Source organism: Mustela lutreola, chromosome 8 (genome assembly GCF_030435805.1).
Source record: "Mustela lutreola isolate mMusLut2 chromosome 8, mMusLut2.pri, whole genome shotgun sequence".
In the NCBI taxonomy this organism is placed as follows: Eukaryota; Metazoa; Chordata; class Mammalia; order Carnivora; family Mustelidae; genus Mustela; species Mustela lutreola.
In genome coordinates, this window is record NC_081297.1 from 97,335,276 (window position 1) to 97,407,364 (window position 72,089).

Consider the following 72,089-nt stretch of genomic DNA (forward strand, 5'->3'; position numbering starts at 1 on the left):
ATCCTTCCATTCAAATTTATAACAGCATGTTCACAAGATGATTATAAAGTTAACTTAATTTTCATCTTTTTCCCCCCACACAGTACTTATAACCATATTTTAGAAAAATTTTTCACTTAAAATTCAGAAAGACATTATCTAATAACACCTTGTGTTTCTCAAAACTCTGGGTACCTTCTTATCACTGAATTCATCATTTAAGCCATAAAATCATGTTAACGCCTACCATTTATTTCACCACATAGTGGAATTTTCTGTGCTGTGATGAAGTGGAAGTAGTGTGGTTTCTGCTATGCTTCTTCACAATATGAGATTACAGTAACACTTGCCATATCTTTCTTAGGAATCAGAATTGACTGTACTGCTCTAGTTTTAGTTCTAAAGTGATAGCTCAGGCCGTGTCTTAACTTTTCAGTTGCATAGGAGACTTTTATCCACACGAATCAAGACCTTCCTTATTTGATCAGGTTTGTTTCTGTGTGTGTCTGTGTTTCTAACAACTGTTTTTCAGGAAATGAGAAATTCTTGAGGTTTCAAACTCGAGAAAGTTTCCAAAAATACTTACACTGTAAGGTAACTATAATTGCTTCTTTGAATAGAATTATGGAGATCAAGGAATTCTTCTTACTTCTGAGGTATATACTGGTTTACACTATATTCAGTGGCGAGTAGGCAGGATATATTTACCGAAGAATAAGATGTTATGATGTTGTTAAAAGATGGAGTCTTGTCATTAAACAAAACTAGAGGAATCAATCTACATTTGGGATTTAAAGATTGAATTTCCATTTTAATTCACACATGGGAATTTTCTGTTCTTATGCAGGGCACTTACCTTCTGTGATACACGACTTTATTTGCAAAGTGAAAAAAAAATATTGTTACTTCCTACTATGATGATCAAATATGAAACAGCTTTTTTTTAAAATCTATTCACTATGTATATTTATTTAATAGCCATTTTCTCTCTGAAAGCTCTTCTAGGTACTGTAAGATGTTACTATATAAATAAACATGAGATTATTTTTCTAATAAAGATGGTGATGATAACTTATAGATGATGATGATTATGGTGATGATGATGATAATAATGATGATACTATGGACAGAAGTTGAATTAATATGTACTAGAAACAAGCATCCAAAAAATTCATATGTCTTCCCCAAATTTGCCTTGCCAAAAAAAATTGTCACCAAGTAAGATAACTATAAATAGAAAACTATGGGTGTTGTCATTCAAGATCAATAATGGAAAATATTTTTGATTAAGTAGCTTAATGTAGGTGAATTAAGAACACCTATTGCATTTTTTAAATATTTATTTTTTATTTTTAACTAAAAGAAATGCAAAAACTTAATTTTGCCTGGCTTGTATGAACTCTTATTTTCGTTTTCCCCTTTATATATATGAATGGGAGTGATATTTGTGTATTCTTATTTTTCTAAGGAAGATATGTCATCTTCAAGATGAAGATTTTGGATTCATCTCTGGAGTAACTAAATAGTCATAATCTGACAATGAACCTGATCCGAGATCGGTGGGCTTATCCCAACATGGGTATGTGTTTTCCACATAGATGTGTAGTTTAGCCTGTGTATAATTTTAAGATTCCCAGAATTTGATACGAGTGTACAAGGCATAAGAAAGCAAGTTACTTTAATTCATTTATGTTCATTTCATGTTATATTTTAAATGGAGTTTTCAAAAACTCGAAAGCTTTTTTTCCTCCTTTGTTTCATTAACTACCTAAAGTAATATCTTTCACAATTTGAGGTAGCCTGAAATAGTGACAGCATGAGGATTTAGAGTTAGAAGAATTTTAATCAAACTTTTACTGGTCTCTAGCTTTGAGATCTGGACAACCCATATATTCTCTGCACTTGAGTTTTCTTTTTATATCAAATAGAGATATAATACATGTTATATGTACATTAGTCAATTTCTATGTCTAGCATTATATTAAATACAAATATGATTTTGGCCTCCTGTAACATTCAATTTTTTCATCCATAAAATAATATCTATCCTTTTCACATGTTTGATAACTTTGTTACATATGGTATGTACAAACAATGCTTTAGTTTAGTTTTAGGTATAAAAGATAATTAATATTAACATTTCATTATGTAAAGTTTTTACGTATTCAGTAATGATTACTCTTTCAGGAAGAGAGCAAAGTGGCTTTTTACTTTTCCTTCACTGGAAAAAAAAGGCAATTACTGTTTACTACATGATTAACATTATTGATTCTAAATAAATGCTATTTTAATTTCACTTTTTAAACCACTCATGACAAGTTGTGTTAATATCCTTTGTTGTTTCGTTCCTTTTTTCCCTTTTCTTTCTTTTTTTTTTTTGCGTATAATTTGTGAGGTTATTAATTTAGCAAATATGGCTCTATGAATTAAACACATGCTATCTCCCTACGTCCCTGTCTATTTTACTATACACTGTCTTTATTTTATTTTATTTTATTTTTTAAAGATTTTATTTGTTGATTTGACAGACAGAGATCACAAGCAGACAGAGAGGCAGGCAGAGAGAGAGAGAGGGAAGCAGGCTCCCTGCTGAGCAGAGAGCCCAATGCGGGACTCGATCCCAGGACCCTGAGATCATGACCTGAGCCGAAGGCAGCGGCTTAACCCACTGAGCCACCCAGGCGCCCCTGTCTTTATTTTAATGTTAGATTTTATTACACACTAAGAATTACCTTATTTTATAGCACAGATCTGCTAAAGACCATTTGCCATAGAATAAATATAATTTTATTCATATTACAAGTACAAAAATTGTAATAATGAAGTAATATAAAACAAAAGTAACTTGATGTTATACTTTAAAAAGGATATGAACAGTATGTCAAGTTAAATATGAAAAACTATGACCAAAGAGGCTGAAAGGCTATGACTCCTATTGACCTAAACTGTTTTTCTCTAGAAATGAATGAAGTTCGTAATTATAACTTGGAACTGGTAAAGCATGGTACTTCTCCACGATGGCAAAAGAGAAAGTCTACATTAATTACAAGCAAATGTGGAGAAAATAGTAAGTTCAATACTCCATTTGTCTTTTCTCACTATACTGAGGTGAGTCTTGGAATCTGTTTGATTCGATCAGTGATTAACAGTCAGTTTGTTCTACTTTAATGAGAAAAGCAGAATTAAAATTAACTCTAGTATAATATTGGAAATTATAATACAATTAGCAGAAATTGTTCAGCTTAGGATTTTTTCATGCCCAATAAATGATACTATCATTAACATAATAATGACAACTGAGATAGCAGTTTCTTGATTTATTTTCAAGTTTTTATTTAAATTCCAGTTAGTTAACATATGGTGTAATAATAGTTTAAGGTTTAGAATGTAGTGATTCATTACTTACATATAACACCTGGTGCTCATTTAAAGTGCTCTCCTTAATCCCTAACACCTATCCAGCCCATCTCCTACCACCCACCCTCTGGTAACCATCAGTTTGTTCTCTATAGGCAAGAGTCTTTTCCTTGGTTTGCCTTTTCTCCCCCTAGGTTCATTTGTTTTGTTTCTCAAATTGCACATATGAGTGAAATCATATGGTATTTGTCCTTCTTTAACTGATTTTGTTTGGCATAATACTCTCTAGCTCCACCCACACCATTGCAAATGGCAAGATTTCATTCTTTATGATGGTTAATATTCTAATATTCTATATATAAAATATTCTAATATATATATATCTCGCTTTTTTATCCATTCATTTTGTCCATTCATCAGTCAATGGACATTTGGGATCTTTCCATAATTTGGCTAATGTTAATAATGTTGCTGTAAACATCAGGGTGCATATATCCCTTTAAATTAGTATTTTGTATCCTTTGGGTAAATACCTAGTAGTACAATTGTTGGATTGTAGGATAATTCTATTTTTAACTTTTTTTTCTATATATATATTTTTTAAATTTATTTATTTTCAGCATAACAGTACCATTATTTTTTCACCACACCCAGTGCTCCATGCAATCTGTGCCCTCTATAATACCCACCACCTGGAACCCCGACCTCCCACCCCCCCACCACTTCAAACCCCTCAGATTGTTTTTCAGGGTCCATAGTCTCTCATGATTCACCTCCACCATACTATTCCATACTATTTCCATAGTATTTACAGGAGCTGTACCAGTTTGCATTCTTACCAACAATGCATGAGGGTTCCGCTTTCTCCAATTCCTCACAAATGTCTGGTGTTTCCTGTGTTGTTCATTTTAGCCATTTCAACTGGTATCTGTTGATATCTCATCATAGTTTTGATTTGTATTTCCCTGATTATGAGTAATGTTGGACATCTTTTCATATGTCTGTTGGACACCTAGATGTCTTTGTAAAATGTCTATTCATGCCTTTGCCCATTTTAACTGGGTAATTTGGGGGGGGGGGGGTGTTGAGTTTTATAAGTTCTTCCTAAACGTTGGATATTAACCCCTTATCAGATAATGTCATTTGCAAGTATCTTTTCCTATTCCATAGGTTGTCTTTCAGTTCTGTTGAGTGTTTCCTTCACTATGAAGAAGGTTTTTATTTTTATAAGTTCCAATAGTTTATTTATGCTTTTGTTTTTCTTGCCTCAGGAGACATACTAGTAAGAAGTTGCTATGGCCAATGTCAAAGAGTTTACTGTCTCTGTTCTCCTGTAGGGTTCTCATGGTTTCCTGTCTCACATTTAGGTCTTTCATCAACTTTAAATTTATTTCTGTGTATGGTATAAGAAAGTGATCCACTTTCTTTCTTTTGCATGTTGCTCTCCAATTTTCCCAACACCATTTGTCAAAGAGACTGTCCTTTTTCTATTGGATATTCTTTCTTGCTTTGTCAAAGGTTAGTTGGTCATAGAGCTGTGGGTTCATTTCTGGATTTTCTATTCTATTCTATTAATCTATGTGTCCATTTTTGTGCCAGGACCATACTGTCTTGATTACTACAGGTTTGTAATATAACTGGAAGTGTGGAATTGTAAAGCTTCTAGTTTTGCTTTTCTTTCTCAAGGTTGCTTTGGGTATTCAGGGTCTTTCATGGTTTGTATGGAATTGTGTTCTGGCTCCATGAAAAATGCTTTTGGTATTTGGCTAGAGATTACATTGAATATGAGACAGCAGTTTCTAAGGGAGCACTGAACAACTAACTTTAAGGAGAAGTAAATGAAATGGAAACAAAAGGGAAAGGAAATACAAAATATCTTTCAGAGATCTGTTCTTAAAGGTGTGGAAGCAACAATTTGATTGTCATCCACAGAAATGTTTCAGAATGTACAGAGATAAGCTCTCTGTCTTTTATCAAGCCAGAATACCATTGAAAATAGAGCCTGAAGTGGTTTACACAGAAAGAAAAACAACATACTTCTCACTTATGAATCTTCATAAAGTCTTAAAAAATAAATGATTATTTATGAGTGGATTACAGGGAGGGAAATGTGCCATATGTAGTCATCAAAGGGGAAAGCTTGTATGATCATATGCATAATGTTGAAAAGGTTTTAGATAAAAATCACTCTGAGTTCTTAATTTAAAAGAACTTAATTTTAAAAATCTCTAATAAATAAATACTTTTTTCAAACATATACTTGTTCAGAAGTTATCATTATGCTTATTGATAAATGCTAGCTGCAATTTATTTTTACAGGTTTTATTTATTTATTTCACAGACAGAGATCACAAGTAGGCAGAGGCAGGCAGAGAGAGAGGGGGAAGCAGGCTCCCTGCCAAGCAGAGAGCCCAATGCGGGGCTCAATCCCAGGACCCTGGGTTCATGACCTGAGCCAAAGGCAGAGGCTTTAACCCACTGAGTCACCCAGGCGCCCCTGCATTTTTATTATAGTTAGAAAAGACAAGAATTTTTGCTCTCATTGTTGTTGACTAATAGTGATTGTTCTGCTGGTGCTAGCCAACATGAATAACCAAGAAAAAGAAAAAAGCAAATGATGTGACATTAGAATAAAAGGGCAAAATAAACATTACTTGAAATTATATGTAATTTAAAATACTTTTTTTTAATTTTTAAATTTTTTAATAAACATATAATGTATTTTTATCCCCAGGGGTACAGGTCTGTGAACTGCCAGGTTTACACATTTCACAGCACTCATCATAGCACATATCCTCCCCAATGTCTATATCCCCACCACCCTCTCCCATCCCCCCTCCCCCCCAGCAACCTTTTAAAGACCTTCAAAAGCTTCATTCAAGAATATGACAAACAATAAGAAAATCTGATATGAGGACTCAATTGAAGATAAGATATAAAAATCAATTGCCTTACTATCTAGAAAAACAATAAAAATGTGAAACAAAAATTCCATATATACAAGACCAATTTTTTTAAAAAAAATACAGAAATAAACTTTTTAATTAAAAACACTAGAAGTAAAACTATCAGTTTAAAGTTGTATTAACAGGGCCACCTGGGTGGCTCAGTGGGTTAAAACCTCTGCCTTTGGCTCAGGTTGTGATCCTAGGGTCCTGGGATTGAGCCCCACATAGGGCTCTCTGCTCGGCAGGGAGTCTGCTTCCCCCTCTCTCTGCCTGCCTCTCTGCCTACTTGTGATCTCTGTCAAATAAATAAATAAAATCTTTAATAAAAAATTGTATTGACAAACATAAAATAAGACATGCATAATGGGAAAAAACATTTTAAAGATGTAAATTATCTCCATGTATTTATGTATTTAATTACAATATTTTAAACATACAGGTTCTTGAAAAACTTAAAGTTCTTTTAATTTTTTTTCTTTTTATTTTTTTTAAAGGTTTTATTTATTTATTTGACAGAGAGAGACACAGCGAGAGAGGGAATACAAGCAGGGGGAGTAGGAGAGGGAGAAGGGAGGGCTTCCTGCCGAGCAGGGAGCCCAATATGGGGCTCGATCCCAGGAAGCTGGGATCATGACCTGAGCCGAAGGCAGAGGGAGGCTTAACCCACTGAGCCACCCAGGTACCCAAAGTTCTTTTTATTTTAAAGTTCTTAAGGTACATATAAAGTGGAATGATAACCCAAAATATTTTGAAAAAGAAATGTAATATATAGTTGTGGGTACTGTGAAAAACTCAAGCAAAACTAAGGGAATTTTACATATAGTTTGAATAGAAAATGCATAAAGAATATAGGAATAAATGAAAATACAAATATGAATGTATTATATGCCAAAGGTGGTATTTCATAGCAATGAGAACACATTGATTTATTCAGTAAATGATGTTAGAAAAATTCAGTACCCATTTGGAAAAAATAATTTTAAATTTAAGTTCCTACCTTATTTATTACACACACACACACACACACACACACACACAAATATCAAATAGGTCAAATAAAAAAGGAAACCATATAACATGATGACACATGAGTTCAACCTACTTTATGAACTAAGAATAATGAAGACATTTTATCATATCCAAAAAAATCAGTTATAAAGGAAAATTTGATCAAGGTAACAATTACACATTCAACACTCTCACAATTTCATAATGTTAAAGCAGAAAAATCTGAGATGTGTGTTTGCAAAACATATGGTAAGAAATGAACTAATACCCTTAACCCCAAAAGCAAAAAAGGAACCAGCTACTCAAAACAAACAAGAGAATTATCAGAGAAATAAAATAAAAACATTATTTAACCATAGTAAAAGCTGTCCAATCTTATTCATAACAGGAAAAACAGAATTTAAATTAAAAATATGGCTTATAAGGTTTATATATTTAAAATGTGAGTAATATTTAGTGCAGAGAAGATGTGAGCAAACAGGCTTTTAAATTTATTTCTGGTACTACATAAATTGGTATTTCTTCTTTGGACTGAAAATTTCAATCACTACAAAAATTTTAAATGCAAATGCCCTTTAACTCAGCAGTTACTCTCTCAGGTATTTCTCTTAGAGAGGAACTCAAAAATATACACTGGTGTGTATAAAATATTATTCATATTGTTATATCTAATAGCAAAACTCAGAAACAATTTAAATTCATGTTGGAAAAAATTAAGTTTGTCAATAGATTTTGTCCACGTATCAATGAAATGTAATGAAAGCAACTATTTATAAAATTTTGACTTTATAAGACATGATATAGAATAATCACTAAGATATTTTCTTAAGCGAAAAAAAAATCGCGAAGTATTTTCCGCAGTTTCTTCAACGTGTTTTTCAAAAGGGATTGAAGGGAAATGTCTATATTTATTCTTGTATCTATGGATGAAACTGGAGAACTCTTAGAGAGAAACAGTAAGGGAGTATGCATTTCTGTAGTCTTTTTCTTTTTTTAATCACTTGCAAAGTACTTATTTTACTAGTTCTGAGTAAAAGTACTGATGTCCCTTCCCCCTAAAAAACACTCATAACATTTATATCAAATATGAACATACCAAACTTTTTAATCTTTATTTTCTATTCTTTCTCATCCTTTTTTTTTTTTTTTTTTTTTTGACAGCATCTCCATTTTTTGTAGCCCGCGCCATTGCTATAGCTATGGGGATCCATTTCATTATAATGGTAATGATATGCAGTGCCATATTCATACATTGTAAGTGATAGTAGAGAATAGATAGATCATTCTTGACCTAATGATTGTAATGCATTACTTTGATTAGTATTCAGAAATACAGAGGCACAAACAAGCAATATTGTATGTGTCTTTATGTTTTTGCTATTAGTGTAAAAATGTGTCAACTACTTTTGTTAGGACTATGTTACTAATAACCTTTTAATAATTTTATTTTTTTATTATTGAACTGTGTTTTACATATAATGTTATCTTAGTTTTAGGTGTACAACATAGTGATTCAACAATTCTATACATTACTCAGTGTTCACAATGATGAATGTAATCACCATCTGTCATTATAAATGCTATTACAATATTTTTTACTATATTCCCTATGCTATACTTTTCATCTTCATGACTTATTTTACAACTGGAAGTTTGTACCTCTTAATCCTCTTAATTATTTTAATAGCATTATTCAACCAAGAAGCTCCAATTTCTTTGCAAGGTAAGTGAAAGTTTTCTAATATTTTGAAGCACAGATTACATGAATCTCTATGTAATTGAGCATAAGCATGTATCCAATGTTATTAACAAGAGAATGTATGAGAAAATGATTAATTCCTGTCCGTAATCCATAACATCCCCCAAATTTTATTTTTTAACAATGAAAGAGTGCTTCTAAAAAAGCAGAAGATACTTGGTTTTGACATCTGTCTCTCTTTATAAATGTGTAAAGATATGTCATTGGAGGGATCCAGTTGGTTATCTGGAATGTTAAAGTTACAATAAGAGAGTATTTAACCTGTCTAGACAAAATCTGCTATAATCTTCAGACTCATACAGAATTAATAATATATTCTTTCTTTCTAGGAAGTTATTGTGGCCCATGTCCTAAAAACTGGATATGTTATAAAAATAACTGTTACCAATTTTTTAATGAGAGCAAAAACTGGTACCAGAGCCAAGCTTCTTGTATGTCTCAAAATTCCAGTCTCCTGAAGATATACAGCAGAGAAGATCAGGTTGAGTATTTGTTTTAATTTCCCTTACTATACTCAGTCCTAACATGGGAGGCAACTCATTGAAATATGAACCTGAAACATTAGAGAGTCACCAAGACTCAGATATATCCATCCTAAATTTTTCTGCACCAAAAATAAGAAAACACAGGGCACTGGGGTGATTCAATTGGTTAAGCATCTGCCTTCAGCTCAGGTCATGATCCCAGGGTCCTGGGATGGAGCCCTGCATCAGGCCCCCTGCTCAGTGGAGAGCCTGCTTCTCCCTCTCCCTCCACCTCTTCTGCCCCACAACTTGTGTGCTCCCCCCATCTCAAACAGACAAATAAAGTCTTTTTTTAATAAATAAAAATTTAAAATTTTAAAAAATAAATAAAAATGAGAAAGCACAGAAATTTTAGGTATTATGTACAATGTTTAAGTGAGGATTAGGCTAGAGGACAGAATGCATTTCCCCAAGTGTGGGGAAAAATGATTAAATAATTATGGCTTTGTATTAATTAAAATTCTGAGCACTGATTTATTTGTGGTCTCAAACAGGACTTCTTTAAATTAGTGAAATCATACCATTGGATGGGACTGATACAAATTCCAGCAAATGGATCTTGGCAGTGGGAAGATGGCACCATTCTCTTACAGAACCAGTAAGTCTTAAGGTGTCTATTTGTGGGTTTGTGTCTAAGCTGTCCCTATGGTCATTCAAAATCATGTTACTTCACACAATGCCAGCATGTTCCCATATTCTAACAGATTCAGCAAAACACCCTGAGGTCCTAAATTTAGGAGATTATAGACAGAGCAGCCAATACCAATTATAATGAGTAACATTGTTTGCTATGTGCTAAGTACTGCACAAGGTAAATCTAATACTATGCCCATTTTACAGAGGAAGAGACTAAAGCAGAGAGGTTAACACATATTCTTTCTAGAAGTTTCACCTGCAAAACTTTCCCTTTGCACCTTTGTAATCTCTCCTTCTTACCCCTTTTTGCCACCTTTTTCTGACCCCAGGCAACTAACCTACTTTATGTCACTATAGATTAGTTTGCAATTTATAGAATTTAATATGAATGGATTTCTACCGTATGTGCCATTTTTATGTCTGGCTTTTTCACCCAGCATAATTATTTTGGATTCAGCCACCTCATAGCATGTATGAGGTATTCCATTTATGAGTCACTCAATTTGTTTTTCCTTTCCTCTGTTGATGGATAGGTAGGTAGTTTCCAGTTGTTGACCATTAGCAATAAAGCTACTTGCTATGAATATTTGTGTATAAGTCTGTATGAACATATACAGAACATATACATTTCTTTTCTCTTACATTGAAAGGTAGGAGTAGAATGGTTGGGTAATATAATAAGTATGTATTTAACTTTTAAGAACCTGCCAAACTATTTTCCAAAGCAACTGTGCCATTTTACATTCCTACTAGCAGTGTATGAGAGCTCTAGTTGCTCTCCATCCTGGTCTACACTTGTTACATCCCTGACATTTTAGCCATTCTCATAGGTGTGTAGTGGTATCTCATTGTGGTTTTAACTTGCATTTCGCTAATGACTAATGATGACGAACATCTTTTTTGTGCTCATTTACCATTTATTTTTCAATTTTCTATTTCATTAATTTCTGCTCCCCACTTCCACTATATTTCTTTCAGTATTCACTCACACAGGCTCCTCGTTCAACCTTCAGCTGTATTAAAGGACTCCCATTTATCTATCCTCTAAAGAAAAGAGAAAGAAAATCACCATAGTTTCTAGTAGTGAAAACTGATCTATTGGTTTGAAATTTTTTTCCTAATAGAAACACATTCAGGCTACAAATATGTAAGATAATTTTGCAACATCCTCACACATTTTGAGATATTATGTTTTCATTTTCATTCACTTCAAAATAGCTTCTAAATTCCCATTTGCATTCTTCTTCGATCTATGGATTATTCAGAAGTATGTTATTTAGTTTCTAACATTTGGAATTTCCCAGAGATTTTTTTCTTTTACTGAGTTCTAATTTAGTTCCATCTTTTTTTTTTTTTTTTAAGATTTTATTTATTTATTAGAGACAGAGAGGGAGAGAGAGTGAGCACAGGCAGACAGAATTGCAGGCAAAGACAGAGGGAGAAGCAGGCTCCCTACCAAGCAAGAAGCCGGATGTGGGACTTGATCCCAGGACGCTGGGATCATGACCTGAGCCGAAGGCAGCTGCTTATCCAACTGAGCCACCCAGGCGCCCCTAATTTAGTTCCATCTTAATCAAAGAATACTTTGTATGACTTGAATCCACTTAAGTTTATTGAGATTAGTTTTATGGACCTGACTATGGTATGTTTTCCAAAACGTTCCATGTGAACTTGAACAAACTGTGTATTACACGATTCTTGGGACGAGTATATTATAATTTCAATTAGGTCAAGTTAGTTGGGAGTGTTGCTTCAGTCTTCCATATCCTTTCTGATTTTCTGTCTATTTATTCTATTAATTACTGAGAGACAGATATTGAAATCTTGGAGTATAATTACAGATTTATGTATTTTAGTTGTACTTCAAAAAAATTTTTTTTAAAGATTTTATTTATTTATTTGTAAGAGACAAAGGGAGAGAGAGCAAGCAAGCACAGGCAGACAAAGAGGCAGGCAGAGGCAGAGGGAGAAGCAGGCTTCCTGCCAAGCAAGGAGCCAAATGTGGGACTCAATCCCAGGACCCTGGGATCATGACCTGAGCCAAAGGCAGCTGCTTAACCAACTGAGCCACCCAGGCGTCCCTCCCAAAATATTCTTAAGTTCTACTGATAAATGTTTGGGTTGTTGTATACTCTTGATGAATTTATGACTCTTATCATTATGTAATCTCTTTTTCCATAATGACATTTTGTGCTGTGAAATCCTCCTCTGTCTATTATAAATATAGCCATGTCAGGTTCTCTTTGATTAGTGCTAATGTGGTGTTTATTTTGCATTCCTTTGTTTTTAACCTATCTGTGTATTTATATTACAACTAACTTCTATGGACAGCATACTCTTATAGACAGACTACAGTTGGAATCATTTTTTCATCAAATCTAATGATCTCTGCCCTTTTGATGGAAGTTTAAGACATTCACTTTCTATGTGATTATTTATATCATTTAAGTCTTTATCTTGCAATTTGTTTATTATTTGCCCAATTCGTTGTTTATTAGTTTAAGAGATAAAGTTCAGTCATTATTCAGTTGAATATAATACCCATTGTTCATTACATCAAGTACCTTCCTTAATGCCAATTACCCAACTACTCCATTCCCCCACCCAACTTTCCTCCAGCACCCCAATTTGTTCCCAATAATTAAGAATCTCTTATGGTTTGCTTCTCTCTCTGTTTTCATCTTACTTTATTTTTTCCTTCCCTTCCTGTATGTTCATCTTCTTTTTCTTACATCCCACATATGAGTGAGATCATATGGCATTTGTCTTTCTCTGACTTATTTAGTAACTGGTATTATATCACTTATGTATTAGTATAGAATTCTTGCAATAGTATCCTTCCATTTCTTCCTTTTAAACTTTGTACTATTTTTTTCTAGCCTGTTAAGATATAATTAACATATAACATTGTGTAAGTTTAAGGTGTACAATATAATGATTTGCTACACACACATACATATATATATATATATTGTTCAGTGATTACCACAATAAAGGTTAGTTAACACATTTATCACCTTCATTTGACCACAATTTTGATTTATTTATTTTTTTGGTAAGAACATTTAAAATTAACTCTGTTGGCAACTTTCATGTATATAACACAGTATTTCTATCCATTGTCATGCTCTATACTTGATATAATATCAGATGACATGTATATTATTATACTACATATGTTATATATATAACATATTTACATGTATATGTTAGGTTGCTCATCTGAGATCTTTCTTTTCTCTTCATTTAGGCGTTGATTCCTATAAAATACCCTCTTAGAACTAATGGCTTTGCTATATTCCATAAGTGTTGGTATGTTGTACTTTCATTTTTGTTCATCTCAAGATGCTTTTTGATGTCTCTTTTGATTTCTTCTTTAATCCATTGGTTGTTTGGGAGCATGTCGCTCAATTTCCATGTATTAGTGAAATTTTCTGTTTTTTTCCTGCTATAGATTTCTAGTTTCATACCACTGTGGTCATAAAAAACACCTGATATGATTTTTAATCATAATTCTGTTAGGGCTTTCTTTGTGGCCCAATATATCATCTCTCCTGGGAAATATTTCATATGCCCTTAAGAAGAATGAAAGAAGATGGGATTGGGAGGGAGACAAACCATAAGTGACTCTTAATCTCACAAAACAAACTGAGGGTTGCTGGGGGGAGGGGGTTTGGGACATTGGGGAGGGTATGTGTTTTGGTGAGTGCTGTGAAGTGTGTAAACCTGGTGATTCACAGACCTGTACCCCTGGGGATAAAAATATATGTTTATAAAAAATAAAAAATTATATTAAAAAAAAAAAGAAGAATGTGTAATCTGCTTCTGTTTGATTGAATGTTCTGGATATGTCTGTTAGGCCCATTTGGTCTATAGCGTTATTCAAATTTACTGTTTCCTTATTAATTGTCTCATGTCTATTTAATGTTACAAGTACAATACTGAAATTCCCTATGTTACTGTCTTACCATCTCTTTCTCCCTTCAGTTCTGTTAGTAGGTTCTTTATATATTTAGGTGTTCCAATGTTGGGTGAATATATATTTAAAATTGTTTTATCCTCTTGATTAATCAATCCTTTTACTACAATATAGTGACATTTTTGTCTTCTGTGACTGATTTTGACTTAAAGTCTATTTTGACTGATATAACTATGCCCACACCTATTTGGTTTGGCATATGATTTGCATGGAATATCACCCACCATTCATTCAGTTTTCGCCTATGTGTGCCCTCAGAGTAAGTCTCTTGCAGGCAGCATATTGATGTATCTCATTTTTAATCCATTTAGCCACCCTATAATATATCTTTTTCCCATCTCTAGCTACTTTAATAGTTTTTCTTTATAACTGGATTTGAGAAATTGGGTTATAATATGCCTTAGGTTAGATTTTTTTTTTTCTTGTGCTTGTGTTTTGTTGAGACACTTAGATCTGTGAATTTATAATTTTCAGAAAAATTTAAAAATTTACTACTATTATTTATTCAAATTTTTGCCCTTTCATTTCTCTTTCCTTTCCCTCAGACACACTACAGTTACAAATACATTAAACAAATTGAAATTGGAATGAAGTTAACTTGTGCTTTTTTCTTATATAAAACTATAAAAGTTTTTAATTCTTTATTTCAAGTGTATTTTACTTATTTGAATCTCTAGTTCTGTAAAGATGATACAAACATCACAACAACATTAACGCTAATGTCTGGTTAATTAGCTGGTTCCTTACTGTCACAGACAGTTTTACGCTCTTCATATGTATCTTTCCATTGAGCACTCTTAAAAACCTCTTTAACAGGGTCATTTTTAATTTTGCTGGTAAGAAACAGAGTTTTAAAGTGTATAATAATTCACCTAAACTATAAAATGAGTAATAGTTCTGGTAGGTATTCAAATAAATGTCTTTATTACTCTACAGCCAAAATTACTATTGAATGACCTTTAAAAAATCCCTTCTCAAGGCACCTGGGTGGTTCAGTTGGTTGGGCATCCCAGTCTTGGTTTCAGCTCTGGTCATGATCTCATGGATCACGAGATTAAGCTCCACTTTGGGCTCCACCATCAGAGGAGTGTCTGCTTAAAGATTCTCTCCCTCTGCCCCTCTCTCCCTTTCTCTCCCTCTCTCTAAAATAAATAAATAAATATTTTTTAAAAAATTGCTTCTCCTGTATCAGCATTTAAAAGAAAAAAATGAAATTAAATTTAAATGAATTTAAATTAAAAAAAAATTGCTTCTCCTTGATTTTAAAGTTCACTTTGCTTCCCTAATGGTTAGTTGGCAGTAATCAATGCATAACCTTTTACTGCCATCTGTTTCCTTCATATCTCCCCTTATATTCATTGTAACAGGTACTACCTATGCTCCTCCTTCATTATATATTTGGAATTTGGAGGCCCCAGTACACCTTAGACTTGATGTGGAAAGACCTCATTTCTGTATGGCTTGTGATTTTATTTTTGACAAAAACCAGTCTATTCTCCAGAAATACTAATAAAACTTGTTTCACCTTATCTCAGTATTTTCCATGCTTTAAGTGTAAGTGTTTTTTTAGAAGCAAAAGCAAAACAACTAGCAAAATAAATTTCAGTTATGCATGTGATATTTTTTGAGTGTTATTCAATTTCCGGGAACTTTGCAGAGATAATGACAGAGATGAATAGGACAAAATTCCTTCAGGGGTTTCACACTTCTGTTAGAGATATGGTTATAAGCAAATAAGTACCATCCAGAATAATCAGTACTCTGGCAGACATGGGATACAAATGGTATGGGAAAACACACAGAAATGGAAGGAATAAAAAAAAAGTGAGATTTAAAAATGAGACTCTAATGTACATAGACTGAGACCAACTAACAGCAGTTACTAAAAATATCTTAATTTTTTCTCCTGTGGTAGCTAATGGTTTCTATATGGACTGAGTCTCTTCCCTTGTCCTTTTGAATACAAACTATCAGACCATGGTCTTTCTCTATATTTTTGTTCAGATTTACACTGATGCATCCTCACTCTTTCCTTGGCCTTCTATTTCCCACAGGTTCCTGGCAGAATACAAATCACCAGACTCTGAAGCAAAATAGATACACAGATATAACTATCTCTACATGAAAAAATAAATAAGTAACTATCTCTACGTGGAATGTCTACACACACACACACATATTTTATATATATATAATATATATATATACTTATATATATACACAGACATTTCATATATAAAAGAATTTTACAATATTTATTTCCTTACCAAGTAAATTTGCATATATCCAAAGAAGATTGTTTATTTTTACATAAAACATGACATCTGCTGACTTCTAAATTGAATTCTAAGTTCTAACCTATTTGATATGCTTAAAAATATTTAAAAACTTTCATTTCACTCAGGTACATATATCAAGAGATTCCAGACTTCCTAAATTGACTAATTTCCAATGTAGAAAAAAATAGTGGCATATAATTTATAATAGAATGAAGTTTTTGCTTTTATAACTGACTTGGCTATGTTTTGCATATCTTTAACTAAGAAAGACTAGGCATGGTCTTAAAACCTTCTGAAACAATATTATTTCAATACCTATATTTAGATTTGTTGTATTGCATTTTTATATTTATGCATTGATAAATATGTATTGTTTGAATTAATTTACATATTAGATATGTAAATATGTGTTAATAAAGTCACAAATATAATTTGTCCTTCTAGATTAACAATGGTTGAAATGCAGAATGGAACCTGTGCAGTTTATGGATCAAGTTTTAAAGGTTATACTGAAAACTGTTCAACTCCAAACACATACATCTGCATGCAAAGGACTGTATAAATGCTTATGATTTATGAAAAATAAAGAATTCAAGAGCATAAAAGCCATTCTTGGGGTGCTAGTGTGGCTCAGTCTGTTAAGGCTCTATCTTTAGCTCAGGTCATGATTGCAGGGTCCTGGGATGAGCCTCAAGTCAAGTGCTCAGCAGGGAGCCTGCTTCTCCCTCTGCTCCACCCCCTCCTCATTCTTGCGTGTGCTCTCTCTCTCACTGTCACTCTATCTCAACTAAATAAAAATAAAATCTTTTAAAGAAATAAGTCTTTCTCTGAATGTTCTCTGTGAAGAAAACTTTCAGAAGAAAATTCTGCCTATAGTTATTGAATTATTTTTCCATCTATGACCTGACACAAAAATAACCTTGCAGGGAAATAAAGGCTGATAATTAAAGAATTTATCTTCTATAAAAATGTTTTGTTTAATTTTTGTAAAATTTCTAGTAATGAGCAAATTCATTTTTATATTTAATAAACTGTTGATGAAACCCACGGTTAAACTAAACTTCAAGCTACAACTTTGTGCACAAATAGTACACTAAGAAGACTTTTAGAGTTTTTCAAACTCAAAAATTTTGAAAACTAAATAAACTTCAATTTGAGCAGAGCAGAATGATGAAGATGAAGAGCCTACAAAGTGGAGGAGAGAGAAGCAGAGGCTAAAGCATGTGGAGCTTTGTGTACCCCATTATATTTTTTATTTTTTTCTAAGTGTAATTGCTACTTGTATGTTTTGTGAGGGGCATGAAGAAGGGGGTTGAATAGCATTTGGGGGGGATTAATATAAGGTGCCATGGAGAAAATTTTTTATTTTCTCAGTCAATTAAGGGCTGAGGAATGTGTTAGTCCAAATTAGTTTTTAAAATTCTTGTGTAAAGTTGTAATATGCACCACTCATAATTAATAAAATTTAACATTTAGTCACACTTGTTTTAAGGTTTTATTATTAAATATTTAAATCATAGAAAGTGTGCAAAAAATCACATATGTTTGCTTTGAAAAAATAAAGCAATATAAATGGGAGTATGTTACCGTTTCTGGAATTAAAGAAGCAAAAATAGCCTGCTACTAGCTCCCACGGAAAACAGCAAAAAACATTTTGTAATACTGTTATATAATGTATTACAGTTTAGGGAAAACCCTGCTACAACAAGATGGTAAAAAATAAAAAACTAGAATCTCACAATTCAGTGAAAATGGGATTCCTGTAAGGACCTATTTAGAAACGGTCCCTGCTCCACTTCCCCCAGGGGATTTACAGGTAACAAAGCCCAGATACAAGGGTGGGTCAGGCCAGGTGGAGACATTCAATCAGTGGGGGGATGCATACTGTCTCCCTGGTTACCAAGGAGTATGGGCCCTGCCCTTTGGAGCCCTTTTGGCACCAATCCCAATCAAGGCATAATAGGCTGGTTCAAATGTCTACTAGGGTAAATTGTAACTCAATTGGTCACCTAGCATCACTGTGGAGTTTCCTGTGTGTGTTACAATCTCATTGGCCACCTGTGTGTGGCCAGGCCCGACTGCATGGCCTTTGCCCTTAAAAGCTAGCCTGTGAAACAGAGAAGGGTCGTTCTCTATTGTAAGAGGTGCGCCCCGAACATTCGCTTAGGTTCTTGATGCTTGGCGGGAAATAAAGCTTTGCTTGACCTTCGCTTTATATCAGTCTCACTCCTTTAATCACGGACCCATTATTGGGGCATAACAATTCCCAAGAGAAAAGCAACCACAGAAACTGACTTTCATTCTGATGGTCTATGGTAAACTCAGAGAACTTTAGTTTCTGTTTTGATTGTTATCATGGAGCACCAGAAATACAAGATAAAGCTTAGGGGCCACCTTTCCTAAAGGATTAAATACAAGTTATCTTTCTAAACCTGGAACACTCTATGGCTAAACTCTCATATAAAAAATAGCAAATAAAACCTACATTTCAGAAAATAGTAACAAGGATCCTTTCTAGTGAAGCAAAGCAGAATATGTCACCCTAAAATATGCCTCTTTGACATAATTATTTTGAGCTCAAAAAAATTAAGAAGCAGCTTTAAATCACTGTCTCGAAGATACCTGCATCTCATGTTCATTGCATTTTTTTTTAAGATTTTATTTATTTATTTGACAGAGAGAAATCACAAGTAGATGGAGAGGCAGGCAGAGAGAGAGAGGGAAGCAGGCTCCCTGCCGAGCAGAGAGCCCGATGCGGGACTCGATCCCAGGACCCTGAGATCATGACCTGAGCCGAAGGCAGCGGCTTAACCCACTGAGCCACCCAGGTGCCCTGTTCATTGCATTCTTATTTATAAAATTCAAACATGGAAAAAACCCAAGTGTCCACCAACAAAAGAATGGATAAAAAAATGTGATACATATAAGTAATGAAATAATTATTCAGACACAGAAGAGAAGGAGATCCTGACATTTGTGACAATATGAAATGAAGTTAGAGCACATTATGCTAAGTGAAATAAGGCAGACATAGAAAAAAATACCATGTGATCTCACTTATATGTAGAATGTAAAAAAGCTGAATTCATATAAACTGAGAGCCAAGTCCAAAAGAATTGCATACAACTCTGGCTAATTGAATTTAAAATTAATTTTTAAAAATAAACTGCTGAAAAAAAACCCTGTAAATTCTAAAAGTCTATGCCCATGAAAACATTTTTAAACATGTAGGCAAAATAAAGACATTTTCATACTAAAAAAAAATAAAGTAGTTCAAGGTGAATAATGGTCTGCCTATTAACAATACCATTAGTATTGTTATTTCTTGCAAGAAAGCAACTTCAACCCGCTCTTGAAAGAAAGGACAGTAGACACAAAAACAAACATTGAGAGGGAGGAGGAAGAGGGGACCGAGGAAGATAGAGAGAGGAAAGACTATAGTAAATATGATAGTACCTCAACATTTAAGTAGTTTCTGGATGAAGAGTATAAGCTTTTGTACTGCTTTTGCAGAGTTTTTATAGGTGTAAAATTATGTCCAAAAAAAAAAAATCTAAAACAAACACAAACCTGGAGTCATCCTTGAAGTTTCTATTTCTCTTACACACAACCTCTAATATGACTGTAATCTGATTGTTATATATATATATATTTACTTAAGGTGGACATATATATGGATATTTAAAGTGCAGATACATAAATACATAATCAGAGTTGTCATTTCTTACCTCCATTACTATCAAGGCTGCTGCTGTTGACAAATTGTTGTTGACAAATTTTTTTAAGATTTTATTTATTTGTGGGCGCCTGGGTGGCTCAGTGGGTTAAGCGGCTGCCTTCGGCTCAGGTCATGATCTCAGGGTCCTGGGATCAAGTCCTGCATCGGGCTCTCTGCTCAGCAGGGAGCCTGCTTCCTCCTCTCTCTCTCTCTCTGCCTGCCTCTCTGCCTACTTGTGATGTCTCTCTGTCAAATAAATAAAAAAGTTAAAAAAAAAAGATTTTATTTATTTGTTTGACAGAGAGAGACACAGGGAGAGAGGGAACACAAGTAGGGGGAGTAGGAGAGGGAGAAGCGGAGAAGCGGGCTTCCCTTTGAGCAGGGAGCTCATGCGGGACTCCATCCCAGTACCCTGGGATCATGACCTGAGCTGAATGCAGGCACTTAACGTCTGAGTCACTCAGGCACCCCACAAAAGCTTGATTTTTCTTAAATACTTTCGTTTTACTTTAATCTTCAAAAGGTCTTTCACTGGATATGTAAAATTGTTTTGGCAGCTATTTTTCTCACTTTCAGGTTGACAAAATTATGCCTTCCTCTATTTCTGTTAAGTTAATTGCTTGGGAGGGGGCCCGGGGTGGCTCAGTCAGTTAAGCGACTGATTTGGTTTCAGCTCAAGTTGTGATCGCAGAGTCCTGAGATCAAGCCCTGTGTCCAGTTCTGTGCTTAACATGGAATCTGCTTGGGACTCTCTCCCTGTCTGCCCCTCCCACCTTCTCTACCTCTCTCTCTCTTTCTCTCTCCAGTAAATAAATAACTCTTTAAAAGAGAGAGAGAGGTAAACTGCTTGGGCTTCTTCTATTTTTCTAGCTACTCTGAATATTTTTCTTCATTTTCGCTTTCAGCATTTGGACTGTGACATGATATGAATTCATTTCTGTTAATCCTGCCCTTAGTTTGTTGGGTTTCATTTCATTTCATTTGTGGTGGGGGGAGGGTTGGTGTTGGGTCCCATTCTTTCTCTCCTCTCAGCCTGCAGCCCCAGCTCCACATATAACACATTTAGTTCATCCATTTATCTGTTTTTATTTTTCTACTTTTGTTTGTCTCTGTGTTTCAGTTCATGGGATACATTGACCAGACTTTGAGTTTACCAATATTGTATCATTTGTTGCGATCTCCCATTTAACCTATCAGTGAGTTTTTCATGTCAAATGTTACTTTTCAGTTTTAGAACATCCATGTGGTTCTTTTTAAAGATTGAAATTTTCTGCTGAAATTCTTAACATATGTTAATTAGATTGATCTTGTCTACATTTTTCTATCATTGCTGAACACATTTATTATACTTATTTTAAAGTCCCAGTCTGGGAAAAAAAAAAAAAAAAAAAAAAAAGAAAGAAAAGTCCTGGTCTAGTAACTGCATATGTGCATTGTTTATGTATCTACATCTCGTGTGTGTGTGTATGTGTGTGTGTGTGTGTGTGTGCGTGTGTGTGTGTGGTCTGCTGTATTTCATTATTGGCAATATTTTCTTGCCTTTTTCACAGTCCTGTGGTTTTTTTCTATTTTAAGTCAGATGTTGTGTCTAAGAGAACCACAGAAGTCCAGATGAAGTTCTCTTCTACCAGAAGGGGTTCCCTCATTTATTTATTTATTTATTTTTTTAAATGCATGGGATAGGGATGTGATCACTTTATTGAGAGAAATAGAAGGATTAATAGTTTTGGTAACACTGAGTTATCCCAAACTTGCAATCTACAAGAAATTTAGTTCTTCCTTTGACTTATTTTCATTTTAGTTATTCAACATCTGACTACACACAGCATCAAAGTTTGGCAAATGTCTTGAAGGTGATACGAGGCATATTTGCTTTTTTTTTTAATTCCAGTATAGTTAACGTACAGTGTTATATTAATTTTGGTGTACAACATGGCAATTCAACAATTCTATTCACTACTCAGTGCTCATCTTGATAAGTGTAATGTTAATCCCCTTCATCTATTTCACCCATCCCCCACTCCACCTCCCCTCTGGTAACCATCAGGTTGTTGTTTTCTATAGTAAGCATCTGTTTTTCGGTCTCTTTTTTTTTTTTTTCTTTTATTCGTTTCAATTATTTTGCTTCTTAAAATCCATGTATGAGTGAACTTATGTGGTATTTATTTGTCTTTATCTGACTGATTTGTTTCCTTTAGCATCGTAATACTCTCTAGCTAGCTCCATCCATACTGTTGCAAATGGCAAGGTTTCATTCTTTCTTATGGCTGAGAAATAGTCACATACATGTATATATACCACATTTTTTTTATCCATTCATCTCTTACTGGACACTTGGGCTGTTTCCATAATCTGGCTATTATAAATATTGCTGCATCTTGTTTCATTTTTTTCTTCCCTACCCCCCACGACCCCTTCTGCCTTCCCTCTCAAATGCCTCGTATCAGAGAGATCATATGATAATTGTCTTTCTCTGATTGCCATTTCACTCAGCATAATAGGATACAAATCATAAGAGACTCTCAATCTCACAAAACAAACTGAGGGTTGCTGGGGGGTGGGGAGGGTAGGGATACAGTGGCTAAGTGATGGACATTGGGGAGGGTATGTGCTATGGTGAGTGCTGTGAAATGTGTAAACCTAATGATTCATAGACCTGTACCCCTGGGGCAAATAATACATTAAATGTTAATAATAAATAAATATGGGGTACCTGGGTGGCTCAGTAGGTTGAGCCTCTGTCTTTGGCTCAGGTCATGATCTCAGGGTCCTGGGATCAAGCCCCACATCAGGCTCTCTGCTCAGTGAGGAGCCTGCTTCTCCCCCTCTCTCTGCCTGTTGCTCTACCTACATGTGATCTCTCTCTGTGTCAAATAAATAAATAAAATCTTTTGAAATAATAAATAATTAAATCTGCAATGAACATAGGAGTTCACATATCTTTTTGAAGTAGTGTTTTTTTTATTCTTTGGGTAAATACCCAGTAGTGAAATTATTGAATCATATATTGACCCTATTTCTACTTTTTTGGAGAACCTCCATAGAGTTTTCCACAGTGGCTGCCCCAGCTTACATTCCCACCAATAGTTATTTTCTTCATATCCTCACCAACAGTTGTTGTTTCTTGTATTGTTAATTTTAGCCATTCTGACGGGTATCAGGTGGTAGCTCATTGTGGTTTTGATTTGCGTTTCCCTGATGATGAATGATACTGAGCATTTTTTCATGTGTTTGTTGGCTATCTGGATTTCTTCTTTAATACCAACCATGTTTTTAAAATCCCATCATCCTTCAGTTTTGTCATTTGCTTCTTTGTGAACAGTAAAATCCCCACTGGTTTTTCTGTTCCGAAGCTATGGCCTTCTGCCAAGGGACACACTTGGTTTCTCAGCTTCTGGCTATTTTCAAACACAGTTATTATCGTCAATTATGACTATGCTACAGACTTCACTGACTCTCATACACTGTTTTTGGTTTGTTTATAGCTCCTTTTTTTCTTTTTTTAATGCATTTATTTATTTATTTGACAGAGAGAGATCACAAGTAGGCGGAAAGGCAGGGAGAGAGTGAGAGGGGAAGCAGGCTCCCTGCTGAGCAGAGAGCCTGATGCGGGGCTCCATCCCAGGACCCTGGGATCATGACCTGAGCCGAAGGCAGAGGCTTTAATCCACTGAGCCACCCAAGCACCCCTGTTTATAGCTCCTTCTGTCTAGTCCTTGTTTCCTGAAAACTAAAACTTCGTAAGGTTTATTTTTCTTAGAATCATTTTTTAAGTTCTTATTTAAGTTCTAGTTAGTTAACATACAGGGTAATGTTAGTTTTGCTTGTAAAATATAGTGATTCCACACCTCCATACAACACTGAATCTTTTGACTTTGCTTCACAGTCTTCTCTGTTTTGTCTCAAGATCTACCAAACGGAAAAAAAAAAAAAAATCTACCAAATGGCCTGTGAGAAACTTGATGTGAGGACTGTCAAATCTCCAGTACTGTCATGCTAACCCATGTAACCACTACAAGTTTTGTCAGTTTCTTATCCCAGGCATAGTTTCTCTGACATTGCCAAGATCTTCTCCACAAAAATACAAAAACAACAACAGTACCAGATTGCTGATAGAACTCTGCTCTGGAATTTGGGCTTATTTAGTCATCATTCCATAGATCTTTGATGTCTAAAAAACTACATTTTCAAAAACCTACTTAAAAAATCCTTCTTCTTTTCTCATTTTGACTTTTCTTTACCAACTATAGTTTATCTGGAAGCGAAAATGCTATCTATGGAGCCTTTGCTTTATATTACTGATATTCTCCTTTATCCCATGAGGACTTCTTAAAAAGCTTATTTTAAATTTTTATTAAAGTTGTGCTCTTTATTTATTCTATTTATTTATTCTATCACATAAAATAGAAATTAATTTTGCTTCACTACTGTTAGAAGAGTTGTACTGCTTCGGTATCTAATAATATTTGTCTATAGCTCATGTCATCTGGGGGTTCGGGCAACTCTGTGAATGTATACAGGTTTGGGTTCTCTGCTCTATTACACCTTCTGGCAGTTTGGATGAGTTAAAAGGATTGAGAGTACCTTGAGGAAGTCCATCTTTCTTACAATTTTTAAAGTTCTGTGATTCCTTGTTTCTTTCTTTCACCTCCTAGGTGGCCTCAGGCCATTTTTCCCTTCCAGCTCTGGGATCCAGCCATCCTGATCTTCATTCCAACACAAAGCCTTCCTACATGAGGTTTGTTTTTCTCACTGGCATACTTCTTTCCTTCTCTATTCCCTCCCTCATTTGTTAATAAATTATTTATTTCTCAGATCTATCCATATGGATAGAAACATAGTAATATCAGAAAGGTCTTCACTAAATTTTTAGTCTAGATCCGGTTCTTTGTTAAAATCTGATAATCCCTTTCTAAGAACTTATTTGAATTGTAGTTTTATTAATGTGGTTACTTTATTAACGTTTCTCTTATTCTCTAATTTGTAAGCTCCATGAAAGCAGACATAATTCGTTGATTTGTACAACTAGGTATCTCCAGCACTTTAAATTCAGTGCCTGACCAATGGCAGGAAAAATATCCTTGTTTTTGAATGAAGTAAATTCTGTCCATTTATTTCACTCCAGTGGAGACTACCTATTTCCACACTCTGTAACTTGTGTGGCTAACAAAGTTAGCATTTTCTGGCTCTCTATCACTGCTTTTATTATTTTTTTCTATAACCACTTTTAAGTCATTATTTTCTATCTTACCAAAACTGTAATTTTTCCTTGGAATTCATTTTGTCAGGCAATTTTATCTTCTTATCCTGATCATCCGTTCCTCTAAAATATGACTGTAAGGAGGCAAAGGAAGACTGGCATGTTATATAAACCTACACAGGAATATAACACTGAAGTGACAATATTTATTTTAAAAGTACTGGAATATTTGAGTGTCATAAAAATGTGATTTACTGACTACCTCTGTCCCAAAATGTTCCTTCGCATTCCTTATTTTCTTTTTATTATTCCATGTTATAAATATATTATTAATTGTATTTATCCTGTTATATTGTTATAGAACACAGACAGGAACACAGATCCTGACCAAAAAAAAAAAAAAAAAAAAAAAAAAGTGGCACTGGAGACTTCCGATGGGAAGTTTATTTTAAGCCAGAAGGCCCAGAGGGGAGTAATCCCTCAAGGTCTGAGCCCTGAGCACAAACAAAGGGGGTAGTTTATACACTTTTACTTTCCTATCTGTGCCATTCTTGTGGCTTCAGCTAGTGGGGCTAGGGGAAAACCTGGAATGGCCCTGGGATTCCCCTGCTGGATTGGTCAACCACCTCAGAACACAGATTTTTCTTATCAATATATTATGAATTGAAGGCGAATAATAATAGGTAGACTTCAATATTTAATGACATCTAATTTCAGCTAAGTAAGTAGTTTTCATGGTTGAAGTCATCACACTGGGGAATTTCAGGTGTTTCTTTTTTTCTTTCTTTTTTTTTTTTTTTCATTTATTTATTTTCAGCATAACAGTATCATTATTTTTTCACCACACCCAGCGCTCCATGCAATCCGTGCCCTCTATAATACCCACCACCTGGTACCCTGACCTCCCACTCCCCCACCACTTCAAACCCCTCAGATTGTTTTTCAGAGTCCATAGTCTCTCATGATTCACCTCCCCTTCCAGGTGTTTCTTTTCCATTTTTTTTTCTTTCTGATATATTTTACTTAATCCAAATATATTATCTTCTTGCAGATACAATAACCATTATTCTGGCAATCTTCAGCAACCACCTGGCCATGTTTTATATGTACACATTTATTGTTAGCATTCTTAAGTCCTTGAATTTGAAGCCTAGAAGAGAAAATACCTTCCATTAATTCTTACATTTGCTTTACATTTCAACTGTATATTTTTAGATCCATAATGTTCCAATATACTTATAAAGAAACAGAAATGTTGGGGTGCCTGGGTGGCTCAGTGGGTTAAACCTCTGACTTCAGTTCGGGTCGTGGTCTCAGGGTCCTGAGATTGAGCCCTGAATCTGAATCCGGGCTCTCTGCTCAGCAGGGAGCCTTCTTCCCCTCTCTCTCTCTGCCTGCCTCTGCCTACTTGTGATCTCTCTCTGGGTCAAATAAATAAATAAAATCTTAAAAAAAAAAGAGAGAAAGAAAGATGCAGAATGTGGCTTTCTGGTTCTCTAACAATGCAAATAAGGAATATATTAAGTATCATCAAAATTTAATATTAAATCTGGAACTGGGATGGTAACACTGCCTTTAATTCTGGCAATCATCTCTGTGACCTCAGGCAATTTCAGAGTAGTTTTCATTTTCACAGAGGTTTACCATGGTTCTTTTGTACATTAGCATTCTGAAAAATACTTTCTGTTGCACATACAACACAACATTATTCATCAATAAAAGTTCATTTTTTCCTGGAAAAATTTAGCTTGTTTCTTCCAGAGTAAAGACCAGAATCCTCATTGTTAGTAAGTATTAGCAACAATTTCAGAAGATCAAGTATATGAATACATCAGTGAGGATCAGAGCGATTCAAAATATGTGCTGTAATTCCTGAAGAGGAGCATACGTTTATTATATTAAGTGCAGCAAACAGGATGTTTGAATAACAAGACCATGACCACCCAAGTGGCAGAACCAAGATGTAAATCCAGGCAGTTTAGCTTCAGAGTCTGTGTTATAAATTACTTATTATATTAAACTCTGGAAGTTAAAACTGGGAAACCAGGGTATTACAATTTTGGTATTTCCCCAAATCTTGCTAACCTGGCTTTAACACACAAAGTGGTCTACTGGTCATGTTAGGAATCACATAGGGAATCATGTAGAGATGTATTCACAGGAAATGAAATGAAATACCAACAAATAGGGACCCAGGCTGGAGACAGAAAGCATCAATTACAAAGCATGAAACATAAAAAAGGAAACATGGACATGAAGAGTAATGATAAATACAGTGAATCAGATACTTAATTGGTAAATACAGGATGGGAAGTTTCACCAGTTTTTTTGTTTTTGTTTTTTAAGATTTTATTTATTTAACAGAGAAACACTGCGAGAGAAGGAACACAAGCAGGGGGGGTGGGAGAGGGAGAAGTAAGTTTCCTGCTGACCAGGGAGCCTGATGTGGGGCTGGATTCCAGGACCTTGGGATCATGACCTGAGCCAAAGGCAGATGTCTAATGACTGAGCCACCCAGACTCCCCGCCTCCGCTTTTTTTTTTTTTTTTAAGATTTTTATCACCAGTTTTATAGTTTGATGGCTACAAACGTTTTTTGTAATATATTTGACTGTGTATTATATATACAGGTGTTTGAAATAAATGTTTAAATTAGAATGGTAGATTGGAAAGACATGATTAAAAAATATAATCCATCAAAGCAACATATTACAATTTTTCTGATTTTCAAAATTAATTCTCTCTGCTGCATAATTATCACTAAGTTTCATAAATGTGGTGTTTGGTTTTTTTTTTAGTTTTTTCAAAAATGTGTTTATGATACAATAGAGTACAGCATGGAGTGGAGGTGTGGACACCTAATATTCAATGTGTTGATTCAGAATCATTGTATTGTTTCAAACCTTCAGCCACTATTGCATCCATAATCTGATAATAAAATTGCTAACTGTATATAGAATTGTAGACAGTTGTTACCACTTTTTCAGGAGAGTTTTATAAGAATATTTGGCTTTGTCAAACATATCAGTAGGAGAATTTTATTGTTAATATTTGAATCACTTATTCTAGCTAATGTTGTCACTAGTGATGTGAAGTTTCTTCTCTCCACCACTTCATTCAATTGTTAATGGTTTGATTTCACATTAATTTCACATTGGATGAAGAAGTCCAGAGAAGTTTCCATGCCATGATCAAAATATTTGTGATATTCAGTGTATTAAAATTTTATTGAACTCTTCTTTAGAATGCAACTTTATACCTCCCACTTCTAGATAGCCTAATAAAATCCTCTGAGTTAAAGCCTAGAAATCTTTTTTAGATAGTGTATGGACTAAATAGTCTCTCCCTAAAATTCATGCTTACCCAGAACTCAGAATGTGACATTATTTGGAAATAGGTTCTTTATAGGTAGAATTGAGTTAAGAATTACAAAGAAATCATATTGGATTGGGCCCTAAATCCAATATTGGATTGTGCAGAGAGAAATGGGCACACAGAAATGCAACGAAGGTAGCAATGTGAAACTGAAGGTATACATTTGAATTAGGTCAAGAACTGCCATCAATGTGGCCTCAGGGGATTTAAGGATATCTTCCATTTTCACTGAGATTTACAATATTCTCTTTATACATTAGCATTTTGGTAAACAAGTTCTATAGTATATACAATATTACAAATTTGTTGTTAATCCCCTATAATAAATAATTTTCTCCCTGGAAAAGTTTAGCTAGCTCCTTCAGGAGAATGAAGCTTCTAGAAAAAACCAACTCCACCAATACCCTGATTTCAGACATCTGACAGCCTAACCTGTGAGGGAATAAATTTCTGTTCTTTTGAACTACTCAGTTTGTGATGATTTGTTACGATGGCAAAGAAGTAGAAAGCAAGTAGCAAACAAGTAGAAAATACATTTGGTGGGTCCCAGAAAGGTGGGAAGTACACGGTAAGAAAATTCATTATGTACATGTATTAGAGTCAAACAAACCACATGAAAGTTAAAGTGACAGATCTAATATAATCTTGTACTAGTTTGTTTATTTAATAACCATTTAACAAAATGCAAAATTATAATACCTTAGTCATGAACTAATAAACAATTGAAATAAGTTATGAAAGCAAAATCGTTTAGTACTCCCTTCTGTCTCCCTTTTTGACTCTCTTCTGTCCATCTCTCCTGTCTTTTCCTGGTTGATTTATTAAAGATAGCTATTACAAAATCTAACATCTGTCCATATCCACACTAAATATTTAGATTTCAAAGAAAAGAACATTATTCTGGACTAAAATTCTAAAACAGCAAGAAACTTACTTGTGCAGGGTAACAACTGTGCCATCTAGCCAGACCCATTTTAATTTCTTATTGTTGTAGTATAAACTGATCCAAAACTTTGCTTCACGTAGACCACATTGCATCTTTGACAATTTTAATACAAAATTCTGTGGAGTGAGGAAAATAAATTAAAAAGAAGAACATTCCCTGAAAAAGAATATAATGGCTCAAAAATGTTTCATTTATAGACTTCCCTGTGAATTCTTTGCTCTAATGTATAAAAGGAATCTGGAGGAATTAACCCTAGATTTTTTTATCCATAGACAAAGGGATGCAGTAGTTAATGACTCATTTGTTCACCAAGCAATTTTTTTTTCAGTAAACATTATGTTCTAAGCATTTTCTTAAGTTATGGACTGCAAAAGTCATATATCTGTAGTCATTTTAATTAGGTTCTTGAAAATGAAACCTTAATTGAGTCTATATAATAAACAGTGATCCATAGGACACGAATGAAAATACAAGATCAAAGAAGGAAAATTAGCAGGTGATTTTAACAGGCCTTGATGAACCAAGACTTTTTCCGAAGGGATTACCTAATAAGTTAAAATCTTAAAAATGTGAGGCATTAATCAAGAGAAGACAGTTTGGGTGGGAGGTAAAGGAGATGAAACATGTCACAGACAAATGGGACAAGGACATGAAAGAGAACAGTGGACCATGATGAATTTAAAGAGCTTTTATATAGATGGAGTCCACTGTGTGCTTCCCTTAGAGCAGTGTGGTAGAGAGTCTATCAGCAAAGAAGACCAGGGAAATAGGGTTCAGACTGCAAATGGCAGTCTGTTATTTGTACCTTATCCTAAGTACTGAGGAAAGCCACTCAAGCATTCTTGAAATACACTTTCAGCAGTATAGTCTCTGCTACAATATAGAAAGTGTTTCTCTATTTCTGACTCTCTCTGACTCTCTGACTCTGACTCTAATATAGACTACAATATAGAAAGTGTTTCAGTAGAATAGGAAACTTGAATGATAGATTGCTATCATTCTTAAAACTTTCAGATACTGGAATTTATGAAACAAAGTACTGTAATTACCATCTCTTCTTCCGTATTCAATTTAAGAAAGCTTGACTCTAAACCAATGCAATAATAATTACATTTTTCCCAAGGAAGTATGTCCCTTGAAAAATAGTAACAATTTTCTCCATGTTGATGCCAGTTGTTTGAACAGGTAGGATAACTCTGAACTATTAAAAAAATATAATAAAAGAGAATGCTTTCCATCAGTGCAAGTCACATACAACAAGTTCATACAGTAAATCTACCCTCTACAAACAAATATTATTTGAGTTTTTCATTATAAACTTTATGCACTTAAATTTAGTATTACATTTGTACTAAAGTAATAATTCACCTCATTGAAAACATTTTAGTCTTCAAGATTCTAAGATGCATATTAAGGAGTATTTATCTATTTTTATTTTAACTTTTTTACCATGTTCAGTTAGCCCACATATAGTACATCATTGGTTTTTCATGTAGTGTTCAATGATTCTTTAGTTGCATAAAACAATTCTTTAGTTGCAAAAAGAAATATCTTTTTCAAATCACAAAATTTGAAGTATACCAAAACATATCTAATGCATATCTCTTAAAAATATCAACACAATATTCTTTGTGTTCAAGATGAAAAATATGTAATACAGTAACTATACAACTACAGTTGTGTAACTGTAGTTGTGTAGTTTTTTTTTAATTTATTTTTTTTCAGTGTTCCAAAATTCATTGTTTTAAAAGGCTGGAAGTTTCAAAAGTTAGACAATGAGGAAATGTATAAATAAATCACAAATAGATATCTCCCCAATAAAAATCAACAATGCACTGTCAAAATACAGAGTATTTTGTTCAACCTTAGGTCACCATTTGATAGTGCCCTCATTTTGAGTGTGTAAATTATATATATATATATATAGAGAGAGAGAGAGAGAGAGAATATCTATATAGTCTATCTATATATATATATTACATGGAAAATACTTTTTGATATACAAGTAGATTTCATTCATACTTTGAAATGTTTTATTTGCTTCCTTGTTAGAGGAGAGATTTCCTGGATATCCTTCCCCTTGACACGATTTCTGATGCACTGAAGAAAAATCAATCAGAAAGGTCAGTTTTAAACTCAAAAATAACAATAACTGGTGATTCACAGACCTGTACCCCTGGGGATAAAAATATATGTTTATCAAAAAAAAAATAATAATAATTATCCTAAAAAAAAAAAAACAATAACTGGGCATTCTTATGTGCAAGACACTGTACTAAATTTGGATATAAAAATCATTAATGAAACATGACTTGCTTCAAGGAACTGAAGTATAATAGAGTCATAAACATAAAATCAACTGACAATACAAGTTTGACAAGTTCATATAGCAGCTGATCACAAAAGAGGGAAATTTGTGAGCAAAGGAAAGTGTGAGCAAGTTTTTCATAGAGAAATTTAAAAAATATATATTTTTGGGCAAAAGAAATACAAGAACAAATAATAAGGCATTTCACAGAGTTCGTGATATGCTTAAAAATGGACAATTTGATATGTCTCTAAAAAGTAATCTTCAGTTCTGTGCCCAAATATTATTCATGATCAAGAAACTGAATTGACAGGGGTGCCTGGGTGGCTCAGTGGGTTAAGCCGCTGCCTTCGGCTCAGGTCATGATCTCAGGGTCCTGGGATCGAGTCCCGCATCGGGTTCTCTGCTCAGCGGGGAGCCTGCTTCCCTCTCTCTCTTTGCCTGCCTCTCCGTCTAGTTGTGATTTCTCTCTGTCAAATAAATAAAATCTTTAAAAAAAAAAAAGAAAAGAAACTGAATTGACAAAAAATACCTTATTTTCAACAGATTTCATTATGTGAGTAATGGAAAAGCAGATTTCTGTTTTATATAGTGACTTACACATTGTGGCTAAGATTCCAACAGACCAAGTAAGCATCAGGCAAATGATCCACGGAATCACTGTAATGAATTTCCATGGAGATGGAGTACAAAGATCTGTAGAAAGAGATGAATAAAACGTGTGAGTAATAGCTGTTTACTCAGAGTCCTGCTTCTATTTTAGGTGTAATAAACTGTACGACAACATGGCTCACCGTACTAAAAGTGGGGGAAAGGAGGGTAATCTGTAAAATCATAATTCATTTTCAATGAATAAAATCACTGAATTCAAAAAGCAGTCAGATGAGCCTAATTCTAAAGAGGGAATAAGCCCTCCAAGGTTTCTATTGAAAATACAGAAAGCACTATTTAGCTTTTGAGAAAACATAGGAGAAAAAGTGGCAACCATAATGTCATGAAAGAATTTTAACAAATATCACGAGGCTTTAGAATTGCTTGCAGCTCTAGGCCAATTGGAGTTCACATCTGGTTGCCAGTGATTCTCCATTGTCTTTTCCTGGGTGTTTGTGGAGAGATGAGGAAAGTTCAGAAGACCTGAGAGACTCCCCTTTCTGTGGCACAGTCTACAAGGTGTGCCAAAGTTTGTGGGTTTAGTGGATAAACCTAGAGATCATCCCTGCTCTTGGTTCTGAGTAAAAGGTGATAAATGCCTGCTTCTGGGGGAAAAAACATAAAACCCATCTGGTGCCCAGAGTGTCCTGGCTCCAAGACCTTGAAAAAGACAAGCCACCACTGGGGAAGGAGAAATAAAATGCTGCATCACTTCCCACTGCATCTTCCATTCTAGGAAATGTTCTTTTGCTAGTGGAGGAAAAAGTGGAAGGCCAGCCTGCTGTTTACCCTGCACTGAAAATGGACAAAAGCCACCTGCTTCCAGAGAAGAAACAAAAAACAAAAAATAAAAAAATAAACAAACAAACAAAAACAACTTATGCTCAGGATCCTAAAATGGTACAAAGTGAAGCATTTCAAATGGGTAAGAGATTGGGAACTGCCTCACACAAGATCCACGAGTACAGATCAGATGCCACAGAGGAAGGGAGAGAAAACTTGCCTGAGCAATAAACTCTACATTAAGTGGAACACATTTTTAAACAATAAGGCATTGAAAACTAGGTCTGGAGATAAATCAGTTGTAATTTCTAGACAGGGAATTTCAAAGAATGGTGACTGACAGGTTAAAGCATCTTATGGGGGAATGAAACTGGCATAAACATATGGGTCACATCAGTAAAGACAGCAAAATTTATAAGAAGCATAAAATGGAAATTCTATCACCTGTAGGCAGGATCGAGGCAGAAGGTAAAACGTCCTGACTGTCACTATGATCATACTGATGATTTTACCTTTTGGATCTTCTTGACCTGTGTTCCAAAACGTGACGCTACATATATCTTTCTTCTTAAATTCCCTGAACTTGGATTTCTTGAATTTGCATTCTTGTCTCCAATATTATCAAAATCCACTTGTCAGAGTAGAATCAGTGAATGACAGTGCATTTGGGGCCAGCCCGCATTCATCTGACTGAATTTCATGTTTCACTTCAAACCTCACATTTGTGCAAACTTTTACGTGGTCATGATGGAGAGCCTGTTTATAAATATGTGACTATCCCTTCCATTTGCCTCCCCAAACTCTACACCAAGTGAATATTGTCTTTACTTGGGTTATTTTTATCCCTCTTTTCCAATATCTAGAGAAAATGTTTACCCAGTGATTTTATTTTTAAAAAAGTGAGTGGATATTCTTAAAAAATTGAAACAAAGTGGTGCTTGGGTGGCTCAGTGGGTTAAAGCCTCTGCCTTTGGCTCAAGTCATGATCCCAGGGTCCTGGGATCGAGCCCCACATCAGGCTCTCTGCTCAGCGGGGAGCCTGCTTCCTCCTCTCTCTCTGCCTGCTTCTCTGCCTACTTGTGATCTCCACCTGTCAAATAAATAAATAAAATCTTAAAAAAAATGAAATAAAGCAAATAAATAAAAAATAATTTACATAATAAGGAGTTCAATTGAGCTATATGAGTAGAGATAGAAATATCAAAGTCTTAGGAAAGTGATGTTATTAAATTTAGGAAGATATGCATAAGGATAGTTTTTAGAGAATATTTACCCTGTAAGAGAAGAGGGCAAAAAGGTAAAGAAATCAACTGTGAGAAAGATTGCTATAGGTTATAAATAAAACCCCCTCTAAAGCACATTAAAATTAAAATTCTTCTGAAACTTCTTTTGTTTGGTTGGTTTTACTATTTTAGATGTGTTTTGAAGCAAAACTAGGCCCTGGAAATTTCACTCACAAGGTGGGTATCAGCAGAATTTATTTGGTTACACTTAGAATATCCTTTCATTATCCACCTTCAACCTAGATTTTTAAATCCTTACCCCGGGTCTGATTAGGCATGCCGTCTTACTAAGATTGCACAACCCTTGAATTAATGGTAGAGAGAAATGTTTCAGAAGGATGGATTAAACTTAAGGCTAATTAAGATATTTGTAATATGTCAATAACATCAAGCAAAAATCAGAAAACTGATCAGAAGTAGGGATTATAATTTTTCACAGAAGTCTCAGGTCAGAGATGGATGTTTCAGGTGGAGAATCAGATGTCTTGTGACATTACATGAGTGCACTAAATTGAGATAGAATTGAGATCTCCCTATGAAATGGATAATAACTAAAATATCAAATTCACTCAGTCTCCATAAGCACTCCTTAAGGACTGAGAGTCATTTGGGAAATCAATCATTGTTCTATGCTGAAATCCTTTTAAAAATCAGTAAAGAAGGGTGCCTGGGTAGCTCAGTCCATTGGTCCTTTGACCCTCGATTTAAGCTCAGATCATGATCTCAGGGTCTGTGCTCAGTGTGGAGTCTACTTGAGACTCTCTCTCTCTCTCTCTCTCTCTCTCTCTTTCCCTCTGCTTCTCCCCCCAACACTCTGTCTCTCTGTCAAAGTAAATAAAATCATTTTTTAAAAATCAGTAAAGAAGTAAAATATATAAACTTAAAAAAAAGAATGAAAAGCAGAGATTAAAAAATGGTTTTGAAAGTTATAAAGTGGATGGAGGGATGGTCATGAATTACTCAATACAGAATAATGCTTAGGTTAAATATATAGGCAATGGTGTACAGGCCACTTACTAGACCCACGATCTGGGCAATTTACTTAATTTTTCTTTGTCATAGTTTCCTTCTCTGTAAAATAGTGATAGTAATACACAACCTATAGTATTATTGAAGGAGTTGAACACATTATAATATTTTAAATCCTTAGAAGAGTTCCTGGTTATAGTCATGAACAGTAAGCATCAACAATTATTAATAACAGGGAAAATATGAAACCTAAGTGTCCAACAGGACCTAGACCTTGGGTAGCTTAGAGTAGACTAGCTTTTTTTCTGAGTGAACTAGGAAACCATGGGGGGCATTTGAGCCAAGGAAAGACAATCTGACTCATGTTTCAACTGGAAGCTCTTTGCTACTCATAAATGGAATGAGGAAGACAATGTGAACGTGGAAAGATGTGTAAGGACAGAATGAAGACCAGTCTACCAGAGCAATAGAAAACAGAAAACGGCGGCTTGCAGCAAGGTAGTGAACATGGTGAAATTTTGAAATTGTAAACAAAAGGCCGACAGGATATATCAATGCAGCTTGTGAGGAAAAAAAGATGAATTAAGGAAGCATTTCAAGTTTTTTGTTGTGAATAACTGAAAGCATGAAGTTGTAACTAACCTAAATGGGGAAAAATACAAGAGCGCATTTAGGGGGACAACATCAGGAGTTCAGTTTGGAAAATACGTTTGAGATTTCTATTAACTTTCAAGAAGCAATTTGGACTGGGATACTGTGTAGTCAGCCTGAAATTCAGAGGATAAATCCAAGATGGCTATAAATTTTGAGTCATTAGCATGTAGATAATATTTAAAGCAAAAAAAAAAAAAAAGGTTGAATCACTATGTAAATGTAAATCGAGTCTGCCTGAAATTCTCTCTCTCCCTCCCCTTCTGCCCCTCCTCACACTCATGCTCTCTCTCCCCACTCTCTCTCAATAATTCCTAATTTCACAATGTGAAGTGTTTATCATTGCATGTGTCAAGGAAGGTATTTTAAGAAACTTAGTTAAAATTTGAAAGGCAGAAAAACATAAGGCACCTTCTTAGAAAAGTTAGTTGAAAGCCATCTGAAAGGAGAAAAAGCTTTGGACTTTGTAGGTAAGGACTGAGTTCCAACAACTGCAGACTCTAATGTCCCACATATGCCACTTAACTAACCATCATGACTCTTTGCTTATGGTGGAACATTGGGTATGGAAATGAAACTTAGCTCATGGAGTTCTTTTGTTACTGATTTACATATGCGACAACACTTTATAAACAGTGAAAAACTAAAATGTATTGTTAGGTTAAAAAAACAAAAGACAATATAATGACTCTAAATCATTCTGTTTTGACATATAGAAAAGCAAAAGTGATGGTGAAGTAAGTTCTTTTGCACATACTCACACAGTTACGCAAATAATAATTTCATTAATAAAGTTTCCCATACAAATCAGAAGTCAAGAATTTCTGAATACATTATAGGAAGATTGTGTAAGATGCAAAAGTTTTTTAACTGTTTTTTAAATGTTAACAACATATTAAGGAAAATTTGAAGATATTTCCTCACTTATCACATGATAAATGCGTATATCACAAATATTATTATAATTATTAACTCTCTAAAAAGTTGGAAGATAATCAATTCAGCCCCAGTTTAAAAGAGGAGATCTTACCCAAAGTTATGAATATCCAATCATTATAAAACAAATTACAACTAGTAAAATAATATGTGCATTTCTGATCATTCCACATATTGATTTAAAATATTTGAAGAATGCAAATTAGCAACAGTGAAAATGCCAGGTAAAACAAATTTCAAGTGATAGGAAAATGATCAAACTCCACATCATCATACATACTAGAAGAATGATCACTTTGTAGTGTGCATGTCAAGATAGAAGCAAGGTACTTGAAAAAGACACTTTGCACTATGCTGCAAATACATAAATCAAGAAAACAGGGGGGGAAACTCCCTAAATCACAACAACTGTAATAGGATAATGAAATTAACTGTACGTTTTCTCACTTCTCAATTTCCTAAATGTTCTATTTTATAGTATTGATATTTTTAAATGACATAAAATGGTAAATGACAGAATTTGATCTTCATATATGTCAGTCATCCAAACATCAATTTAATGTTTACAGGGTAGTTAAAATTATTGAACCTCATAGGAAAAAAAGTCTAATCTGGCTTCAAAATTGTTGATTTTCCTTGTTTAGTAAAAGATAAACATTTAAAGTATATATATGTGTGCATGTATATACATGTGAGCATGATAATGCATAATTTGGTATATTTTAACCCAATTTAAAATAAGAAAATGCAGAAAGCACACATACCTTGGTGCTTATAAGGAAAAGAACTTTTTCTTTCAGAAGTTGCAGGCCTTTGTCTTCTCTGTGGCTGAGATGAAGGTTGAAGTCGCAAATCAGAATATGTTACAGTTAATTCACTCATTACTGAAAAGCAGAGATACAACAAAAACGAACAGGAAAATGTATTTTCAATTCATGTAAATTGTGAAATCAGTAGGTAAAATTAGTGTCGAATAAAATAGCGCTGGGGATGAACTCAAATCACTAGCTATTAGAACAAGACTACAAAAACATGAAAATGGTTTAAGTATGGAAAAAATATGAATTCTTTAAAAAATTAGTTCATGGGTTGGTATGGTATGTCACTTTCAGTCTCTTTGCTATTATCCATCCATAATTAAAATTCCACAAATACCATTCACAGATAAGTAAAAGTGCAAAATATGACACTGTGGCTTTATTGAAGTCAGGAGGATGAAGTTCATCCTTACAAACTGGCGTCAGATTCCTCCAACAACCTCACCTGCTCCCGCCCCTGTCCCGCCCATCCTTCACACCACCAGTCCCCAGCTTCCCATAATCCCACGGATACACTTAACTCTTTTTCAACTGAACAAATGCACTTTTCCAACCTGCATGTTTTATTCAAATTCTTCCTTCTCTGGTACATTTTCCCCCATTATTTACTTATTATAATTTGAGCTTATGCAATCTGTAAATCAGATGCCACCACCTTTAATAAAACCCCCCAGATCCTTCAATAGCAATCTCTTCTTCTAGCTTTTCTCATTACTCTTTGTCACATTCTATCAATCATTTCCCCTTCTCTCACTTCCATTGATATCTCCCCCATGTATTATGAATTCCTTGATATGTCTTACTAATGTTTGTTATTGCCTAATCATTTGATTTCTTTATGCAATAATAAAAACAGTTAAATTTATCTTCAAAGATAATGTTCTATGCACTTATTTGGGAAGACGTTGAGAAACATTTTTTCTTGATTAAAACATTTTAGAAAATTAGAAGAGAATCAATGTGAGGTTTTCTTTTCTCTCTCTCTTACCAGAAGATAATATCTCCAAGTTCTTCATAATCACAGAACACCTCCTATGGGAAGGTTAATTATGCTTTACCTTGATTGTTCTGTATTTTTTTATCTGTTTTCTTTAAGCTCCTATTTCATATCACTTAACAATTTCTAGGGGTCGTAAAATGTCATATCAAATAATAACAGTGACTATAGCAATAAAATTACTAAAACAAATAATAATAATTAGAATAGCTTCTCTAAGATTACTGAAGCACCCCTCATTTCCCTCCTGGCATCTCTCTTTTCTTCAGTACTTTCTCCCTTTTTTTCCTCTCTGTCCTCTTTCCCTGCTCAGTTACTCACAATTTTATTCCCTTTTCTTCCAAATGAAAAATATAGAGAAACAGATATATAGATATATATCACATGAAAATACAAATATATATAAAATATTTGTACCTACATATGGATATATCAATCTGCCTTTGTGTAACTTTTGTTTTTTTAATTTAATTTCCCTTGAAATTCTAAAAAACATATGTTAAGAAATAGAATGAGTATCCGAGAAATTACAAGTACCTGATTTTTAGAAGCAGACGTCAGAGCTTTTGCAGAGTACCATGTATATCCCAGGAAGAAGAGGATCTTGACTCTTATGACGAAGCCTAAATTTAAGAATTTCGATGGCCTCAGTATATATCAAGAGCTCAGAAAAGAAGCCAAAAAAAAAAAAAAAAAGGCACAGGCTAATACTGCCTTTGTCTGTCCTATAAGAGGCTGATAGGTGAGTACAGAAGTCAAGAACAGGGGCTCTGAGCTGATAGGTGAGTACAGAAGTCAAGAACAGGGGCTCTGAATGTAACCACACACGAAACTGTTTTACTGTTGCTCAGTTGAGCTCTGTATCATCTCTAGATTGGGCATTTCACCAGTCTTACCTTAAGTACACAAGTTTCCTAAAATATTTGCATGAATACCCAATCAGTTTCACTCAACCCTTGAACTGTCAAGATGTAATTGAATATACATAATTGATAAATGAGAAAGTAACTTCAGACTTAAATTTCTTTCAGCATACTTTAATATTCTGGAAATATTATTTTTATTAACACTTTTGTGATGTCTCTTTATTAACCCTTTCAGTTCTAAAGCAGGTAATATTTTTCATCACTAGGTGGTGTATGCGTGATTTTTCACAGTAACCTCAGCATTTATGATCAGTAAGCCATCAATTCCCCAAGATCATTCTCATGAGTCATATTACCTAAAAACAAAAAACAAAAACAAAAAACAAAAACTACAAATATCAATCAATGTATTATTCACTTTCCTATAAAATTCAGTTTGGGAGAGGGATGGATGAGCCTGGTGGTGGGTATTAAGGAGGGCATGTATTGCATGGAGCACTGGTTGTGATACATAAACAATGAATCTTGGAACACTGAAAAAATAAAATAAAATTTTTTTTAAAGATTTCATTTATTTATTTAACTGAGGGAGAGACAACGAGAGAGGAAACACAAGCAGGGGGAGTGGATGAGGGAGAAGCAGGCTTCCCTCTGAGTAGGGAGCCCGATATAAGGCTCGATCCCAGGACCCCAGGACCATGACCCAAGCCAAAGGCAGACCCTTAATGACTAAGGCACCCAGGTGTCCCTAAAATTCAATTTCTTAAAATAATCTCATTCTTTGTGTGATAGAAAACATTTAAAACATTTTGACAATTTCAGCATTGTTTTAGCTTGGGTTAGTTGAAATTTTTTATTCATTTTGCGCCTTCCTTAACATTTTCAAAGATTTTTTTATCTAATTAATCTGGGGTCATTTCTCATTACACTCAGAAAAATCACATTTTAAGCTACTAAGTCAGAAAATAAACTATATGTGGGAAAAAGGACAGTAACCGCTTATTAATTGCATAATTAATTCAGGAAAAAAGAATAAATACAAAATATCAAATATAGGGAAGCAGAAGAACTTTATAGCTAAATTTTGGTAAAATAAATTTCAAGAGAAAGAACATATCAGACTCCCTGAAATACTAACTTCATATTCAATTTTAAATTTAATAATGAAAATAAATAGGAAGTTAAAAATAATTATAAATAATAAATATAAATTGTTATAATATGTCTTGAAAATCCATTCCTGAAACGTATAGGATAAAAAAAAAAACAGAAAATCCACAAAGTGTTAACTATTGTTAAGCAAAGCCATTAATCAATTAAGAAAGAAAAAAAAAGAAAAGCTTTAATTGCAATTGTCCTAAGTATGCAATTAATTACACTTGAGAATATTATTTAGAAAGATATACTAAAATCTGTTAGGCCAATATTTTAAAATTCTATCTAACATAAATCTTCTTTTAATCAGAATTTCACTACTGGAAATCAACTCAATGGAAATAAACCTAAAAAAGAAAAACACTTTGTATTCAAAGTTGCTCACTGAAGAATTTATAACTCTAAGGGAAAATTTAAAATATCTGCAGGTAGTATAACAGGAAAACATTAAAATATGATTAATTAAGTCAATATGATATAATAAAATCCTGAAAAAATTTAATCAAGAAGTAAAAATGAAAAAATATTCATGAAGACTTGTTTGTATATTTAGTTAAAAGAGTAATGATAAAAATTGTAATGACATTAGTTGCCCTCTCCCAAAGCTTATTACAGCCTTGTGGGTAGGTGACTACTTTTCTTACACATTTTCAATGCTCATTCAAACAAGCACACATAAGCATAAGTGCATACACACACATTCATTGTTTCTTATTTCTAGTTTAATGATAGTTTGAGACTGTACAAATTTCATTCTGCTTTCCCGCTCCTCTTCCATACCTTGTTCTAAGAAAAATACCTTAGCGGGGAGGATAATGTGAATGTGCTTGTTCAACTATAAACTTTATACTACTTGTCCAGACATATTTTGCCCTCCTTCGTGTTTATCTACAAGGCATATGACTACTGGTTGGCCTTGTTCCGCTCTTCTGTTGTCTGTTTCTATCCAATAAAAGCAGGACTGAAGAGGTGTTCGGAGCAGCAGTCTTTCTACTGTTGTCCCCTGCTCCGTTTCTCTTGCAGCTGACTTGTTTGTGCCTCATTCTTCTACCGTTCACCGACAGGAAGCAGCAGACAATAACTGTCCAAATGCAATAATAAATTCATGCACTTTGATATTTTATTTGTCTCCATTTATAATAATTATTATGATATTCTATTTAAACCTATCACTATTTTGCCATTTCAAAATTTAAAATTGCCAGTGGAAACACCTTTTAGTTGATTAATGAGTCCTTTTCACAGTGTTTCCAGGTAAGGTTTATGTAGTATAACTTCTTTTGTAATCTGGCACAACTAATTATCCTAATGAAATTTGTTTGTGTGTCTGCACATGAGTGCTCACTGCCCTATCAGAAATTACTTATTTCTCCAAAGAATCCTGGTTGCTATTAAGGATGGTTAATATTTGGACATGATAATGTGGGCACTGGGAGTGTTCATTAATAATGGAATGCCATTGCTTCGATAACTTTTGGTGTATCAAGCCAAGAAATATTTACATAATTTTAAAAGACTTACTTCAATACTTCAACTCAAATTTTTAATGATGGGCACTTTACCTAAACACTTTGATTTTTCTAGTTGTATCCTTTTCTTACACTGTAATTCTTGTTCTTTTATAATATTAATATAATTTCATATGTACTTTTTCTATATCATACATATAATAATTTCAAAATATGATTACCAATACTATAACTAAAAAGATTGTCACATACTGTTTTAAATTGCTTGCAAATGGTTTTGTCCATAAAATATTTTGGATTAGCAGCAAAAACAATAATGACAAACCATTGTATTTCAGCCACTTGAGCTCTTTTTTTCTGTATGGTAGGGTCAGTAATTTGACACAGATTTAATTTGTTTCCATTTCATTCAAATTTTTTGTTTGGTGGTGGTTGTTTTTTGCTAGTTATTTAAATGCATTCTTTTTTTAAGAATTCATTTATTTATTTATTTGAGAGCAAGAGAGAGAGGGATACGGAGAGAGCGTGCACCAGGAGAGGCAGAGGGAGAGGGAGAAGAAAATTCCCTACTGAGCAAGGAGCCCAAGGCAGGACTCAATCCCAGCACCCTGTGATCATGACCTGAGCTGAAGGCAGCCACTCAGGTGCCCCAGTTTCTGAACCTTTCACAATCAAACTCCAAAGGTATGTCTAGAACTTACACGGTTGTCTGATTTTGCACATTGGCCAATTCATTATATCAAAATGTCCTGGAGTTAATGGTTCTTATTAATTTTAATATCAAACATAAGAATGAAATATTCCATTTTCAAATAAAATATTTAAGCTATATGCAATAGTTTTATCATATTTGAGAAAAAATTAAAAAAGAAATCAAAATATAATGTTGTTTCACTCAGAAGCCAAAAAGTATAAAAAAGTCAAAAGTCAAAAGTATAATGACTTGTTTTAACAAGTCATTATACTTTTAAAAAATGTTTGCAAATTGCATAATATTCAAGCTATATCATAATTTGACTATTCTGCAATTTTCAGATATTGAATTTATTTCTATTTCTATTTTTTTCTATAAGAAGAAAATATCAGAATATAGTTTGTCATTAAGTCTGTTACTATCAAGTGTAAAATTCTATAGGCAAACACTGTATACACTATAGTTTTAATCCACATTTTCTTCAGCTATTTCAATTTGAACTATTCTTTAATGAACATATTGACTATTTTTATTCTTCTGAATAATCTGCCCATTGGGAGTTCTAGTGTTAAAAATATTTATTTTAGTGAGTCTATCATATATATCAATTCCTAGTTAGGCTGATATCAATTCAATATATCAATTCCTTAGTTAGGCTTATATAGAAAGAAAGAAAGAAAGGAAGGAAGAAAGAAAGAAAGAGTGAATGTTGGTGAGGATGTGTAGAAAAGAGGACCCTTGTGTGCTGTTGGAACTACCTTGGGATCCAGCAATTTTACTTCTGAGTAGTTACTTGAAGAAAACAAAAATACAAACTCAAGAGGTATCTGGACTCCCATGTTTATTGCAGTATTATTTATAATAGCCAAGATGTGGAGACAAACTAAGGGTCCACCAATGGACGAATGGATGAAGAAAATATCTCTCTCTCTCTCTCTCTCTCTCACACACACACACACACACACACACACACACACACATATAAATATGTACCAAATAGAATATTATTTAGTCATAGAAATGGACACCTTCCCATTTGTGATAATATAGTTGGAGCTTCCAGGGCATTAAACTAAGTGAAATAAATCAGACAAAGACAGACAAATGTCATATGCTCTCACTTACATATGTGGAATCTAAAAAAAAAAAAAACTTGAGCACTCACAGCAGTGGGGAGGATAGTCAAAATGGGTGAAGGGGGTCAAAAGGTGCAAACTTCCATATACAAATTAAATAAGTCATGGGGATGTAATGTACAGCATGGTGACTACAGTTATTAATGGTTTGAATATTTGAAAGTTACTAAAAGACCTTAAAACTTCTCATTACAAGAAAAAAAAAGTGTAACTGTGAGGTAATGCATGTAAACTAGACATATAATGGTGATCATTTTGCAATATATAAAAATACTGAACAGAATGTTGTATACCTGAATCTAGCATAATAAATTGATTATATCTCAATACAAAAGTTAAAATAAAGAATACTTCTTTGTATATTATTTATAGCCATCAACTCCATCACAAAACAAATAAGCACAGAACATCTGTCTTGTAACTACCCAATAATCATCCTCAACAAACTATACCTCAGACTTTGACAGGTTTTCAGTTTCTAACATCTTCAGGAAAAACATTTATTAGACAGACTCCATTCCTACCTATGGGACTTAAGGATTAAAAAATATATTAAAATAAGATATAGAGACAAAGTGGCATTAAAAGCTTGAACAATTAACTTTTTAAATTACTTTATACCAAGAAGCATAAAATTGCTCGTATATTTTGGATACTACCTCCCTAGCAGATACATGGTTTGCAAATACTTTCTCCCATTTGGTAGATTACCTTTACATTTTGTTGATGATTTTCTTTGCTTGGCAGAAGTTATGGTGTTCTTCAATAGCCAAACTATTGGGAGAGAGGCAGGGAGGGAGACAAACCATGAGACTCTTACCTCAGGAAACAAACTGAGGGTTGCTGGAAGGGAGGGGAGAGGGGATAGTGTGGCGGGCTGATGAACACTGAGGAAAGTATGTGTTATGGTGAGCACTGGGTATTTTATAAGACTGATAAAACACACAGATTTGTACCCCCAAAATAATACATTATATGTTAATTAATCGAATTTAAATTTTTTTTAAAAATGATGTTCTAAGATGTATCCAAGGGACACTATGAGTGCAGGAGAGAGAAGAGTGGTGCCAGATCATGGATTTGAGCTGCAAGTAAGAAATCCAAAAGATGCTGGTAGAGAGGGCGAATGGCTCAGTCTGTCCTCGAGCCCCATGTTGGGCTCCTAGCTCAGCAGAGAGCCTGCTTATCTTTCTCCCTCTGCTGCTCCCCTTGCTTGTACTCTCTCTCTCTAATAGATAAAGAAAATCTTCTAAAAAAATGAAAAAAGATGTGGGTAAAAAAATTTTTAAAGATGATAAACAAAAACCATACATATAAATGATGTTTATTCAGTGCCTCTGTGAGAAATGGATGACTATGATCAATAAGTAGAGAGTATACTTACTTCTAGAAATAAGTAGGATAGTACTTACAAGATTTTTTAAATTCATACCTACAAAGATGAGAAAGAATTCTTTCATTTTGCTGTTTTGTTTTAATCCATGAAAACAAATATCATTTTGAAAAAAATTCATTCAAATATTTGAACAAAAGATAACCAAATAAAGATAACTTTTAAGGTAACTTTTATTACAAAAATAATGTTCCTCCCTTAGAAAGAGTTAACATTTGTGTGAGGGCCATTTTAATTACATGTACTTTGCTTAAACTAACTCATTGATTCTTCAGAACAAATCTGGAAGAAAGATGTTTTAATGCTTTCATTTTTCTAACTGAGAAACTGAGGTGTAAACTGAGAAAAAATAACTTTTCCAGAGTCACATAAATTATAGACCCAGGAAATCTTGTTTCAGAGAGTACCCCTAAGCGATACATTATACTGTCTCTTATCCAGCCTTCTTTCCCTGCACATGTAGGTCCTGTGGTTTTCTATTTCTTTCCACTTACACATCACCTTCAAAATAAATTCCTTGGAGATGGATTGCTGATCTAAGGAGTACATGAATATGCAATTGGGTATGTTGGGTATCTCTGTTTTTTCCCATAACTATAGCTCTAGAGCTATACCTATTCCTATATCAATATCTGTAACTGTTCATCTACAGAGAAGGGTAGGCAGAGGGGGAGAAGAGAGGAAAAGAGACACTTCCTCCATGGGGATGTAGCCTTTAGCATTCCCAAGAGTAGGATATGAAAACATCTATTTCCCCTCAACTTCATCAAGCTTTAGAATTTTTGCTTATCTGGCAAATGAAAAATAGAATCTCATTATGATTTTAGTTTGCATTTCTCTTATGATGATTGAAGTTTATTTTCTCAGTTTAATGGTCATTTATATGAAATAATTATTCACGGGGTTTTGCCCAGGTTTTTGCTAGGGGATTTTTGGTCTTTTTTCCTCAGTCTTTAAACATTCTCTATATGTTAAGAATATGATCTTTTATCTTTTAATGTATATTGTAAATTTTTTCCCAAGTTTTTCATGTGTATGTTGACTTTAATTTTGGTATTTTTTGCTATGCAAATTAAAATAAATTTAGGTAGCCATATTTTTTCAAACATTACATTTATAGCATTGAAATTTTTAGGATAATTAGAAAGCCTTTTCCCAGATCATAGAGAAATATATCCAGTTTTCTTCCATTTATATGGTTTCATTTTATTTATTTAAATTTATAATCCTTTTGACGCTAACTCCTATATATGGTTTGAGAAATATATCTAACTTTAACCTTTTGCAAATAGCTATCCAGTTATCCAAACAACATGTATCCTGTGATTTAAGATCACCACCTTTATCATAATCTGAATTTTTATATGTAGTTGTGACTATTTTTGACCTTTGTATTCTATTCCTTTGTTCTATTTGTGTATCTTGACTAACCATACTATTTTAAATGGAGGTTTTTGAAGTATGTTTCAAAAATTAGTAGGTCTAGCACTTCCTCATAGCTATGCTTTTGCAGTCTATATGTGCCGTGTTTATTTTCCCTTATGGAACTTCAATGTCAACTTGCTTAGATCTCTCAGTCTTTGGGTTTTGGGGGATCCATTCAAATGTACAAATTAAATTAAGAAAAGATCGCAACCAAAAATAGATGTTCTTACCTTTCAAAGTCTATTTTTTGTCTTCCAGGAATGTTTCACATTTTTAAAAAATAGATTCTAAATAGTCCTTGTTAAGTTAATTCCCAAATATCTCATCTTATTTATCATGATTATAAATGCAGTTTTTTCCTTCATGTCTTCTCAGTGGTTTTAGTTGTATAAATAGATGTTGTTTTTTTTTAAGATTTTATTTACTTATTTATTTAAGAGAGAGAGCCTGAGCAGGGAGAGGGGAAGAGAGAGAGAAGCAGTCTCTTTTCTGAGCAGGGAAGCCATCGCAGGGCTAGATCCCAGGACCTGGCGACCATGATCTGAGTGGAAGACAGATGCTTATCAGTTGAGCCACCCAAGCACCCTGGAGGTTATTTATTTTTGCATATTAACTCCACAATCTGTTAACTTACTGAATTTATTATTATTAGAGTTGGGCTTATCATCAATTATCTCATATAATTTAGGTATATTATCACACAGGTGCAAATATGGAGTTTTTTTTTAAATCTTTTTTTTAGCCTAGTTATATTGGCTAACACTACCAGAACAATAATAATAAAGAGTGGAGATAATTGGCATCTATGCTATCTTCCTAACTCCAATGGACTACCTTAAGAGTTTTTCTGCAAAACAAAATGCTTTAGAATACTCGAAAACATATACATAACTGTACATAAATACATACACTTAAGTGTATGTATGAACTATATCCAGATCAAAAAGCATCCATACATTTTTTTTTTTTTGTGGATGCTTCAAATGCATTTGAAAAGAAGGTATATTTTCTACTCTCCGGGTATAGTAGTCAATAAGTATCTTAAATATCTACGATGTTGACTATGTTATTTAGAGCATCTGTAACATAACTTATCCTGTTCAAACTTGCTGTCCTATATTGAGAGTGGCCTATTAAAATCACCTTTCAGTAATGTGTTACTGCCTATTTCTTCTCATATTGACTGTAATTTTTATAATATTTAGTCACTATTACTTACTGAATAGATTCATAACTATTAATATCCATAATAGCCTGTTATCTTTTAAGATTATAGAGAGTCTTTTCTTGGTCTCGATTAATTCTCTTTAGGTATACCTCTTTGTCTAGTATGGGGGCTTGAACACCTGCTTTCTTATATTTCCATTTGTCTTGTAAATCCTTGCTTTACTTTGGTCAATTTACTGCTTTTCTGAGTTTCATTGACTTCTGCTTCATTTCAACCTTTTATTTTTTGGCACTTCTGTTCCTTTTTATGACTGTGTGAGGCTCTTGTATTTAATTTTTGTGTGGCACCGGTTTTCATCAGCTTTGTGGTTGTTTTCTTTTTTAGATGGATGATTTTTTTGGAGGTAGAAAATATTTTATTCATATTCTTGAATTGTTAAAGTTATTTTCTACAGACACAGTCTGTTTTTTTAAAATTTATTTTTTATTTATTTTCAGCATAACAGTATTCATTATTTTTTCACCACACCCAGTGCTCCATACAATCCGTGCCCTCTATAATACCCACCACCTAGTACCCCGACCTCCCACCTCCTGCCCCTTCAAAACCCTCAGATTGTTTTTCAGAGTCCATAGTCTCTCATGGTTCACCTCCCTTTCCAATTTCCTCCAACTCCCTTCTCCTCTCTGTCTCCCCATGTCCTCCATGTTATTTGTTATGCTCCACAAATAAGTGAAACCATATGATAATTGACTCTCTCTGCTTGACTTATTTCACTCAGCATAATCTCTTCCAGTCCCGTCCATGTTGCTACAAAAGTTGGGTATTCATCCTTTCTGATGGAGGCACATCTTCCTTATCCATTCGTCCGTTGAAGGGCATCTTGGTTCTTTCCACAGTTTGGCGACCGTGACCATTGCTGCTATAAACATTGGGGTACAGATGGTCCTTCTTTTCACGACATCTCTATCTTTGGGGTAAATACCCAGGAGTGCAATGGCAGGGTCATAGGGAAGTTCTATTTTTAATTTCTTGAGGAATCTCCAAACTGTTCTCCAAAGAGACTGCACCAACTTGCATTCCCACCAACAGTGTAAGAGGGTTCCCCTTTCTCCACATCCCCTCCAACACATGTTGACACAGTCTGTTTTTTGTTTTTTGTTGTTGTTTCTATCCCTACTCATGTACTGGTCAAGGTTCCTAGTCAGAGAGCTCCCTCTTCTGTCAGTTCTGCCCTGTTCTGTGCAGTTTCCTTTATGGATGGTGTGGACATGAGAGGCGCAGCATGCAGGGAAAGGCATGTCTTTTTTCTTTTTCCTTTCCTCAAGATCCTTAAATCCCCATAATTAGTATTATTTATTATTATTATTTACTTTCACAAGTAAGAGGCACAACCCCCTCATTATTATCTGCTTCTCCCAAAGGGGAAAAAAAGTGTTTTTCCAAGTTTCTCCTATGTCTTACATTTCAAACCCTTTATGAAATACTGAGTTCCAAACTCTGTTAAGTATTTTGGAATTTCTTATTGCAGTTTTATCTTCCTGGATTGATTCTGTCTGTGCTTCATTGGCACCTTTTGTCATCTTTTTCATAGAAATCCCCTGACGCTGCACCGTATATGCATTAAGTAGTTGGCTAGATCAAGAACTCCATTAAATTTCTTTTCTCTGCTTATGGTTAATTTGAAAGTTGTGGTAGTCTGTATCAGGAGTTGCTGAAAGGTCATGGGTCTTGTGTGGTTTATTTGCTTTTCTTACTGAGTTTATGTATTTGGGCGAGAGTTGGGAGATAAATTTGAAATCAGACAACATCTTTGTAATATGAAACTGGAGACTTAGCTAGTATATTTATTAAAATACCCTTTCTTTTGGATCCATACTCTAAAATATACTTTGTACTCTTATCCAGCAAAAGCTAGTATGGAAGACTCATAAGTTTTCAGTGACTAAGCATTCAAAATGTTAAACTGAGGTGGCTATGTTCTGCACATACAATTGGCTCTCTCACAGCACATCTGTGTTACTTGTTTAGTGCTTTCACAAACATCTGTAGCCCATAACAGCTGAAAAAATGCAAGTCTAACAACTTTAATGCTGGGGCAAGTAAAAATGTACAAAGAAAGAATATCACATTGGGTTTTGCAACACGGGTTGTACAGGAGCCAGAAACATCTCAAAGGATATTGTTCAGAAAACCCCAGCAGGTAATTATAAAATATTAAAAGTCCCAGGTAGTGTTATAAGGAGATGTTTTATGGCATTATTTACAATGGCGATTGTTCTCCCAGTCATGAGATGAAGCCAGCCACTATTCTTTCACTTACACAGGGTGTTATTTTTGTCCATTTAAACCCAGTTAAACTGCACTTGATTGCAATTCAAATCTGATTTAGATATAAATTAGAAATTGAGTGAATAAGCATTTCTATTTTATATCACTTAAGGCTGGAAATATGTATAGATAAATACATGTGAATTAGGAATATATAGTGTGCTTATTTTCATTTTTCTCTTCTAGGGAAAAAAAAATTAGCCAAATGACATCAGCAAGAGAGCAAAACAGGAAGTACTTAGCCATCCTTCCAACCACAAACACACCAACTCAATAACAACTCATGGGTAGAATCCCTTTGTGAGAAATTCTAAAACTAACCGAGAGGCTTCATGTAACCTGGGTGAATGCAAAACTACCCACTTTGAAGCCAGTAGGGAAAATTGAGACACCCTCTTGTCATAATGTTCACCCTGGCTCAGGTCTATGCAATCAGTTCTCCTCTATCTCTGTGGAAGGAAGAGGTAGACTGAGTGTCTTAGTGCCCTGACTTTTCATAGTCTACTGAAAAGACTGGATTCTATCTAGGCTATTTCAGAATGTTGATAACACCCAACAAAATCTAGCCTCCTGTGGCCAGTGAGAACTGTGACAGTGGTGTGTGCTGGCAGTCATCCTAATCTCAAAGCCTTCATAGCCCGCTCAACAGTGAGTGAGAAAATAATAAACTCTGACTCCCCGCTTCTCCCTGTGGAGGAAAAAGGTAGACTACACATCCAATGTTCTAACTTCTGGGAACATTTCCCATAGGATTGACTTCTCTCTAGCCTGTCTGGAAGTGCTAATGTAACCCAGTAGAGTCTCATTGCCTGGTACCAATGAGAACAGAGATGATGGTGTGAAATAGAAGCTGTCATAGCTCCTCAGATCCACTCACTGGCCCAACACAAAATGGGTGGACAAAATACTCCAGCTCCCAACTTCTCCCTAGAAAGTAAAAGAGTGGAAAGAGGATCTGATAACCAACTTTCACAGAGGTTTCCTCAGGAACTGGAATCAGTGTCCCTTATGTCAAAGCACTGAAGGGGCGCCTGGGTGGCTCAGTGGGTTAAGCCACTGCCTTCGGCTCGGGTCATGATCTCAGGGTCCTGGGATTGAGTCCAGCGTCGGGCTCTCTGCTCAGCAGGGAGCCTGCTTCCTTCTCTCTCTCTCTCTGCCTGCCTCTCAGTGTACTTGTAATTTCTCTCTGTCAAATGAATAAATAAAATCTAAAGAAAAAAAAAAGCACTGAAGACTTGCCTATACAGTAGATGACTGGGAGCTTCTAAGAATAAAATGGGGTGAACTTAACACAAAGGTTGGAGGTACTGCAGAGTATCTGGCCAGGCTGATTGGTGAGATCAGAGGACTTTATATTGTTAAAATGTCCATATTACTCAAAATGATATTCAGATTCCATGCAATGTCCATCAAAATACCAGTGATGTTTTGTACAGAACTAGAAAAAAATCCTAAAATTTCTGTGGACTGACAAAAGATCTCAAATAGTCAAAGCAATCTTACACAAGAAGAACAAAGCTGGAGGCATCAAACTTCCTGATTTTAAATTATATGATAAAGCTATAGCAACCCAAACAATATGGTACTGGCATGAAAACAGATGCATCGATCAACAGAACAGAATAGAGATCCTGGAGATAAATCCACTCATGTACAGTCAACTGATCTTTGACAGGGTGGCAAGAATACACAATGAGAAAAAGATTGTGTCCTTAGTAAATGGTGCTGGAAAAACTGGGATATCCACATGCAAGGACAAAATTGGACTCTTAGCTCACACCGTATGCGAAAATCAACACAAAGTAGATTAAAAACTTACCAAAAGATCTGAAACGATAAATCTCCTAAAAGAAAATATAGACAAAAACCTTCATGACATTGGTCTTGGTAATTATTTCTTGGATATGACACAGAAGTACAGGCAAAAATAGACAAGTGGGATTGCATCAAACTAAAAACCTTCTGCACATCAAGGAAACCATCAGGAGGGTGACAAAACAACTTATGAAATAGGATAAATATTTGCAAACCATATATCTGATAAAGGGTTAATTTCCAAAATAGATAAGTAATTCTTACAATTCTATATGAAAAAAAACTAATAACAATTTAAACATGGACTTAATTTTGAATAAACATTTTCCTAAGGGAGATTTACAAATGTCAACAAGCACATAAAAGAAAGCTTAAGAATACTAATTATTAAGGAACCACAGCAAGATACCATCTCTAACACCTGTTAGAATAGAGATTAAGAAAAAAAAAAAAAAGACAAGTGTTGACCAGAATATGGAAAAATTGAAACATTTGTATACTCTTAGTGGGAATGCACAATGGTGTGACAGCTGGCAAAAACAGTATGAAGATTCTTCAAAAAGTTAAAAATAAAAATTCCATATGATCCAGCAGTCCTTTTTTGAATATGTATTCAAAAGAATAAAATCAGAATTGAAAGAGATATTAACACTCCTACATTCATCGCAGAGCTATTCATCACAGCCAAGATGTAGAGCCAACCTAAATGCCCTTTGACAGATGAATGGAAAAAGAAAATGCGCCATAGATGTTACATGATGATAAAAAGAGGGTTGATAGGCAATTGATAGACAGGTGTATATCTGTATCTACATAATATAAAAATAGTTATATGTATCTATATATAGTACTTTAAACAGAATATAATAATAATATACAATAATATATCAAGGATACTTGGTTAGGATTTAGTCCTATTTTGCCCTGAAATATCTCTGCATAACTCTTGGACCAACCTGCTAGGTTCTTGGTTCTCTCACCTAAATCATTCTTTCTTTTTAATGAAAGGCAGCATTTGTTTGTCGCTTCATCGTTTTCTTAGGTGCTTCCTACTTGCAAATATTTGGGGAGACCAAGATTCTCATTTATGTATGTTTGTATGTATGTATATATGTGTCTTTGTATTAGGTGTTTGTATTTTTACTGTCTCTGTCCTTTTCAGTTCAAACTAGCCATGCTTGGGCTGATAGTAATTATTTTAAAAATGTTTTGGAGGCTCCTATGAATTTCACTGGGGTTCACTTCATTCCCAAAAGCCCAAACACATTCATCTCTTTGAGCTTCTCTGCAGAGAGCTCCTGCTGAGATAACTGTGAAAAAAATACCAAGCTTTCTAGATGGCTAGTTGAAGTATACTCTTTATAGATCTTTTTTCTGAACTGAGGCACCACTTTTGCTCTTTCTGTAAACTTAACAGAGAATTTTACAGTTATACCCATAGCTTTTGCCTGACATTGTACTTCCCTGAGAGCACCCTGAAATTGATCTTCGCTCAGAATTCATAATTAGCTTTTTTGCTTTTTTTTTTTTTTTACTTTAGAAGAAACTTGAGAATCTTCAAAACCAGTGAGCTCTAGCTCCTTGTTTTAAAGACCTCTCCTTTGTTAATGTGTCTCCTATTGCATTGGTAATCTAAGCAAGAAGAAGAAACCAGACCTTATCTTCAACAGTCAGGCTAGAAATAACTTTAGCTTGTTCACTCAATTTATTAGGTATATTTCCTATCATCTCACATATTGCAGATGACAGTGATGCTACACCTGACCCACAGTAAGAATTTCTTACACCAGTTTCTAACAACATGTTTCTCACTCCCCTGTAAGCCCTCACTAGAAACCATCCACCTTTTTCTTTTTTTTTTTTCCAACATAAATGGGAAGTTTTATTCACATACAGCTCAGAAAATAAGCCAGACTAACCTGTTCAGGGTTACATATTTATATAATTAACTACAAAGAACAACAAGGAAGTGGTATGACCAGAATCAGGATGGGGGTCATTGGGCAGCACAGCAGATGATCCCAAAGGACCGTCTCTGAGGTCTGCCATGCCTGGCAGGCATGTGATGACCATGTGATGGCCAACGTGCATGAAGTTGAAAATATTTACCAGCCAGTTCTTCAAAGAAAGCTTTCTAACCCCTACACTAAGACATAAATAGAAAACATTCAAAAGGTCCAAAATTATGGAAATGAAAAAGAGGGCTTAAATGTTCCAAAAATTTCCAGATTTAGATAATTGAAAGAAATCATAAAGCTTTAATAAGCATACCCATATGAGGCTTTTTAAAAAAGCAAATAATACAATACAGCAGAAGAAAATTCTAATAAGCAGTTGGGGACCAAAAAACCATTCAGGAACAAGCTCCCCAAAGTTCTTACTTCCACAAAAGCATGGTTCATCTCTGAAGAAAACTGTTGGTATTTGTGCTGATTCCTATATGAAGAAACTTGGTTTTAGGAGAGTTCAGACAGAAGTTTCCTGTATAGTCTGATTGTACAGTAGAAAGAACAGAATATATAACTAATTATCTCCAGTATAAGTAAATAAAAGTAAATATATTGGTTTTAGGTTCCACACAAGAAGTTTGAACTTTAAAAAACTTGCCATAAATTTTTATGCTAGTTATTTTTTATGTTAACTTAGTTACTTACTTAGCTAGCTCACTGGCCAAGAGTCAAAAACCAACCTTCAAGCATCCTTGGACACAAAGAGCTGTCACAATCCAGCTACACAGAAACTTTGTGTTTAATAGGCAAACTCAGTAGTGGAGGAATGAAGAATTAATACATTGGAGAAAAAAATTTTAAAGTATTATTTGTCCTGGCATATATGAATTCAATTCTTGGTTATCTTACCAGGAAATTAAAAGGCAATGTTTAATTTCAATAAACTACATAGTAGCACTTACAACATATATTTTAGGGCTATGTTGGTATGGTTGGCAGTTCTAAGATGACCTCAAAATTCCCTGATGTACATTTGATCATGTGCCCTTGAATTTCAATGAGATTTATGAAGATGATTGGGTGTTGCTCTGTGATTAGATTACATTAAATGGAAAGATTAAGCTATTTCTCAAATGTAACTAGGGTTCTAAATTAGACCAATTTTCAGTTAATCAAAGAGAGAATAATGTGGGTACAGCTGATCTAATCAGTTGAATACTTTAAAAAAGGCTCTAGAGCTGGGACAGAAAAGAGTACACTCCTTTTGCCCTTAAAGAAGCAAAGGTCCACGGTGTGACTGTCTATGCAGTTGGACAACCCGGGGGAGGCAAATGTCTCAGTTCTACAACCACGAGGAACTAAATTTTTCTATCAGACTGAAAAACTTGGAAGAGGACTCCACTTCAGATAAGAATTCAGTGTGGCTATGACTTTGGTTCCAGCCTTGTGAAGTCCTGAGCTAAGGACAAAGCCATGCTCAGCTCCTGATCCATAGAGATTATGACATACAAACATGTGCTGTTTTAAGTTTCTAAATTTGTCATAATTTGTCACGTACCAATACATTCAGAGTAACACACTTAATTAACAGGATAAAATTAAGGAAGTATAAGTTGATTCTTGGCAATATTATTTCATTACTGGAGAGAGGGTGGACATTTCCTCACCCTCTCTCATTAGTTTTACATTCAACACCGAGATATTCACTCAACTAGATCCTTCCACGTGCATTAGCCCATTTCATAACAAAAAAGCAAAGAACAAAAGAAAAATAACATTTATCCCCCAGAAAATGTGTCAGAAATAATGTTAGAAGAGAAAAGAGATATTTAATACAAAGATCTTTATATAAAAGAGGTCTTTCTGATCCCAGCAATGACAAAGATATTTTCAGGATGAAGGGAAGTAGTATGCAGGTAAGAGTGGGAGGAAGACTAATAAAAATAAAACAGGTCTGATGGCCATGGACTCAGTATCACTAACATGATGGGGTCATGCTGCGAGAAAGACACACCACTGTGGAAGACTAGCATTGTCCTTTCAATCCAGGACTTTCCATCATAAATGCCCTGAAATGATATGGGAATTGAAAAAACACGTGAGCTATAATTGGGAGCCTACAGGAATTCTCCTCTTTCGGTAGAGACAATTTTTGACATGGATTACTCTCTGAAATTAGATATTACCCACCATATTTTGCACCTTCTGTTTCCTCATTGCTCTTGCATGTTCTTGAGTTCTCACAATAAAGGCAGATAGGGCTCTGGGCACCTCATAGGGTGATGATGTGAAAAGTAACAATCTGAAGCTATACTTGGCTGTGGCTAAATAAAAACACTTGAGATTGATTCATTGTGGTCAAAATTATACAAAATAGACCATGCTTGGTTCACTAAAACCACCCCAAGGAGAAAAACAAACAAAAAATCAAGAGGAAATCACCTCATGGGAAGAGGATGGGGAGATGGGATAGTTGGGACAGAAAACATTAATCTTCATTATGTTTATCTCTATTTTTTAATTTAATTAAAATATATTATTTTGAATGTATATGGAAAAAAGCCAAAACATTTTAGAGAGTGATTGATTGATTGGTTGATTGATTTGTAGAGAGTGGGGAAGAGGGGTAGAGGGAGAGGGAAAGAGAGACTCTCCAGCAGACTCCCTGCTGAGTTTGGAGAATAACATGGGGCTCGATCCCACAATAGTGAGATCACGACCTGAGCCAGATCAAGAGTCAGACACTTAACCGACAGAACCACCTAGACACCACAAAGCCAAAACATTTTATATATACAGAAAGTATAATGTGTGTCCTCCTAGTCCAAGTTAACATTTGATTTAGATTGTCTTGTAGTTTTCACAATATAATTTTAAGGGCATTTTCCTAATCTTCATATGAGAACATGAAGAATGCAGTTTGTAGTCTTATTACACACACACACACACACACACACACACACACACGCATTTTAAGATTTTATGTATTTATTAAACAGAGAGAACAAGCAATCACAAGGAGGGAGAGGAGCAGAGGGAGAGGGAGAAGCAGACTCACCACTGAATAGGGAGCCCAATATGGGATCATGACCTGAGCCCAAGGCAGATGCTCATCCCACTGAGCCACTGAGGTGCCCATTTATATTTATATTTTAAGAATTAAAATACACAGGCTCTTTTCTCTTCCTGGCTCTTTATTAAGAATCAATTTGAGGTTCTTAATTGTTATATTTTAATTGAAATAGAAAACAAAAAGATGTTTCAATATAAATTTTTTTAAAAGCATATGCAACAGTTTTTAAAAGTGGAATTGGCTTTTGATATTTGTGAGGTTAGGAAAACCCTAGGTCACAGGCAACAGACCTTTTTATGCTCCCACCCTTTCTCTGACACACTCAGGACCCCTCAGTTAAATGGGTTACTCCCTCCCCAACATTAAAAGGAAAATGTTCAATATTTTACACATAACTTTTAAGAAAAAGGCTTGGGGTTGATTGGAGAATAAGATCTTCAATTTACATCTCAGTGACTTTTTACTGATGGATAACCATAAGGCAAGAAAGACATGTAGGGTAGAAAAATAAGTATTATAAATTTATTTGATCAGGCTTGGATTCCGTTTACCCTTGAGAAATCTAAAAATAATCACATGGGAACCACCTATTTGGCCCAAGATTCAAAAGTACTTTGCAGAACTCAGGACCACCAAGAGAAGAACACAAACATGTTCCCCTCTAAAGTCTGATGATGCACATGAGGGAGCTGTCATATGACACTTAAACCTCTAAATTGAAACATAGAGATATATAGATATCCAGAAAAAACTAAGTTCCAGAAAAGTAAGATGAAGATGGGACTTCCCAATTTACTATGACTTACAAAGTTCTGAAATGACATTGATATAGATCATTTGGTGCAAATTATTTTATTTGAATTTCTTCAAAAAAATTCACAAGGATATATGCATAAAATATGTTAAATTTAATGTTGAACATATCCATTAAATCACAATAGTCCTGAAATTCCTTACCTTGGTGCACTGTTATGGCAGATATAGGTGCACAAGTTTCACCAACTTTATTTTATTTTTTAAAGATTTTATTTATTTGTTTGATAGAGAGATAGAGAACACAAGTAGGCAGAGCAGCAGGCAGAGAGAGAGGGAGAAGCAAGCTCCCTGTCGAGCAGGGAGCCTGATGCCAGGCTCAATCCCAGGACTCCAGGATTATAACCTGAGTTGAGGGCAGCTGTTTAACTGACTGAGCCACTCAGCTGCCCCAAATTTCACCAATTTTAAAGCACATGATTTCAAATGTATGAAAATTGTATCATAAGACTTGATTTGAAACATTTTACAGATCCCAGAAGTAGATAATTAGCAATAATGTAAGAGGTGAAGTCATTTCTTAGTACTACTGAATCTTCACTGCCCACCACCCCCATTCCAAGAAACACTTAAATAAGCTCTTTTTTACATATAAAACGACTTTCATCATCACAGCGTTCATCCAAAATACCTTGGCTTGAGCTATACATTATGCATTTCTTTGTATTTAATTTTTGAAGTGATGGCAATCTGTAATGAAAAATAAAATGTTAACATATAAGAAAAGGAAATGAGACTATTCAAAGATAGTGTTTTTTTATGAAATGATAGAATTTTTAAAGCACTTGAATGAGATATTAACATATTGAGTCGATTGATTTTTATGCAAGAGCCATGTTTTCACAATTTCAAAGCACAGTATTACAAAAACTCAGCTACTTCCTCAATAATCAACAGTATTAAGGCCAAGGATTTCATGTTTTTCTTGCTGTTTTTAATGGTTTTGATATATGGTATGCTTCTGTTTTGTTTAAAGATATACTGGATAATCAACTCTGGGAAAAAAAATCCAAGCATAAGATTTATCATTGTCTGAGGCTGCAAATCCAATGTTTATGAATAAAAATGAGAACCAAAGTTTACAAATATACAGAAAATAACCACAGACTATATGAAACATGGGAGTATGCTGAAAATAACAGACTCAAGAAGAGTAAAGAAAATAATATGCTATTTTCCCTGAACAGCATCTGTGAAGGTAAGCATCTGTACATGCACGTAGGCATCCAAGGGCTTGTATGAGGCAAAAAAAAAAAAAATCGAAAACTGTTTTATGGTCACAAGTACACTAACTTCATGTCACTTAAGCATAAATTTGGATGATCTAGGTGGAGCTAAAATTATTAGATTGCCTCTCTTTTTTATATTTTCAAGACAGATAGGTTATCCTAGCTACATGCTCCCAGATGTTACAGTATCTGGCGAGATCTACAGATAAACTCATAAAGATCTAAAAGAGAAAGAAGAGGAGAGGAGAAAAAGATGAGGAAAGAGAAGGGAGGGGAGGGGAGAGAAGGGGAGGGAATGTTAGGGAAGGGAAGGGAAGGGAAGGGAAAAGAAGGGGAAGGGAAGGTTGGGCAGGACACGGCAGGGCAGGGCTAAAAAGGAACTTGACTGCCAGAAACTTACAGATCTTGGGAGACAGGAGAGCCATCTTCCCACAGCCAGGCCTTTTTGTCCTTATGGTAAAGGAGTCCAATCCAGTAAAAATATGTGCTGGAGCTCATAAAATGCTGATTGGAAACAGAGACAAATATATTAATCAAATTTGAATGTATTTCAGGAATAATATACTTTTAAGAAGGTGTCAGCATCAAATTTAACTTTTTAATCACAGAAACTGAAATCATTTTTAATGTCCAGTTTAAAAAACATAGTCACATGCCTCATGTTTTCTTCCTTATTGAAAGTACAGTTACATGCTTTCTTCCTTATGTTATTTATTCACTAATTTCCACAAATATCATTTATGATACACAAATAAATGTCACAAAATACCACTTCTTCAAGGAATAGAAAACATTAGAAGGAAGTAAGAGTTTTCAAAGATTACAATCAAATTTGATCCCACATCAACAGTATCTGGAGGATAAATTTCATAGATATAGTCTACTTAACTTATACTCAAGATAGTTTCATAATGCAGCTAGAGAAATTTTCACTTTTTCTTAAGTTGTGTAATTTTTTTATCAGACCCTCCATACTTATCGCACATTAAATCCCAGAATGATGACAAAAAATGTAATTACAAAGTAAATTATAAGCCCAGTTAATGAACTAAAAATCATAAAATTATTTTATTAGTCTTTGAGTAAAAATAATGGCCCATTATTCATTCTTTGAATTCTCTCTAAAATGTTCCTTGTACTTTATCTGGACTGTAACTTGATTTTTATTCCTATAATATAAATCTTTGAGAAATTTTATGTAGGTTTTATAATGATTATTTCAAGATATAGCAAATTAGCAAGTCAGTTCAAATAATAACCATCCATTTACTATAATTAAAGACAAATTAAAGTATTCAGCTTATTTAGATAGCATATTTTCCTAGGTCAAAGAAAATGTAGGAAATCAGAATTAAATACATACCAATTTATCTCTGTTTTGGAACCAAAGTAGACTGGAATTCAGAAAAGCACAGAATCTCTGACTTTCCTGCCAAGTCTTCAATTCACGAGAAAAGAAGTAGCAGTTGCACTGGTACCCAATCCAGCCTTTTGGACAAGAACAACAGTCAAAGTCTAAGAGATAAAAGAAAAATGACTTATGACATTCAATTTTTTCAATGTTATTTACTCATTCAAAAATCATTTGTTATTTCTTCACTATTTTCCACAAATATTCTTTGAGAATCTACTACACATACTATAGTTCAGGTGCTATTAATGTGACATGTCAGACATGATGCTTTTTCCTAATCGAGATATAGAGTCAGAACAATATAATTTCCAATCATTTATCAAGTCAATTTAATGATAATTTTGGTAAATATACACAAGAGTAAGTCAGTATGTTAAAACATTGGGTAGCAGAGTGTAAATTGGAGGGTGGCTGAAGAACCTTTTGGAGGAAATGACCCAAATTGAGCCCTGCTGTATAAATAAGAATAAGCGAGATGAAAGAGATATATAAAGGAAAATATTTTAGCATATTTCCTGAGTCAGAAAACAATATAGCACAAATTGGAGAATTCCGATGTTTGGATATTTTATTTTGAAAATAGAGATAAATAAAACAATGAGCTTGAAGTCTGATATTGCACAGTTTCCCAGTGATAGTGTCTTGAACATTTACTCTCCTCAGTGATAAAAGTCAAGACACATGGTAGGTACTCAAATCTTTGACAAGTGAACGGTTCTGAAGTGTAGGGTGGAGTGGTCCTTACTAGGAGCTGGAGGGTGGGGTAAATGGAGAGATATTAGTCAAAGGGGACAAACTTCCAGTTAGAAGGTGAATAAGTTCTAGGGATCTAATGCACACGGTTATGATTATAGTTAGCAATACTGTATTATGTACTCAAAAGTTGCTAAAAAAGTAGATCTTGAGGACTCTACCTCTCCAGAAATGGTAATTCTGTGACATGATAGAGGTATTAGCAAATGTTATGGTAGTAATCCTTTTGCAACTATAAGTGTATCATATCAACCTGTTGATTACCTTGAACTTACACATTATATGTCAATAATATTGAAATACGACATCAGGCCATCAGGGAGATTCAAATTAAAACTACATTGAGATATCACCTTACACCAGTTACAGTGGCCAAAATTAGCAAGACAGGAAACAACATGTGTTGGAGGGGATGTGGAGAAAGGGGAACCCTCTTACACTGTTGGTGGGAATGCAAGTTGGTACAGCCTCTTTGGAGAACAGCGTGGAGATTCCTCAAGAAATTAAAAATAGAGCTTCCCTATGACCCTGCCATTGCACTACTGGGTATTTACCCCAAAGATACAGATGTAGTGAAAAGAAGGGCAATCTGTATCCCAATGTTTATAGCAGCAATGGTCACGGTCGCCAAACCGTGGAAAGAACCAAGATGCCCTTCAACGGACGAATGGATAAGGAAGATGTGGTCCATATACACTATGGAGTATTACGCCTGCATCAGAAAGGACGAATACCTAACTTTTGTAGCAACATGGACGGGACTGGAAAAGATGATGCTGAGTGAAATAAGTCAAGCAGGGAGAGTCAATTATCATATGGTTTCACTTATTTGTGAAGCATAACAAATAGCATGGAGGACATGGGGAGATAGAGAGAAGGGAGTTGGGGTAAATTGGAAGGGGAGGTGAGCCATGAGAGACTATGGACCCTGAAAAACAATCTGAGGGTTTTGAAGGGGCGGGGGGTAGGAGATCGGGGTGCCAGGTGGTGGGTATTATAGAGGGCACGGATTGCATGGAGCACTCGGTGTGGTGCAAAAAAATGAATACTGTTATGCTGAAAATAAAAAATAAATTTTAAAAAATTGCAATACGGATGGAAAAAATGTTAAGGGAAAAAAAGACAAATATGATCACAGAAGATGGTGAGACAATTTGGAGATCATTTGGAAAAAATATTTTAAAAAATTGGACTTTGAGCTGGCTTTCACTGGGTAAGTGAAATATCTGCACTATATTCTGAGTCATGCAAGAAGCAGAAGCAGAGGTGAAGAGATATAAAAATATGAGCTATGAGCAAACCAGCAGGTAATTAGGATTAACCATAGTATTTACTGTACCTTATTTTTTTATTTGTTACTTAAACATGAGCACTCATATAGGAAAAAAAATGTCATTTCAGGTTAATATTTTCCTTGTTACTTAAATATGTAAATGACCCATGTTCAATGTAATTTAATGCTTTTTACATTAGAGAAAAATGAAAAATGGCTATCCTACAATTAGTAGGTAAAACCGTATTCTTAAGTGTACTATTCCATCATGCTCAGTGTGAGAAAAACAAGAAACTACCAAAACTAAGACTTTCCCAAGTATGGAACCTACCTTTCTGGACTTCAGTGATTTCATCTGGTGACAATGTTGGCGGAATACTTTGTTTAGGATATACTGTAAGAAATGATTAAAAATTTACTTCATTAAATACAAGTTTATGAAATAATAAAATATTACACATTAGTAAAATGAAACATTTATTATTGAATGGTTTTACCTAAGTTATGGTTTTTATACAAACTTGACTAGAAAAACTTACAATTTTTCAACAAAATTCCCATAGTAGCCATCAAAATAAGGCATGTTACTCCTAAGATGCCAGAAATCAAATTCCATGGAGTGGTCTGAGAAGCTGTAGTGAAAGAGAAATACAGTGATTATTTAAAGAACAAAGTTCTTAAAAGTAATACAGTGAGAGAGAATCCAAAACATTCTTTGGTTTGATAACCCAATAATCTTGCCAATGAAACACTGGAAAATGAAAATATTCCCTTCATAACTTGCTCCAATACCCAAATTTTATTGTGCTGTAATTTATTCATTATTGAAATTATCTATAAATTTTCTCCTTTACCAGTCTTGTTCCAGTAAAGTGGACTTACCATTTATTTCTTAATTCCACAAAGAAGCTTAGAGATCCAGAGTAAGAAGACATCAGTAGGCATCAAGTTGTGTTTTATAGGCTTACATAACAAGAAGCACAAGATAATATGATTCCCATTAAGTAGATAAAAAAACGTCAGGTCCATTAATAATGTTATCTTCTCCAGGTATCAAAGCTAGTCAGTATCCAAGTCAGAAATCAAATGCAAGTTTGTCTAGACCCAGATTCTTTTACTTAGCATCTTCTATCATTGCAGCAATAGTACTTGGAAATGTGCCCTTCTAGTCACCTCAGTGCATTCTCTACCTACGAAATGTCCAGCTACTTGTAGTTTTGTAGAGGTTTTTTGATAAGGAAGAGAAGACAGAGGAACACTCCCAGCCTGATGTGACATATGGGTAATACCTTGGGGACCTGGATTCATTTCACTGTACATTAAGTTAGGATATATTAGCAGCCATTTTTTTTTCAAGAACATTACGCTTTCTCACACCAAAAATTACTGCTTTTTGACATTTACTCTAAAACAAATTAATGTTAGGAGATGTGGCATTAACATTAGCACTCTCCCAAAGAGTCACTAACAGACATACTATTAATCTAGGTGACTTAGAGTGTCATAACACAAATGGTAAATTTTTAAAAGGACACTTGTAAGCATTGTCATTAATTTACTTCGGTGCTAGCATTATGTTTTTCATAACTTAATCTGGTAAATTCAGTTTGCATTCAGAGTTTAGAGCTTATCATTGTCAGAAGTCACTCTTTAAACCTGCTGGAAAAGTTTCACAAAATCATTTCTAAATTATAGATAAAGAATCAGGAGTGGAGAGCACGGACACATGGAAAGCCTAAAATGTCCATTTCTTCCTAAAAGCGCTACCATGAAATTAGCCATATCCCTGAGATGCCTTTTCTCTTTCATTTCATTTTTAAAAATTTTATGACTCGGAACTCACATACCTGCCATGAGGAATGTTCCAGTGTCGATGCTGGCAACACACAGTACGTGCTTAATCAAGAAGGATGGTGGTGTGTTGGTTCACGGAGCTGAGCTGGAAGCTAAATAATCCAAAAGTTATGCATGAAGAAATTTAAAAGGAAAAAAAAAGAAAAATTATTTATTTGAACAATGTTCTCGAATCTTCTATAGGTGAATGTATCATATGAACAAGAAGCAGTAAAGTCACTAGCTTCTAAAGTGTTCCAGGAACCACAACACAGGAAATCACCACAGTACATGTGTAATGCAAACCCTTTGATTATCATAAAAGAAAATGAGAGGGATTTTTTTTAAATATGTGAATATCAAAATCAACTTAAATTCATTTGGAAAATGGGAAATTTATGGTTTTCATCCCTGAGTTTACTGGGAATCTGGGTAGAGATGAATTGTTACCCTGTTTCCTTTGTTTTCTTGTCTCATATTTCACACCCTGAGGCTCTACCTTGAGGACAATTCTATAAAACTGCCTTGGTGTTACCTGAGGTAAACTCAAAAAAAAAAAAAAAAAAGAACTAAGAAGAGCACCAGAACTACCTGACACTTAACAAATTACGAGAGAAAGTGGAGTCATCCTGCCCAAACCAAGTACTAAGCGAATGTCTGACTTAAGATGGTAGGAGTTCATAAAGCCCTGGTTAGAAACACAGTGGAACATATGAAATAAGTCCCAGCCCCAGCAGCCCCAATTACACAGAGTCATAGATTTGCTTAGGGCTCACTGCATTTTGAGTAAAGTAAATGAATGTCATCTGATTCTGCTATTTAGCCTCATGCTCCAACAGGATTTTCTCTTATTTTTTTCTGCACAATTTTCTCTTATAATAAATAAGTAATCACATGACTCATTTCTCTCCCTTTTCCTCTCCCTCTCTTTCTGCCCATTCACTCATGGTTTCTAAATTACCATCAAAGTGTATTCATCTTAGGATATATCAGAACATAAATGCCTTAAGCAACAGTTTCTTCCTAAGTAATTAGAAGTCCCATCTTCGGACATTTGAATTCAATGAAACTATGTAGATAAAGCACTTGTCTTAGAGTTTCTGGAGTCAGCTAAAGTGTCAAATGCAGACATAGCAAGAACTTCTTTTCTTAAAAGGATGGACTAGTTTTTATATTCATACCTCTAATATGGTTCCACATATTATTTCAGAGATGCAAAAAGGACCCATTATTTTAAAACAAATGGTAGAAATGAGTTAAAATAGTTGTGATTCAAAGTTTAATTGGTTGTTGCATAAAACAATGGATAAGAATGAAATTCTACTCTATTTTGAAGCCACATGTTAGAATTATGATTACCTATTTTATCTCTAATCACCTAAAGTATGAAACATGAACCTACTCACTTTATTTAAATGAAACATCATCTGGGAAGAACACTGAATATGTATTTTTTATTCATAATTAAAATAATTTATTTTCATAGAAACACAAGTATCTGTATTTTAGTATTTACTAATGGTCAATTTTTATTCATTGTTAATTTTCTTAAGAGTTTCTTAACCAGGGCGCCTGGGAGGCTCAGTGGGTTAAAGCCTCTACCTTCGGCTCAGGTCATGATCCCACGGTTCTGGGATTGAGCCCCGCATCGGACTCTATGCTTGGCGAGAAGCCTGCTTCCCCCTCTCTCTCTGCCTGCCTCTCTGCATACTTGTGATTTCTATCTGTCAAATAAATAAAAATATTTTAAAAAATTTTTAATTAAAAAAAAGAGTTTCTTAACCTTTTCCCAGAAACCTGAATTTCATGTTATTCATGTAATTTGGTAAGGCACCTTATGTCAGTTCTATAATAACTACTTTAGGGTAAAAGGAACAACCAGATAATTTTTTCAAAGTTCATTCAACATCTAACAACCAAATCAAAGGTATTCAGCTCAGTGTTGAGGTATTTTTCAATATCACTGAATGGAAAATGTGTGACACTCAGCTTGAGAAAATATCGATTGATCTCTACTCTCTATCTATTCTAATATACTAAAATTCTGGAAATCATAGGAGACCCCAGCTCTTTCTCACTTGTGCTTCATTACAGAAGAGGTATCATTGAATCTATTCCCAATCCACCCTGGAGCAGAACAAAGAAACAGAGAAGGAAGAGGCAACTTCAGAAAGAAATAAGGAAAGGACTCATTTTAAAATTGAAATTTGAGCATGAGCTTGTGGGATAAATTAGATTTGGAAATACAGAGCTGTAGTTACTGTAAAGTGAGAAATAGATAATAGACATACCTCACAACAAAACCTAAATAAGACAGAAAAAATTCAACACACATTTCTTCTTCCCATTTTTTTAAATAAAATGAAACATACATATTGAAATGTAATAAAAGCAAAAATTCTAATGAATTATCAAAGGAAATACCTGCAGCTACCACTCCCATCAAGAAATAGAACATTTCCAGCACCCTCAAGATCTTTCCTTACCTTACCTAGTTACTACTCTCTTTCTCCTTCCAGATATCACCTCCATCTTGCTTCCAAAATTATCTTCACTTCAAATGCAAACTGAAAAATGCTAAAATTCAAACCATTTTTGAAATTTACATAACTAGAACAATATACTACAAACTCTTTTGTGTCTAGCTTATTTTCCTCAAGTTCGAAAGAGTTATCCAAGGATCCATCTCCATCTTGCTGATACTGATTAGGCCAGATGCAAATTCTGTGGCTAGTAGATAAGACAAATTGATTGATTTGAATTGATTGGTGTCCAATTTGGATACTGGAGTGCAGCCAACTTTACTAAAAACAATGTGGTATAAAATGAAGATTAATGATCATCTAAAGGAAATCCAAGACACTAAATTTCTAGAAAGATGAAATTTGGGAAATTATTGGCCCCTTTTCAGTATTTGTTCTTTTGTTTTAATTCCTTTATTTTTTTCTTAAGATAGGTCTTTATGAATGAGTCTACCACTGATCAACCAATAAAAGTTCATTTTGAAGCACAGGGGAAAAAAGAGTGAACTTCTTGCGTACCAATTGTAATCAATTCAAGTCCTGATTCATCAAGAAAGAATGTTATAACAGATGAGCCATGACTTGTATGAGCTTTGATTTGAAAATATTTAGCATATCCGCTGTCTCTGAATTTATTTCTTTTTTTCTTTCTTTCTGTCCTTCTTTTTTTTTTTTTTTTTTAAGTAGGCTCCATGTTAGAGAGAGGATAGTGTAGCTGAGATATGAGAAAGGGAAATGAAGATAGCTGGCGCTAATACAAAGAGAATAACTATAATAACTATACTTTCTTCTAGTTAATCTTCTAGTTAATCTTCTAGTTAATCTCTCTCTCTCTTTTTTTTTTTTACTTTTTATGTTGCAATGCATATGGATTGACAAAAGTTGTAAAATTAATACAATAGAGGTAGTTCCCTGGCACCCTTCACTCAGTTTTCCCCATGGTCATATATTGCACAATTTGAGTATAATATCAAAGCCAAGACATTGACATTCATACAATCCATAAACTATTCAGATGTCACCAGTTTTATATGCACTTATTTGTAAGTGTGTATAGTTTTATGCGATTTTGTCTTGTATATAAGTTTGTATAACTGCTATCACATAATCTGTTTTTATATTTTAGAAAGCAACTGCCACCTTTTATTTTGTTATCCTGAAGTTTGCTTGTGAAAGAAAAGGCAAAATAAGTGACTGGAACTTTACCAATTTTCAATTTAATGATTTGATTTAGTGGGGAACATTTTAACATTTATTGAGCACATATCACATGCCTATTCTAGTGTTTAATTAAAAGTCTCATTAAGTGTATGAGTACACATTTCCCAGTACCAATACATTTAATCCTAATGAAGCATTAGGATTACTTCACTGATGTAGCAATTTATACATCGGAAATTCTGCTATATCCAATACTTTCTTTGATGTAAAGATTACACAAGTAGATCTAGCAATAGGAAATCACGTAAATTTCTCCCTTTGAATATTCTTGTCATGGAGTTAAAGATCCTGACATTACTTTAAATTGAGTAACCAGATTCTTATTGGTCATTCAGTTCCACCAACAGAACTTTCCTAAGAGTAGACTAGGATTGTTCCTTACAGGATCTCGCTCTGGCCTTCTCTGAGGAGTTGAGATGATCATTTTGTAGCTCCAGCGAGGAAATATTTGCCATTAGAGGAATGCTGATTTTTCAGTTCTTATTCAACACATTGTTTTAATTCAATCTGTATTTTTTACCCAATATCTGTGCAATTGTATTATGAGTTTAAGATACTGCATGTTTGTTTGACAAGCAGGGTATCATTTTACAGTTGTGATTTAGAGATAGTTACAAATTCAATCATGGATATTAACCAAAGATGTTACATAACAATGTTTCTCTTTTTTTCCCATGAAATTGAAAGTACCAGGAAACTGCTTCCCACCAAAAAAAATAGACAAACAAGCAATAAATTCAAAGAAGCAATCAATTCTACATCCAGTTCAGGAAGCACTTACTCAGATTCAGATGAAAGAAAACAAATGTGGAAGTTTTGAATATACTTAGATTTTTCTCAACACTTGACACTGCCTAATAGCTGTTTTATAAAGTAAGATGTCAAAAGAAGCATTCAAAGTAATGACCTAACTGGTAATAGATTTTGGACTAAACATTGGCATTCTCTGATTAAGGGCAGAGAGGGGTTTATAAAACTAGAATGAGGAAAAAAAAACAAAAAACATACAATTTGTTTCAAAATTTCTTAATCTCAGCTCTTAACGCATATCTCTTCTAATTAATAAGTCCCATCACAGGAGACTTCGCTAGAGTGTAAGACCTCATGTAAGAGTTGCATGGAACTTGTTGGCTGCAACTGTGGCTTGTCAGTCCTCCTGCAGATGGAACCAGTGTGTTTGTGGTGAGCTGTTGGGAGGGTGTTTAGTTTCTCACTCTGAAGCAGCACACCTAGTGACACATTGTTTACTTCCTAAGGTCTAAAACTGAAGTATTTTTACTAAATATCTGTGGAATGGCACAAAGCCTCTTTCTTGACCTTAGACAAAAATATATGTATTACAAAGCTCCGTGATCAGCATCTCTTGATAAAACCTGAGCATAAAGGAAAAACGGAAAAGAATTTCCTAAGTAAGACACAGTAAGTACCAAACAGGAGATTACTCCGCTCAATAAAAACCCACCAGTCTGGAAAACTCACCTTTTAGTTTTCTTACTGATCTCTCAGCTAGTGAAGGTCAATTAACGTATACATTTCCAAAATCCAGTTGCCTGAACCAAATCTGAAAGAAAAGGGCATATAAAGGATTCTTCTTAAAAAAATGTTATGTGTCCCTAATTCTTTGGTAGAGAAGTAGTCTTTTTATTTATTTGTAATTTTAGTTTGTAAAGTGAATCAAGTTACACAAAAACAAGTACCTCATTTAGGTGATACATAGATTGGGCAAGAAAAGCAAAGAAAGAAAGAAGGGAAGAAGAAAAAGGAAAAGAAGAAAAAGAAAGAAAGAAAGAGAGAGAGAGAGAGAAAGAAAGAGGAAATAAAGAAGGGACGGAAGGGAGGGAGGAAGGAAGAAGCAAAGACGGAGAGAAGGAGGGAGGAAGAGGAAGAGAGGGAGAGAAAGAAACAGGAAGGAAGGAAGACCACCGCCTGTGCTCTCTTTTTCTCTCAACAAATAAAAATATTCAAAAATATATATTTAATGTTTAATAATACACATATTTAATAAATTATGAATATGTAAATATATACATGCACACATAATTGACTATATACTGTTTGTTTTTATGCAGGTAAAACCTAGATTTCAACAGATCATTAAATTGTCAACAAAACTTCGTATAACCTCTCATAAATAGCTTTACATTATATGCTATATTGTTTTCTGGTTTGCCTGTTTTCATTCCTTCTGTCTTCTAAAAAACATAACTTATTTTTTAATCTGTTCACATTAATATCGATTTGTGAATTTACTGATGCTTTGAGATATAAAATAATTCACTAGGATATCATTACCAAAGCAGATGGTTCTTTTTAAAATTTGGGGGTTTTCTTTGCAGTTAAATTTCATAGGGGAAAAAAAAAAAGATCTTACCCTGCTCCCTCTTTCTACTCGCTCTCTTTCTCTGTGTATGTGTGTGTATGTATGTGTGCGGTGGGAGAAGTGATAAATTTTTAACCAGAAAGATATAAGTGTAAAGTAAACATTATAACTTGTCAGTAGCAGTTACAGGGTATTTACTATTCACTGTATGTGAATATCATGTTTACAATGTTCCAGGAAGACACTAACAGGTAGAATGATGAGAATAAACTATCTTTAATTTTAGATCTCTGCCATTGAAAAGGTTAGAAAATTATAATTTTTTTTAACATAAGAAGGGTGCATCCAACATGCTATGAGACAGTAGAGTTAGGTCTGGTAAGTCGGCTTCATGACGTGAAGTAGAAAATACAAATTATGTCTCACTTGAGACAAACCTTCTTTATCAGTGATGAAGACTTTGGTTTTTTCCTGTAACCTTAGGATAATCAAAAAATTTTATATTACATATACTACATTTTATACTACATTTATACTACAAAAATTTTTATACTACATATACTACATTCATGTTTAACATGAATTTTTCCTGGTTATAGTCACCTTCAGAGTGCTGGGAATTTAAAAAGGGAACAGAAATAGCCTATATTCTGTTTACTTTCTCCCAAGTCATTAGCATGCAGCTGATGCTCTTCGTCTTTGCAGTGACTGGCATAGGAGGAAAAGGAGTGGTGAGTGTTGTCATTCCACTATGAATCTTGTAAGAATGTTGATCAAGAGGCTGAGGTATCCCAGAAGAGTGTCACATCTTGGCTATTTGCTTTGCTGTATCATTGAAGTGAGCTACTAAACGTTTTAAAATTGCCATTCTTAATTGGAATGAGCTCCATTCTTCTTCTTCAACAGTAAATAGAGAACAGAATCACATTTTCTATTATATGAGAATTATAAATTTTTATGGATAGAGTAGAAACAACTTTGAGGGAAAAGTAAACTGATACCTGAACGTGTTAAAGCCAATATTTTGAAAATAAAATAACTATTTCAAAGATAGTTCATAGTGAAATTCTTTTTTTTTTTTTTTTTTTTTTTTTTTTTTTTTTTTTAAAGATTTTATTTATTTGACAGAGAGAA

The 72,089-nt window shown here is 34.3% G+C and overlaps 3 protein-coding genes across 11 annotated transcripts; 1 reads left to right on the forward strand and 2 right to left on the reverse strand.

Moving 5' to 3' along the window:
• The first annotated feature begins 304 nt into the window (after positions 1-304).
• Positions 305-17,288, forward strand: KLRK1 (killer cell lectin like receptor K1). Of its 7 annotated transcripts, XM_059186122.1 has the most exons (9): positions 305-467; positions 1,452-1,558; positions 2,939-3,046; positions 8,454-8,546; positions 8,980-9,015; positions 9,381-9,532; positions 10,070-10,173; positions 16,245-16,327; positions 16,914-17,288. In XM_059186122.1, the coding sequence occupies exons 2-8, from the start codon at positions 1,519-1,521 to the stop codon at positions 16,285-16,287; spliced, it is 576 nt and encodes a 191-aa protein (XP_059042105.1). In that variant the 5' UTR covers positions 305-467; positions 1,452-1,518; the 3' UTR covers positions 16,288-16,327; positions 16,914-17,288. The 7 variants fall into 7 exon arrangements, with proteins under 7 accessions (XP_059042105.1, XP_059042102.1, XP_059042106.1 ...); XM_059186119.1 differs by lacking the exon at positions 16,245-16,327 and having other exon boundaries at positions 308-467; XM_059186120.1 differs by lacking the exon at positions 16,245-16,327 and having other exon boundaries at positions 309-467; positions 1,448-1,558.
• Positions 17,289-25,752: 8,464 nt separating this feature from the next.
• LOC131839052 (killer cell lectin-like receptor subfamily B member 1B allele A) lies at positions 25,753-39,834 on the reverse strand. The gene is made up of 7 exons (XM_059186126.1): positions 39,641-39,834; positions 38,053-38,172; positions 32,616-32,711; positions 31,730-31,807; positions 30,757-30,908; positions 29,696-29,823; positions 25,753-26,537 (listed from the first exon to the last, which is right to left on the reverse strand). The coding sequence occupies exons 2-7, from the start codon at positions 38,168-38,170 to the stop codon at positions 26,411-26,413; spliced, it is 699 nt and encodes a 232-aa protein (XP_059042109.1). The 5' UTR covers positions 38,171-38,172; positions 39,641-39,834; the 3' UTR covers positions 25,753-26,410.
• An 18,579-nt stretch (positions 39,835-58,413) lies between these two features.
• KLRD1 (killer cell lectin like receptor D1) lies at positions 58,414-65,158 on the reverse strand. Of its 3 annotated transcripts, XM_059186129.1 has the most exons (7): positions 64,907-65,155; positions 63,942-64,022; positions 63,599-63,691; positions 63,391-63,453; positions 60,983-61,134; positions 60,020-60,123; positions 58,414-59,080 (listed from the first exon to the last, which is right to left on the reverse strand). In XM_059186129.1, the coding sequence occupies exons 3-7, from the start codon at positions 63,627-63,629 to the stop codon at positions 58,960-58,962; spliced, it is 471 nt and encodes a 156-aa protein (XP_059042112.1). In that variant the 5' UTR covers positions 63,630-63,691; positions 63,942-64,022; positions 64,907-65,155; the 3' UTR covers positions 58,414-58,959. The 3 variants fall into 3 exon arrangements, with proteins under 3 accessions (XP_059042112.1, XP_059042111.1, XP_059042110.1); XM_059186128.1 differs by lacking the exon at positions 63,942-64,022 and having other exon boundaries at positions 60,983-61,107; positions 64,907-65,158; XM_059186127.1 differs by lacking the exon at positions 63,942-64,022 and having other exon boundaries at positions 64,907-65,154.
• Positions 65,159-72,089: the final 6,931 nt, after the last annotated feature.

What these genes read in the sequence shown, in the direction of transcription:
- KLRD1 (XM_059186127.1), bottom strand. An exon ending in AATCACTGAAGTCCAGAAAG is followed by an intron (nt 61,135 to 63,390) that starts GTAGGTTCCATA and finishes TTTATCTCTTAG; the next exon opens with ACTTTGACTGTTGTTCTTGT. An exon ending in TCCAAAACAGAGATAAATTG is followed by an intron (nt 60,124 to 60,982) that starts GTATGTATTTAA and finishes GTTTCCAATCAG; the next exon opens with CATTTTATGAGCTCCAGCAC.
- LOC131839052 (XM_059186126.1), bottom strand. Translation starts at nt 38,170, where the DNA reads ATGAGTGAATTAACTGTAACATATTCTGATTTGCGACTTCAACCTTCA. An exon ending in TTTTCCTTATAAGCACCAAG is followed by an intron (nt 32,712 to 38,052) that starts GTATGTGTGCTT and finishes CTCTTTCTACAG; the next exon opens with ATCTTTGTACTCCATCTCCA. An exon ending in TGGAATCTTAGCCACAATGT is followed by an intron (nt 31,808 to 32,615) that starts GTAAGTCACTAT and finishes ATTTTTCTTCAG; the next exon opens with TGCATCAGAAATCGTGTCAA.
- KLRK1 (XM_059186119.1), top strand. Translation starts at nt 1,519, where the DNA reads ATGAACCTGATCCGAGATCGGTGGGCTTATCCCAACATGG. An exon ending in AAGCAAATGTGGAGAAAATA is followed by an intron (nt 3,047 to 8,453) that starts GTAAGTTCAATA and finishes TTTTTTTGACAG; the next exon opens with CATCTCCATTTTTTGTAGCC. An exon ending in CAGTGCCATATTCATACATT is followed by an intron (nt 8,547 to 8,979) that starts GTAAGTGATAGT and finishes TTATTTTAATAG; the next exon opens with CATTATTCAACCAAGAAGCT.